The sequence below is a fragment of the Salvia splendens genome, chromosome 14 (genome assembly GCF_004379255.2).
Source record: "Salvia splendens isolate huo1 chromosome 14, SspV2, whole genome shotgun sequence".
NCBI lineage: Eukaryota > Viridiplantae > Streptophyta > Magnoliopsida > Lamiales > Lamiaceae > Salvia > Salvia splendens.
In genome coordinates, this window is record NC_056045.1 from 11,914,108 (window position 1) to 11,986,196 (window position 72,089).

General features: G+C 38.2%; 3 protein-coding genes and 2 pseudogenes across 4 annotated transcripts in view; 4 read left to right on the forward strand and 1 right to left on the reverse strand.

Annotated features, from left to right (window-relative positions):
* Positions 1-5, forward strand: part of LOC121763785 (isoflavone reductase-like protein) — a 2,926-nt gene extending 2,921 nt beyond the window's left edge. The window contains exon 5 of the mRNA XM_042159865.1: positions 1-5. This exon is cut by the window's left edge and continues 325 nt beyond it. The gene's annotated coding sequence lies outside the window, so the exon portion shown is untranslated.
* An 8,184-nt stretch (positions 6-8,189) lies between these two features.
* Positions 8,190-20,932, forward strand: LOC121764196 (annotated as a pseudogene).
* Positions 20,933-27,054: 6,122 nt separating this feature from the next.
* On the forward strand, positions 27,055-28,749 carry LOC121763964 (annotated as a pseudogene).
* A 1,145-nt stretch (positions 28,750-29,894) lies between these two features.
* LOC121763409 (protein RER1A-like) lies at positions 29,895-32,098 on the reverse strand. 2 transcript variants are annotated; one of them, XM_042159419.1, is made up of 4 exons: positions 32,019-32,098; positions 31,273-31,642; positions 30,247-30,427; positions 29,895-30,128 (listed from the first exon to the last, which is right to left on the reverse strand). In XM_042159419.1, exons 2-4 carry the CDS (start codon positions 31,620-31,622, stop codon positions 30,075-30,077), a joined length of 585 nt encoding a protein of 194 aa, XP_042015353.1. In that variant the 5' UTR covers positions 31,623-31,642; positions 32,019-32,098; the 3' UTR covers positions 29,895-30,074. The 2 variants fall into 2 exon arrangements, with proteins under 2 accessions (XP_042015353.1, XP_042015354.1); XM_042159420.1 differs by having other exon boundaries at positions 31,912-32,036.
* A 12,292-nt stretch (positions 32,099-44,390) lies between these two features.
* Positions 44,391-44,915, forward strand: LOC121764197 (putative disease resistance protein At1g50180). The gene has a single exon (XM_042160254.1). It carries the CDS (start codon positions 44,391-44,393, stop codon positions 44,913-44,915), a length of 525 nt encoding a protein of 174 aa, XP_042016188.1.
* Positions 44,916-72,089: the final 27,174 nt, after the last annotated feature.

Here is a 72,089-nt window from a genome sequence, read left to right on the forward strand (position 1 = left end):
GTTCATAAATACTATACAAGTCATTCAAATAAACCAAGTTGAGTTAGTTAATTTCTGAGTTTTGTTGCTAATAAGTACATTGCTTGTTTATATAAACCTTAATTTCATGCTCTCTTCATCCCCAAAAAGTATGAATATTAGGTTCAACACAGGTTTTAATGTTTAATTGACAAAGTAAGAGAGAGATAAATGATAATGTAAGCAGTGGCGAAGCCAGGTTTGGGCCGGGGGCCCATGGTCCCCCATCAATTTTCTAATTACCTATATATATTATAAGAAAACTACATTTTACGTATAATTTCATTAGCGCAGTTAGTTTTGAATGCCGCCTTGTGAAGCGTATGTCCCGTGTTCGATTCACTTCGGCGTCATTTTTTTTCATCTTTTTGTTTATGCAACTTTTCTCTCTTTTATAGTAGTACTACAATATATGCATTATAATGTCGATTTGTTACTATATTCCATTAATATCTCTTCATAATCCATCATTATACTCATGTTAAAATTTTTTGAAAATTATTTTATTTGTTACTGTAAAATTTATGTTTTTATTTATATTTTCTATCGTGGACATTTAAACATCATCAAAAATTCATTTTCATCTATTATACTTGCGTAAAAATTTAAAATATTGATTATCGATCTTCCGATGTCACCTACATCTAATAAACCCTATAACTATTAATCGTGACTTGGGCCTCCAGCATAAAAATTCTAGCTTCGCCACTAAGTATAAGTAGTGTTAGTGGAGAGTGTACTCCACATCATTAGTTGTGACGACCCCACTTTGCTAATTATAGCAAGGTTCGATGTACCGTGACTGGGGTGGATATTAAGAATGTGGATTGAGTACGAAAAGAAGGATTTAATGGTTAAATTTTATGTCTGTAGAGTATAAACGGTGAATACATGAATAGAATGGCTCGATCACAATGACTCGAGTCAGGGACCATGCAATATACTGGCTAGTTGTTAGAGTGTTTAGAGACATAAATGATTTCACTTGCTTCAATGCACAGTGGAAGGAACTGAACGCGGTTCCATGTACGAAGACACGAACCCCCCGGGAGTATTGAATGGAATATAAGTAGGTCTGATTTAATTAGCACCCTCCACTCCATCATAGCTCAACCTGCACATTTAGAAATACATGCAGGGCTGAGTACAAAGGTACTTAGTGAACACGTTGCCGAAAAATACAAATACACATTTGAAAATATTGTCAAGTCATTATCACAAAAATACTCAGGGGTTTTATTAAAAAGACCTGAGCTTACTAAAAACCATTTTTCGGCTGTACAGTCTAAGTTCTTTCTGTTCTTTGCCATATCTAAACATCTTGTGCCGTAGAAATGGTGTTCTCCTACGGTCACCTTAATACTCATGTGCCGGGAAAGTGGCCACTTTCCACGAGCATCGGACCGGCCAACCCTCTTGATGATACACGGTCCACGTGTACACTAGTCTGAGCAGGGACTCTCCCCTTGCTGGGACCTGAATTCAATTTCTTACTTTATTTGGCATAGCACATTCGGTATAACCAAACAGATAGGCATCATACATAAAATAAATCATTTGTGGCAAGACAACATCATTTGCATAAATAAATATTATCTCAAACATACTTCATATTTTTATCCACATTTGTATGTAGGATAGAAAAGTTCACCTCGTACGCTTCCGACTCCGTATAGCAATATACTGACTTGGAGTTTAATTCCGTGCGATGGACCTTGTCCAATAAAAGATAATAGTCTATTTAGCGTCGAGAAATAAATAAAAGTGGATGACATGCTCCTAGGATATGCATCACATTTTCTTTTCTTTTTCATAAACTCATTCACTTTAACTAAATCGGAGATTTAGTTCTTGGCATCAATTACTCAAGAGATTAATTAACTCGATAAATTCAAGTATTTTAACTTAAATAAAACTTGCAAGATCTCTCTAAATTAATTCAAGGGAACTTAAGCCCAAGTAATTAATTCATTCGATTCATTAGCTAACTTAATTGTAGCTATAGTTATTGTCTTGGCGCAATTAAATTATACTAGCCCACAAGCACATAAATTAAGATTTGTGCTTTGTTACTTTAATTACTATAATCGGCCAAACAAAGGAACCCAATAAGAGAGTCCAAGTAAAAAGATAAAAGCTTCCTCAACCCCACACACGTGAATTTGCTTCTCTCTCTCTGCGTTCTTACGCAACTCTCTTCTAACTTCACTTTGACCAAAGGAAATTACATTTGAGCGGTTAGATTGTTTTGTTAAAAATTTCCAAAGGTGCTTATCTTCCAAAGAGAAAATATTTTAAGAGTTTTTCCTACTTTCTAATCATTTTATTGATTCTAAGACTTTGCATATGTTGAATGTAAATTAGGCTCAGCACAGAATAAAATGGTTTCATACATGAATTTGAAAAGAAAGAGTTGAAAGATTGCTTATGAAACATGTTTAGTTGTGATTCTATGTTCTATATGAATTCATGCTAACTTGACCTGCTTGATAAAATCATGCTTGAAAAGATTTTACTTGTGGTTTGATAATCATTACCTCAAAAGAATGATAAGAGATTTGTATAATGAGTACTCCAATTTGAAATTCTCCTTCTTAACGAAAGCTTGAATACTTGGTATTGGAAGGTTGGAAAGTTTTCCGTCTACTTGCTTGAAAATAAAATTTGGAGGTGAAAGAGATTTTAGGTAGACGTTGATAATGGAAGTTGATACTTTGTTTTATACACTAACTCCCTACAGAAGTTATGGCTATGCATTTTTCTCGGTTAATATCCCAACATCATCATTCTTTTTTTTATTTTCAACACATTTTTGCACAGGTAGAATTAAGGGGAGTGTTTGTTGGTGGAGCTCTCCGGATGGTGTAAGATTTGGTAAGAAAACAAAGTCTTGGTACTATTCCTCCGTTCCCCACTTCCTATTCTTTTGGCCATTAGGAGGTCATTTTCTCGTGTAGGAGAAAATATCCCGAGATATATATATATATATATATATATATATATATATATATATATATATTACTAATTACCGTGGTCATTTTCTCGTGTAGGAGGTTTTTCTAAAATGGAAGCGGGATTTACTAATTGCTCGAGATGTCGGACTTTCTTTTATCGTTGTATACATTCAAATACTACTTGTTATTTTACGCATCTAGATTAGTGCACCAATTCTTGTCTGCAGTTTTTGCGGAAAATAACTCACCTTTACATACATATATATACACTTTAATTATAAAACGTGATATATATATGTGATGACTTCGGGTCGTTTTCAGTGAATAGTGCCACTATTCATATGTTGACTATGGTTAAAGATGGTAAAAGTTATTTTTGTTACTGTATTATTATTGCACTGTCGTTCCTGACTTGTCCCATCATTTCTAGGAAGTTGGGGGTTCCTGAAGATAGAATACTAGCTTTGCGAAGAAGCTTTAGCTCGTTTTTGTGACATCATAAATTAAATACAATTAGTACATTTCTCATTCGAAGAGAAATGACTATATTTTGTAAATGGACAGTTAATATCCATCTGATTTATAAATGTACATGGACAATTATTTTATCGCTTCATGTATCTTCTTGCACATCTAAGTCCTTTATCTCAATTAAACCCATCAAGGATTTTAATACAACGAAACATAGGAGTTTAAAATACTACTTGCTTTAATATATTTATTTACTCTATAAATGTTTAATGACGTTAATTTGAGCGGGGTATTACATTCTACCCCTCTTAAAAGAAATTTCGTCCCGAAATTTGCACGATTTACTTATGAACAACTGTGGACCTTGTACTTTCACAGTGCTTTCACTGTGTTATTCGATTTCGTTCTTTAACCATTGCAACTCTCCCAAAGAGCTTCGGGCCAAAGATCATTACTCAGATTTAAATTTAATCGTTTCCTCTTTACAACACTTCAGGTTGTACACGCGGAAAAATCGTGTTCATTTTTCATGGTTTGATAATAATATCAAACGATCATTCCTTCGATAGCTCTTTTACTTTTCTAAATAAATGCCTTAGCGATCTTAGTTATTCTTTCGAGGAAAAGAGATACTTATAGAAATCTTAGTCCCCTTTAGTAAACAGTAACTTAGTGCAATGAGTATAAGGCACGTTTGTTATTAAAACCTTCTGCTAGAGGAAAAACATTGGAAACTCTCGTTATTTGTGGAATTTCGCATTGAATCTCTATAAAGGTCATGCCTTATATCCTTAACACGTTTACTTCATAAGTTAAATCTAGTTCGCATGATTTTATTTTATTTTTGGTCTAGGTTGTCGTCACAATCAAGGACATTTTAGTCCAGTCTTTGATGTAACGGTGTATGCACCCTAGCTTGTTTCTTGTACAATTATCGTTAATACTAGTACTGGCGTCCATTTATTCTTGAAAGCGTTCTTCTTTTTACATGGTCCATGAGAATATTAGCGCTCCTCTTTGAATTGTTAGTTCATAGGCCTTGCGTTTTGGTATTTTCGATAGGGCTAACTATACTTAAGAAACCTTGAATTTATTCGGGTATTGGTGATTTCCAAAATGGCACGACTTCTCCTTTCGATGGTCCATTGGGATTTCATCAGTGGCTAGCGGGTTCACTTTGTTTGAATCATGATTCGTACTTTAAAGCTTAGTGCAGAGCCTTTTCGAACTTATGTGTCTAACGTTTTCCTTCTTATCATTCGGGTAGGTAGGTACGTCATCTATGAAGACAAAGATAAACTTGTTGGATATGCATTTCCTAAGTTTCACATATACTGTCGGTACATGCTATTACCACTTATTCCTTACGATCATATCAAGATTGAAAGGGCTCTCTAGGATACGTTATTTGGTTGTATTTATGGTTGGCGACAGTCATATTTCAATTTCATCTACGAAATTCGTCGGCTCTCTTTAGTTGATCGAACCACTTTGCCTATGCGCGTTATCAACGTTCTATCTTTTCCTTTGTGGCAAGTACAGATGATCTTCTATCAATACGTTAGGTTTGAGAAAACATAAATTTAGGGTCTACCGACTTATATGTTGTGTGATTTTTATTTCCTTTTGTAAGGTACGGTTTTCTATCATAAGGCTAGAAAAGCAATTTGTCATTCCTTGGATTGTGACGTGATTTTCAGTCATCTCATCCATTCGTAACATGATATCCATAATTCTAAGTCATGAGTTAAGACTTTACGTTCTCCTCCTAACGTGATTCTTAAGATTTTGGCGTGTGTAAGAGGTCTTTACGATTCATCCTACTGATGGAGCTACTCTTATTTTCGACTCAAAGCATCCTATTGTTAGTCCTATGTTATTTTCAAATCTTTCGTGTCTCTTTTCAGGCTGCTTTTACCTTCATGCGTACGTCCCTGTTTGTGACATGACTCTTTATCGATGTCGTCAACGAGGTAGTTATTGCTGGTTCATCTAGAGTTGAGCTTAGAATGCTTTCAGCTGTTGACACGGATTCGCCCTCGCTCCTACATGGACAATTATTATTGCACTGCCGTTCCTGACTTGTCCCATCATTTGTATGAAGTTGGGGGTTCCTGAAGATAAAATACTAGCTTTGCGAAGAAGCTTTAGCTCGTTTTTGTGACATCATAAATTAAATACAATTAGTACATTTCTCATTCAAAGAGAAATGGCTATATTTTGTAAATGGACATTTAATATCCATCTGATTTATAAATGTACATGGATAATTATTTTATCGCTTCATGTATCTTCTTGCACATCAAAGTCCTTGATTAAAATTAGTTTCACATTGGCGCTCAACTATCAATTAAAACCCATCAAGGATTTTAATACAACGAAATATAGGAGTTTAAAACACTACTTGCTTTAATATATTTATTTACTCTATAAACGTTTAATGACGTTAATTTGAGCGGGGTATTGCATTAGTAGTGTAGTGTAGTGTAATGGTATAAGTTATGAATAAAATGATGTTTATGGGTAATGTATTGTTCAACTATTATAAAATTAGAAAAGTCATATTTTTCAAAGACGAACTAATAAGAAAATAGTTCATAATTTTCAAGGACGGAGGGAGTATTATATGTGGAATGTTCATTTGGATTTAAAGGAATCTTGACCGAGAATGAACATATTTTCACTGGGTAACACTATATAGTATTGAAGCTATACCACTCGACGTCATATTTAAAATAATTCGCGACTTTTTTTGGCTTTTGGTATATTCCATATTTTTTCAAGTGGAATATAAAATCCTAATTTTTCATTTTTTTTTTGCAATTCCTCCACAAAATAGTTTTAGACAACTAATGTTGTTTTGTTTTTTACTGTTGATCAAATTAAACGGCACTGATTTATCTAAAACAATGTGATATTGCACATCATCTTTAAAAAGGACTCCTTTTTTATCATATTTAAAATAATTCGCAACTTTTTTTGGCTTTTGGTGTATTCCATATTTTTTTCCAAGTGGAATATAAAATCCTAATTTTTCATTTTGTTTTTTGCAATTCCTCCACAAAATAGTTTTACACAAATAATGTTGTTTTGTTTTTTACTGTTGATCAAATTAAACGACGCTGATTTATCTAAAACAATGTGATATTGCACATCATCTTTAAAAAGGACTCCTTTTTTATCATAAATATTTTCACTAAACACAAATGATAGAAATAATCTTGATGAACTATATTAGGACGAATAAATAATTATAACGTCCAAATTGTACTTTGTATTTTATCGAAAAATCAATATTTCTCTTTATTATTTTCCTTTTCTCTACGTAGCAAAATAGATTTCAAACTTTATTAGAGTACAAATATGTATATCCGAACAGGGAGGTGATCAATTGCTAACTAGTTAACGATCCAAAATTAAGATCGGTTTTAAACCATTAGATTAGGAGATCTAGTGGTTGATATAATGCCAAGTGGATTATATTTTAAATTTAAATAATTATTAAATAAAATTAAAGGATATTAATGTCAATTCTCTCTTATTAAAATTATACTAAAACTTTAAATTTAAGTAACTTTCTCAATTTAAATTATTTTTTCACAAAAAATATACTATCAAATTAAAGGTAATTTTATAAGGATTGTAACGAGATTTCAATTGCATATGTTCCGACAACGTTCGGATGATGAAATTTGATGATTTTTATTTCAGTTTTCGTATATGTTGATAAGCAAATTTTTTATCAACAAATACATAAAAAAATCTCAATATAATACATATAAAATCTCAATATAATGCATGTAAAATATCAATATAATGCATGTGAAATCTCAATAAAACTGTGTTGATATTATTGTGTACTTGTGTTGAAATACTCATGTCATTGTGTTGATATTTGTAGTACACAATATTGATATAAAAAAACACAAAAATTATGATATGATAATAGAATGACGATCTTACCCTTCTGTTGATATTTTGTCTACTATTTATTGAGATTCGTGAGATTTAATCTCATCCACTCATTTTAAAATCTAAGAGTGGAGATTTGGTCTTAATTTTGGATTTTGATGCTATAAGCAATATAAGAGGACCCTATCCGAACCTATGCCATAATTAAATTTTCGCCTGTTTTTCATTCTTTTCGATAATTACCAATTTAATTTAGTTGCTAATTTTATAAATTCATCATGATAATATTTTAGCTTCTTTGCACAACTTTATTTTATTGAAATTGAAGTGTGGAAAAATGGTATACATATTTTCAACTGCATGCCTTGTAATAGGAAGTTTTGGGGTTCTTCATAGTTTGGCATACATTGAATTCTTTACAGCTACTACTGATGTTAGAAGTTTCTTCTGCAATAAGTCTATTAATTTCTCTTGATAAATTTAAATTTTATTAGGTCCCATACTCATCATACAGTCGCACTAGTCTAGCAATAGATTTTATCTAACAAGAAGTTATTTGTGAGAATTTGAAATCTCATCTCACTTTTCTCCTATATCATCTATAAGAAGGTAATTTCTAGTCTATTGATATAGCTTTACATTGAATTATATATTGGAGCAAATATCAATTCTCCCTCTATAAATAAACAATAATTTAATTTTGGCGAATATAAACTCACTCACCACACTGTCGTCCTAGCTCAACAAAAAAAAGGCACAAGTTATTTAGAAATGAATACTCTCTCCATCCTATAGAAATGGTTATTTAAGGGTGTCACGAGTTTTAATGCGTACATGGCAAAGTAGAACAGAAAGAGAAAAAATCATTGAAATAATATAGTAAATGGTGTGACTAATAAATAATAAAGTAAAAGAAAAAGAAAAAATATTTTTATAATTTATATGGGCTATTTGTATAGGACGAATAAAAAAATTATACGGAGCATATTACTAAAGAATGGATGGACTACATAAATAAGGCGTCCAATGAGTCTCAAAAGTCAAATAAATGCAAGAGTATTTTTCAACTCTGAGGTGCAAATAACTGATTTTTCATGATAGTATATTACTCCATCCGTCATTTATTAAGTGTCCATTTTCTTTTTGCATCAACTTTAAAAAAAATTAAAAAGAATAGATTGAAAAAATTAGTAATGATAAAAAATGAGCAAAATAAATTAATAGAATATGTGGCATATTTATCATTTATATTAAAAGTTGAAACGTACTAATAATAAGGGATGGATCAAAACGGCAAAAGTGGACACGGGGCGGAGTAATTCTTATTCAAATCAAAATAAAATACTAGTAGAAAGGAAACATCTAGTGGTTGCTAATTTATAGTTACTCGAATAATGTTACTACTGCTATATTGCTAGTGGTTGGTAATTTATAGTTGAAGCCATGCCAACAAAACTCTGTAATTCATCATCACTTAATATATGAACATAGCAAAATGGCAGAGAAGATCTTGATCATCGGTGGAAAATTCATAGTTGAAGAGAGGCCACTCTTTCTGATCCAGCCAAAACCCACCTCATCGACAACTTCAAGAAATCTGGTGTCACCATCTTAATTGTATGTACTACTATATATGTGTGCATGTATTGTTGTTGTGTGTGTGTGAAAATTGAAATTAAATTTGGATTTGTGTAGTGATGGGGTACGTACTAAACAAGCCCAATAGCAGTGACGGCCCATCAGCCCAAAGCCCAAGGAAGAGTATCAGTTCGGCATTACCAAAGAGTTCGGCCCCAGCCTACAGCTCGGTAAAAGCCGACCAATCAAGCTCTACTCTCAGATCGGCAAAAGCTGCTCGGCAATAGTTCAGCAGTTCGGTCTCAGTTTTCAACCGAACTGGGAGATAGTGGACTCATGCAGAACCTCCACGACCTCCACTACACGATCTATTTAGTGGTGGACCCATGCAGGATCTCATGACCTCCACGACATCCACGATCTAATTAGTGATGATGTAAGCCACGACCTAATTAGTGATGATGTAAGCCACGACCTAGTTAGTGGTGATGCAAGCCACGATCTTAGTTCAATGTATAAATAGAACTTAGATCAGATAGACAAGGAAGAAAAAAAGCTCTCTAAACATCAAATTTCATATAGCAAGTCTGTATTTGTAAGCTGTAAACCAGATCAAGCAATACAATCTTGCCCTCCTTTCTTCCCGTGGACGTAGATTTACCTCAGTAAATCGAACCACGTAATTCATTGTGTCGTGATCTATATATTTTTTACCCGCATTTACTACCATCAAAAATTCGCCCAACCATCACTGGCGCCGTCTGTGGGAAACAGAGAACCAAATCTGTGATAAAAGTGAGTTTTTGATCCTCTTCCACCAAAAAAATGCATACCAGATCACATAACACCCATAATACCGTTCGTGATAACCATGAGGAAGCTAGTCCAGCCCACAGGTCTGGAAAACAGCCTCGGGAGAAATCTACTTCCAGTTCTCACGGAGAAGGAACAAGCCGCTCAAAGACTCATCGCACCGAGTCTTCCCAGCAGCCCGATTTGAACGAGGCTGTCAAGTTGTTTTTGGCCGAGAAGCAGGAAGAGTTCTTAATTTTCCTGCAAAAGGGCCAAAAGCCGGAGACGAAAACGGTGGATTCTCCCTCCTCATCCAGACATGAAAGTCACTACCGCAGTAGTGCCGTGTCTTCCAGGAAGAAGAATCCTCAACCCCGACATGTTCCTGTTCCTCCTCGGTACCGGAATCACAGGAGAACTCCATCTCCTCCATACCGAAGAGATGTCGGGTTCGCCATGTACGGAGCATTGAAGACTCCGTTCTCGGACGATATCACCCGAACTCCCTTGCCACAGAACTACCGAACTCCGTCGATGACTTATGACGGGTTAGTGAATCCTCATGACTTCCTGGGACGCTATCAGTATAACATGGCGAACCAGGGTCTCAATGAGGTCCATATGTGCAAGCTGTTTCCCGAGCTGCTTATCGGGAACGCAAGAAGGTGGTTCGATAGCCTCCCCCAAGGCAGCATTAGATCTTACCGAGATCTAATGGATGCTTTCCACAGGAGGTTCTTTCAGAAAGCGGAAGCCCGAATCACTTCGGCTCAGCTGCTTTCTATACGTCAAGGTCGCGACGAAAAGATCAGCGACTTTATGACGAGATTCCACAAGGAATGCCTACAAGTAGATGATCTCAATGATCTACTTGTCATTTCGGCATTCCAAAATGGAATCCTGCCCGGAGCTCTCTACAGAAAGCTCGTGGAATGCAGTCCGCAAACAGCTCAAGAGATGTGGGACATTGCGGACCAGTTCTCCCGTGCCGATGAGGCAGACCGTCGCAAACGGTCTTTAGACAGCTCATCCCGAGGAGACAGGAGGAAGCCCGATCATAGCGATCAGGGACATCCTCGCCGAACTCCTTTTGGCGATCAGGGACATCCTCGCCGAACTCCTTTTGAAAGGATTCAAAGGGCTCCGGTGCAAGACCGATTGGGGCCACGTCTCAATCCTGAGAAGCCGCCCGCTCAGTTCGTACCATTGAACAAGTCGAGAGCGGAAATTTTCGAACTGCATTCCGATATGTTCGAAAAACCAAAGCGGATGACGAAATCGGCCGCGCGTCGACCTCAGGATCAATATTGCTCCTTCCATCAAGACCACGGTCACGATACCGAGGAGTGCCGACATTTGGCTGCAGGTATTGATGCTCTTGTGAAAGCAGGGACGTTAAAAAAATACCAAAGCAAGCAGCCGAAAAAGAACAAAAAACAGAGAGGTGCGAACTGCGCTCCTCAGGATCCGAAAAAGCAACAGGACCCCGAAGACGATGACGAGCTGCAATATGATGGAGTAATCCTGACTATTGATGCTCTCCCTGCCGGGAAGACTAAATCGTCCCTGAAGTCAGAGCGCAGAGGCTTCAATCGAGAGGAGCCAACGCATAAAAGGCTGAAGCAGGACGAAGTGATTACATTTTCAGATGCAGATCCCGTCCCGGCCATCTCTCCTCATCAAGACGCTATTGTCATCCAAGCCGGAGTGGCAAACAAACTGATCCACAGAGTGTTTGTGGATACCGGAGCGTCAGTCAGCATTCTTTTTAAAGAATGTTTCGATAAACTAGAAGTGGATCCAGCTTGGGTCAGTCCGGCTCCACTTCCTCTGAAAAGTTTCGCCCAGGAGGACACCCGCCCTGAAGGTATTATCAGCCTTCCGATCACGGTGGGAAAAGCGCCTACAAGCTCCAGTACGATGATCGAGTTCTTTGTGGTAAAAGCTCGGTCCCCGTACAACATCATCTTGGGAAGAGACTGGCTCAACGCAGTTCGGGCCGTTTGCTCTACTTATCACCTCACCATCAAGATTCCCACTAAAGGTGGGATAGCGGTCATCCGAGGTGATCAAAAGAGAGCAAAAGAGTGTCTGCAGATTGCGCTTAAAAGTGCCGAGCAATCAGATCGGCATCATCAAGCATAGCAATCACAGCAGCCGGAGTCAGAGGCAAGCGAAATGACCGAAGTCACACCAGAGTCGAACTCAATGACCGTTCAGTTATACGAAGATGATCCATCCAGAACGGTCAAGATCGGTTTCGCGGGAACGCCTCTACTCCGGGAAAAGACCATCCAGCTCCTCAAGGAGTACAAAGATGTCTTTGCATGGTCTCCGTTGGACATGACCGGAGTGCCCCCTGAGGTAATCACTCATCGGTTAAATATTGATCCTTCAGTCCGGCCTATAAAACAGAAGCAAAGACTCTTTGCGGCAGAAAGAAATCAAGTCATCCATGACGAAGTCCGCCTATTACTGAAAGCGGATGTATTATTCGAGGTGAAATATCCTTCTTGGGTGGCCAATCCTGTGATGATCAAGAAAAAAGAAGGAGGATGGCGGATGTGCATAGATTTTACCGATCTAAACAAGCACTGTCCTAAAGATTGCTATCCCCTTCCGAACATAGATAAAAAAGTAGAAGCTTTGATCGGCTTCGAAATTTTCTGTTTTCTTGATCTATACAAAGGCTACCACCAAGTTTTAATGGATGAGAATGATGCTTCAAAAACGGCTTTCATTACTGACTTCGGCATCTTTGCTTATAAAAAGATGCCATTCGGTTTAAAGAATGCCGGAGCCACATATCAAAGGATGGTAGATAAGCTTTTTCGGCATTTGATCGGAAAAGAGGTTGAAGTGTATGTTGACGACATAGTCGTCAAAAGCAGAAGCACTTCGGAGTACGAAGACAACCTCAAATCCACCCTCGACGTGCTCAAAAAAGCCAACCTCAAACTCAATCCCCAAAAATGTACCTTTTTGGTAGATTCGGGAAAATTTCTGGGTTGTTGGGTTTCAAAGGACGGACTCAAGGCAAATCCCTCAAAAGTTCAAGTTCAGAACATGGCGATGCCGAAGTCCATACATGATGTGCAAAGACTAACTGGATGTCTAGCCGCACTGAATAGATTCCTTTCCCAAGCAGCCGAAAAGCAACTGCCGTTCTTCAAAGTGTTGAAAAAGGCACCAAAGTTTGAGTGGGGAGCCGAGCAGAAAAAGGCTTTTGACGAGCTCAAAAGTTATTTAGCCAAGCTTCCAATTCTCTCTGCTCCAACAGATGCCGAAGTGATATTCTTATACTTAGCGGTATCAGATCAAACCATTAGCGCGGTGCTTGTACGAGAAGAAGGCCTAAAGCAGCTTCCCATCTACTTTACAAGCCGAGCATTAAGAGGTCCAGAAACAAGGTATCAACCTCTGGAAAAAATTGCTCTGGCGTTAGTAAATGCAGCAAGGAGACTGCGGCCATACTTCTATGCTCACAAGGTATGCGTCTTAACCGATCTGCCACTTCGGCAAGTTTTGACCAAGCCAGAAGCATCAGGCAGAATCGCCAAATGGGCCATAGAGTTGGGAGAACACTCAATAGAATATCTACCTCGGAAAGCCATCAAGGGACAAGCCTTGGCAGATTTTCTTGCAGAGGCAAAGTTCGATCAAGCAATCCCTGTTATTGCCGAACAGAAAAATCCTGCCAATGACGAACTAACACAGCCCCAGGAATCCGAAGTAGAACCGCCGGACTGCTGGAGTGGATTCGTAGATGGAGCTTCGAATAAGACGGGAAGTGGAGCTGGTATTCTACTTATCGCTCCCGACGGACACGAGGTAACTTATTCACTTCGGTTCTTATTCCCAACTACTAATAACGAAGCCGAATACGAAGCCCTCCTTGCCGGACTTCAATTAGCGCAAAGTCTATTTGTCAAATCTCTCAAAATCCATTGTGATTCACAAGTCATAGTGAATCACATGCTGGGTACAAGTGAAGCCCGAGATGAGAGGATGAAAAAATACTTGGACAAAGCGCAAAGCATTAGCCGAAGTTTCTCTTATTTTCGGATAATCCGCATCCCCAGAGCGGAAAACAGCCGAGCGGATACTTTAAGCAAGTTGGCCTCATATCCGAGCTCAAAGGTGGAGGAATTACTACACCGAAGCATTGATGAAGCTGAGGTACATTCAGTAACCAGCTCGCCGAACTGGATGACGCCGATCTTACAGTATCTAGATCAAGGACAACTGCCCGAGGATAAGAGAGAAGCTCGGAAAATCACATGCCGAGCACTTCGGTATGAACTTCATGAAGGAGTCCTATACAGAAAGTCCTACCTTCAACCGTTATTGCGATGTGTAGGGCCAGAAGAGACGGACTACATCCTTAGAGAAGTTCATGAAGGATCTTGCGGTAGCCACATCGGAGCTAGAGCTTTAGCTAAAAAAGTTCTGAGATGGGGGTATTATTGGCCAACTTTGGTACAAGAAGCAGTGCAGCTCGTCAAGACATGTACGAAGTGCCAAATCCATGCAAATATCCCAAGGATGCCGCAGACCGATCTATGTGCTATGCAAAGCCCTTGGCCTTTTATGCAATGGGGCATAGACATAGTAGGACCACTACCACAAGCTCCTCGGCAAATGAAATTCCTTATCGTTGCCGTGGATTACTTCACGAAGTGGGTGGAGGCTGAACCATTAGCTACGATAACGAGCTCGAAGGCATTGGATTTCGTCTGGAAGAACATAGTGTGCCGATTTGGCATACCCCACATCCTCATTTCGGATAATGGGACTCAGTTCACCGACAAGACATTCAAGAGTTGGTGCCAAGAGCTGAATATTCAACAGCGGTTCACTTCGGTCTCCCACCCACAAGCAAACGGACAAACGGAGGTAACAAACCGTATCTTGGTAAAAGGGTTAAAAGCTCGGTTAGAACAAGCCAAAGGACAATGGGTAGAAAATCTCCCTCAAGTCCTATGGTCCTACCGAACTACACCCAAAACCTCCAACGGTGAAACTCCGTACAGTCTGGTGTACGGCACTGAAGCCGTGATTCCGGTTGAGATCGGCGTACCCAGTCCCCGAACTCTAAATTTCTCCTCAGAAATGAATGATGACGGACTAAGAGCCGAACTAGATCTGGCCGAAGAAAGAAGAGAATGGGCCTGCATAAAAGCAGCCAAGTACAAGGAGCAAGTAGCCCGGTATTATAACCAAAGGGTGAAAAAGCTGCAATTTCAAGTGGGAGATCTCGTCTTGAGAAACAACGAAGTAAGCCGAGCAGAAAAGCTGGGCAAACTCGAACCCACATGGGAAGGTCCATATCGGGTGTCAGAAGTCCTCGGCAAAGGGTCTTACAAATTGACTCACGTGTCAGGAGAACAAGTACCCCGAACATGGCACATTTCCAACCTCAAGAAGTTCCATTTGTAAGAGACAGTCCGGTCAGTCAGTCTTGTGTCTAGTTCGGTCCTAGAGGTATATGCTTTCTTTGTTTTTTACTTGTTCTTTGTGCTTGTTTTATAAAAGTTTAAAATCTTGTTCGTCCTTTTTATTTGTCTATGTGCGTGTCGTCTCTTACAAATGTTACTGAGGTATCTTGTTCTTCGAAGGCTGATCCCCTTTTTAGAACATATATAAGCCAACGATTGTGAGTCCAAGCTTCTAAGGAGGATACAAGACCACAATTCAGCTTAAGAAACAAGCAGTTCGTCTGAAACGAACTGCAACAAAGGGAAAGTCCGATCCACGCGATAAAACTCGCCGAATTAGGACAAGGGAAAGTCCGATCCACGCGATAAAACTCGCCGAATTAGGACAAGGGAAAGTCCGATCCCCAAATTAGGACAAGGGAAAGTCCGATCCGAGCGATAAAACTCGCCAAATTAGGACACAAGCTTAGTCCGGTCAAAGAAATTTACTTCATAAGACCCAAGACGAGTCCGGTCAAAGAAGTTTACTTCATAAGACCAAAGACGAGTCCGGTCAAAGAAGTTTATTTCATAAGACCGAGGACGAGTCCGGTCAAAGAAGTTTACTTCATAAGACCGAGGACGAGCACGATGAAATTTTTTCGCTGAGCTGTAAATACGCAGTGATAGAAGCGAAATAAAGATTTCATTTATTAAAACTTGTTCGGCATACAACTCCACTGCCCTACGAGAAGGCGTTACGCTATTACAAAGGACTATTCTACTGTCCACGGTTGCTAAAGTTGAGCCATCTATTCACAAAATCCTCGTGAAGCCGAGTTCGGTCATTCCGGGCAGCTGAAGAATAAGCAGGTCGACGAGATGCTCTAATCGACCTACCGCCTCTTCCCTGAGCCCGGGAAGCTCTAGCACCTCGGCGGCGAAGAGTCTCTTCACGAATCATTTGCCGATCTTGCTCACTCATAGTCACCGCTCCTCTGCGAACTTCAGTCCGTCCTCGTCTTGACGTCTCCGGTTGTTCCTGAGTTCTTTGCTGACTTGGAGTAGGGTTTTGAGCAAGTGAATCAGAGGTTTGAGCTGGAGTGCGAGCATCTGTTGGCGGGAAATGCCTAAGGAATCTCTCGATTGAGGGACGCCGGGAAAGAATGATGTCGTACCGAGAAGCCCAGCGCCGCAATGATTTCACGACTTGTTGGCAAGCCGAGCTCTCCAGCGCATTGTTCCTCCGGAGTACATGATATTCCTCCCACAGTTCGTCAACTCGTTCCTGAACTTCAGAGATGGTCATTCCCCCGCGCCTGCAGATGAAATCCTCATACGCAGTCCTCTCAGTGACGGCAGTATTCAGCTCGGCCTCCAGATCTTTCTTTTCGGACTCTAAGTCCTTATTGTCGGCCTCCAGCTTCACTAAACAAGCCAAGAGTTCGTCATTCTTCATCTGGTCAGCTATGGCTTTTTTCTCAGCTTCGTCTAAAGCGGAAGAGTACAGCCGCTTCCAGTGAAGTACCTCCAGCTCCTTAAGAGTTAAGAATACAAAGCAGCTATGTCAGTTCGGCATTTCAGTTTACTGAGCAGGTAGTAAACCACAACAGGAGTAAAAGAGAGTACGAAAAGCTATACGAAGACACAAGTGTAGAAAGAAGAATTTTTTCATTCATAAGAAAAAAAATTTTTTACACAAGGAGGGCTTCAAGGCCATTTTACAACAAGGAAGAAACTAAACTAAGAGAAGGGAGACGAAATCATACTCCGCCAGCTTCGTCTCCGGCTCCTCGGTGAGGTTCAGCTTCCTTCTCCTTGTCTGCCTCAGCTTCAGCCTCGGCCTCCTTGCTCCCCCCAGCCTGCTCGGTGCCCCCATCACCGATCAGCAGCACCTCTTGCTCGGCCTGCCTGTCTTCGGTCTGCTGATCAAGCTGCTCGGTCTCACCCTCTCCGTGGAAAATTGGAGCGGGTGAAACTGGCCCTAAGGAGGCAAAGATAGCCTCCATATTCTCATCCCGGTCAGCTCGGCAACTACGAACTCGGTCAGCAGAAAGCAGGACCGAGGACGAAGCAAGCTCCTCAAGGAGCGGCAAACTCTGGAGACGAGCTGCTATCTCTCGGCCGTACAGCGGCAGGACGACTTCGGGCCCCTGCTCGGCATTATCGGTCATCAGTTTCAGCAGATCACCGACAAAGGCCGAAAATTGATTGCTCAGAAAGAGTTTCTCCGCGAAAGCACGGAGAACCTCCCCTTGGGCAACCACGGCGGCAGCATCCCTCCGTTTCGTCTGCTCTCGCTGGATGACGAGCTGGTTTTTGGCAAACTGGGCTTCATCCTGGGCCGAGATCCTAGCAGCTCTGGCCTTCTCAAAGTCTGCCTTAGCCTGTTCGGCCTGGTGACGAGCAGCCGCCAACTTCCTCTGCATCTCAGCATAATCGTTGGACGCTTTGGAGAGTTCAACGGCGACGAGCTTGGAGAGCATATCGTTCCTCTGAAAATGGAAAAAGGAAAAAGTCAACCGAGGGGCCACAAAAAATACAGGAAAAAAGCAAGGCCAGAAAATCAAGAAGAGAATTCACCTCGGCGAAGTCCGTGGGCCATAAAAAGGGCTCACAGATATGTTCCGAAGGAGGCGCCAAGACCACGTCTTTCTCTGGCGCTCTTGGGGGTTTCTGAATCCTCCCCTTCCCCCTTGCCGAAGTCGACTCCGGCTTCTTTGGATCCGAAGAGGTCTTTTGCCTCTTCGGATTCTTCTCGGCATCAGACGCCGAGCTGGTGGTTTTCGGCCTCTCCGGTTCCTTAGATTCGGAGGATTTGCGACCGAGCTTGTTTAGCAAGTTCACTGCCAAAAAGCAAGAAAACAAGGTTAGTTTTCGTCGTCAAGGCAGTAGTGCATAAAAAAGAAATCCTCACCCTCAGTCTCTTCGTCCGAAGACGAGGAGTCGAACACGAAGTCGCCCTTGACGAGCTCAGACTCCGAGTACTGCTTCCTAATCATGGGAATCTTATTGAGCTCGGCCTCGAGCTCGTCCAACGGTTCTACCCGAGGATGAGGAATAACGGACTTCGACCCTCTCCAGGAAAAGTCCGAAGCCGAAGTCCTATTATAAAAAAAGAAGCGATTTTGCCATTTCGGCCATTTGGTTTTACAAAAGGCTCTAAAGGGTAAAGGGATCAAGTAAAACCAAGATCCCTTCCTCTTAAACTGGAAGAAATTAAGGATTGCCCTCAGAGACAGATCCTTATCTAGCCTACGCAGTTCGGCAGCAAAGGCCGATAAGTGCCTCCAAGAATTCGGAGTCACCTGACCTAAAGGGAGTTGGAAAAAATCAAGCAGCTCTACAAAGGCAGGGGGAAGAGGGAAACGAAGCCCGCATTCCAAGCCGGCTTCATAAACGGTGGCGTAACCCTCCGGCGGCGAGTCAGCCCTATGAAGGTCGTCGGGAATCGCAACCTTCCCCCCAGGAAAAAAATATTTTTCGTGTAGGGATATCACAGTATCCTTACTCAAGATGCTGTGAAAATACTCTACGGTCTTCTCCCCGGATTCTTTCCGGCTAGAAGACCCCTTACCCCCTTTCCTACCGCTACCTGACTCAGAAGAAGAAGAAGAAGACATGGTTCTTACTCTTTGAAAGTCTGAAGAAATTCTGAAGAAATTCTTGAAAGCGGAAGGAAATTTTTACGCAAAAGAGAGAGAATGCAGAAGAAGCAATAGCAAAAGTGTTCAAATGATGAAGAAAGGACGTATTTATCAGATTCAGAGAAGATTTCAAAATCATCGCACCGTTTCGAATCCCACCTTTTCAGGATTCAACGGCCGGATTTTACTGTCGCATTTAATGCAGTCACGCGCAAGGCACGTCCCCTGACGTCAGCCTCCCCCGTACCTTTATCCAGAATGCCGAAGTGACTCGCTTCGCCGAAGTGATTCACTTCGCTTTTCGGGGGGGTAGTGATGGGGTACGTACTAAACAAGCCCAATAGCAGTGACGGCCCATCAGCCCAAAGCCCAAGGAAGAGTATCAGTTCGGCATTACCAAAGAGTTCGGCCCCAGCCTACAGCTCGGTAAAAGCCGACCAATCAAGCTCTACTCTCAGATCGGCAAAAGCTGCTCGGCAACAGTTCAGCAGTTCGGTCTCAGTTTTCAACCGAACTGGGAGATAGTGGACTCATGCAGAACCTCCACGACCTCCACTACACGATCTATTTAGTGGTGGACCCATGCAGGATCTCATGACCTCCACGACATCCACGATCTAATTAGTGATGATGTAAGCCACGACCTAATTAGTGATGATGTAAGCCACGACCTAGTTAGTGGTGATGCAAGCCACGATCTTAGTTCAATGTATAAATAGAACTTAGATCAGATAGACAAGGAAGAAAAAAAGCTCTCTAAACATCAAATTTCATATAGCAAGTCTGTATTTGTAAGCTGTAAACCAGATCAAGCAATACAATCTTGCCCTCCTTTCTTCCCGTGGACGTAGATTTACCTCAGTAAATCGAACCACGTAATTCATTGTGTCGTGATCTATATATTTTTTACCCGCATTTACTACCATCAAAAATTCGCCCAACCATCATGTAGGGTGATCTAAACGATTACAAGAGCTTGGTGAAGACCATAAAGCAAGGGATGTGGTTATATCAGATATGGGTTTCTTGCAAATTGCTGATCGATCAACACAACATTATTTCTGCAATTAAAGAGGCTGGAAATGTTAAGGTAACTAAAATACAAATATGTGTTGGTGAATATTAGAAATTGTTGAAAAACCCTCATTTCTCATCCATATATTCTTGACATTGATTGTTGTAGAGGTTCTTACCTTCTGAATGACCAATTGAGAGTGAAGCTTCGCAGAGAAATAGAGGCAGCAGGAATTCCTTACACCTACGTCGTCTGCAACTTTTTTGCCAGCTTCGTTCTCACCAATTTTCTGCAGCCGGGCTTGGGCACCACTGCCCCTCCCCGAGGAAAGGTCGTCATCCCCGGAGATGGAAATGTTAAAGGTATATATGTATCATCATAGGCGGACACACATAGGATGGTCTAGGGGCTTAAGCCCTTAATAAACATGATTTTTTTAGTTTTTTCTTTTGTAAATTTTTAAAATCTACATTAATTTTATGTAAATTTTTGTATAATTTAATTAGCTAAATTATACATTGATGTAGTTTAAACAATTTTTTTTTATAAAATAGCCCCTATTAGTTATGATTTTTGCATCCGCCCCTGTGTATCATCCAAATTATTAAGTCTTGTGCGTGCGCACCGAACTCATATTAGTATGAAATTGACCACTTTGGGGACATGATTTTACAAAAACCATAACATTATTAAAGTAGAGGTTACATTTATATATTGCTTACACATTTTTCAATTCTCGATTTGGAATGGTTTGAACCACAACGAGTGTTAATTGTGAGTTGGGATGTTTATTAATTGATGATATGGATGTAGCTGTGATCAATGAGGAAGGTGACATTGCCATATACAATATCAAGCTGCGGTTGATCCAAGAGCTTTGAACAAGATCCTCTACATTAAACCACCCCAAAACATATACTCATTCAATGAGCTTGTTGCTTGTTGGGAGAAGAAGATTGGAAAAACCCTCGACAAAATATACCAACCGGAGGAACAAATTTTGAAGATGATTCCAGAGTTACCCGTGCCCGAGAATTTAACAATGGCGATCAACCGGTTGAGGCTTCCCAGCTGTATCCTGATGTAAACTACACCACCGTCGATGACTACCTGAATCGGTTTCTGTAACTCATTTATGTATGGAATTCTATAACCAAAAAATTTTAGTCATAGAATTCCTTTTCTTTTTTTTTTGACGCTTAAATAAACATTATTAACTTCTCTACCGTTTGGCCAACTCACACACAAAACACAAAAGTTTATTTTATTTCTTATGGTCAATATTATTGTATCCTAATATATTTCTTTAAGCAATAAAAGGTCAATACCTCATATGTTTTCAACTTAGAAATAAACACACTAAAACAGTGGGAGAGACGCTTTTTATGTTTTAGATGAATTCTGCAATTCTATGTGCGTTGTTTATGATTTGTATAAATTTTTGTATTAACAATTTGTTCTTAGAAATTGTGTTTATTTGATGTTGATGTTAGTGATTTTTCATTTTATGTGTGAAATATTTGTATAATTAGCGTTTTTTGTATAGTTGTCAGGAGCCATTACAGTAAATAATGTACGAAACCCGTGGCATTTAATGTGCATGTGTACTACTAAATGATGTACCTGTTTAAGGATTTAATGTTTGGCGAGAGTTGAATCCATACCATTTGGGTTTAACAATCCATAGGGCTAGGTTGTAGTACCCACTCACAAACGAAACCATCACCAAGGACAGGGAGTTTAATCGTTCCCCTAGGGGTTTAGCAATCCATGGGGCTAGGGTAGTAGTACCTCCACATGCATTGAATTTCGTTTTGTGTGTTTTAGATTTCATACAGTATATAATGTACGAAAATTAGCCCTTAATGTACACGCATCATACTAAATGATGTACATGTGTAAGGATTTAATGTTTGGCAGTAGTTGAATCCGTGCCCTTTGGGTTTAGCAATCCATGGGGCTAGGGTATAGTACCACAACATGCATTGAATTTCATTTTTTTATATGTGTTTTGGATTTCATACGGTAAATAATGTACGAAAATTTGCCTTTGATGTACATGTTTAGTAGTAAATGATGTACATATGTAAGAATTTATTTTTTGGCGGAAGTTAAATCCATTTTTATGGGACGGAGGGAGCATATAAAGATGGACAATAAAGTTATAAAAGGGAAAAGACTTTAAAAGAGAGGAAGTGAAATGTTTTGGAATATGAATATATGATCCTAAATATTTTTTTTGGCTTATAAATATGTTAGGTTGTGCTTTTATTTTAACACGACAGTCGAGTCAATAGACAACCTTTTTTAATGTGGAAACAGGAGAACATACGGTGATTGAATATGGAGAACTTGAGATTGGGAGAATGGATATGTGATCGGAGAAGATGGTGCCTTTGGAGACTGACAAAAGAGGTCACGTCGAAAATATATTTGCAGTTGTTTAGCTCTCTTATTATTTTTGGTTATAGGTTTTAGTAGTCCATAAATTTTTTTAGGGGCACTCAAAAGATACTATTGGTTTATTGACACATGTACTAGCATTATATATGGATGGATACTTTATATATATGGATGGATAGTTTATTTATATATTATAAATTAAAAAAAATGTATTCGAATGTATATATTTTATACCTTTACATTTTTACTATCTTACATTGGAATATTAAATTTTTATTAATTATACCATTTTAATTAATTTATAAACTCAAATCAATGTTTGGAAATATCTTAGTCCGTGCATAGGACCGGTGTGATACTAGTTACTAATAATGTGGAACTCATTCTCCACTAACACTATTTACGCTACTTTTTATCTCTCTCTAACTTACTAGTTATACATTAAAACTCTTGTGAAACCAATTGTTCAGAATTTTCAGGGACGAAGCGCGTACTATGAATAAATATTGTATTGTAACTATTTATTATCAAAATTTCCAACAATTAACCTCCTCGCAAAAGAACAACACTAAAGCATAGATTCCCATGTCGGATGTAAACATAGCTTTCACCCTTCAAATTATATTCCAATTATATTCCAATTCGTGTACCAAAAAGACCTCAATAATTCATGTACTTAAAACATAGACTCTATATCTGTCACGACCGCCCCTAGGGTTAATAAAAGCGGGCGATCGCGACTTAAAGGGCTTAATGGACAGGCATAGAAGACTAGGGTTTTCAACAAGAGTTTGACCAAGAATTTAAGTTTAATAAATAAAACAACCAAAAGTATATATGTTCGACAAGTAAATGACTAAGGGTTTAGCATTTATTCAAAATAAGTAACGAGTTTGCAAATATCCCAAATGAAACAGTTTTTTTGAATTTAAATAAAAAGTATGTAAAGCAAACATCACAGCGGAAGCATCCAAGAGAAGAGTGACGTCATGTGTGAAGACACGACGACACTCGGAGTTTCAAAACGACCATAGTTTATTATTAATTCCTGCTCAACACCACCAACCGCTAGTCACTGCTCAACCTGCACATAGAGAAAACATATGCAGGGCTGAGTACTTTTGAAAATACTCAGTGGTTCATGCCGAAAACATTTTAAATAAGAGTACATATTATCATGCCATACGTAGGTAACCATCGGGGTTTGAGCTTTATAAAGGCCCGAGGCACCAAAATATTTTCAATTGTTCAAAATAGCGACTGCGCAGTCATTTTTCCCCATCGTCATCAACCATATGTGCCAATACATGACAAGGAATGCGGCCGCAAACCAGGTCACTAGACCGGCCAGCCCGTACGCTAGCACACAGTCTACCATAGGTGTACACTAATCCAAGTAGGGTTTGCGGCCTTACGAGGACCCGAATTCGATTTATATAACAGTGGCAACAGCCACATCAGATAGGCACGTTAAAACAAATCACGACATGATAATCGCTTTAAACCACCCTTATAGCTCCACAGTCATACGTAAAAGATTTTAGTAAAAGAAAACCCACAAAAATGTAGGGTACAAAAGAAGCCCACCTCGACCGTTTAGATTTCGACTACTGCTTTCCCTTTGTTATCACGCTTCGCGCACGAGTTATTACCTTTAGATAATATATATATCTTATCAGTCACAACCATCGACTTAATATTATGCATGTCTCTATCGTTTTCCCTTTTCCCCCCCTTTGAACAGCGCATCATGTCATCACATATATCAATCAAGTAATTCACTTATAACAACATAGTGTTTTTGTCAAGATAGAAATCTGGCAGCACTGCGCAACCATTTTATAAAAATTATTAAATTTTCACCCGACTTCCGTTGGGGCTAAAACTTTACCACAATGCAGTAGACTCATCAACTAACTTTCAGTTTAAATTTCATATCAAAATACCCCTTTTTGGTCGGTCAAAAAGGACAACGTAACCTACTGGTCGAGAAAACATTTTCTGCCAGAAATGCGCAGTAAACTTTAACAATTCACCAAAAATCCATCTTTTATCCAAATAAGTTGAAATTCACACACAACATAGAAGACATCAAGAAATTTACTCAGGAAAATGAATCGATCAAATCGGAGTTTATTTGGTCGGTAAAATGCATGTCGGAACATACTGTCCGAACTTACAGCTTTTCATGCCTTTAAAAATTCGAATTAGGGTTTATCCCTATTTATTCAAAATCAACCTTTTCATGGGTTTAACACACAAACATGCTCAAAAGGGTCCTTATACTCATGCTCTCATCATCATACATCATTCACCATAGATTTATTAATTCATCAAACAAATTCATTCAAAGCGCAATCAAACATACACACACAAATTCCCACCGATTGAATCCCTTAGATTTGAAATCCCTACACTCTCTACATGCATGAGGGAGTCAAAGAATGTTTAGATGGGGAGGAATGAAGAATAGGGTCTGATTTTTACCTCTCTTGGACGAAACAAACGGTAGGAACGAATAAAAACCTTGCTTCTTCAACAATCTCTTGGAAAAATCGAAAGGATCTTGAGTAGAGTAGAAGAACAAGTGTGGGAGAGTGGAGAAGAGGGAGGGGGCGTGTGATTGAGGTGGGAGGCGTGTGATTTGAGGTAGGGTTTAGTAGTCTTTTATTTATAGAGTTTAGGGAATATAATATCTCCCAATTAATTAGAGAATAATTGGAGAATAATCACAATAAAGATGAGAGAGATTTGGGGAGATTTGATGGAGGTAATTGGCGTGTAATTGATGGAGAAATAAGGACGATATTTCGAAAATCATGGCTATTTAATTAGCCTTTGATTTAAATTTGGTGTTTTCACGGAGCAGAATAAAATAATATGGAGCAGGAAAATTAATAAAAATCCTCCCAAATAATATGATAGTAGGCATGTGAAATATTCCTCCCACAAGGAATAATTTCCAAATCTTTAATAAAATAGAGTAGGGAAAGATTTGCTAGGACATTCCAATTAAAACATGGAAAGAAATAATTAAGGGATCAAAATAAATAATGAATAATTTCCTTCTCCTACAAATTAGGAGATTTCGAATCCCCCTAAGAAAAATAATAGGGGCCGATTTTTATCAAGAAGGAAGTAAGGTAATTAGGCTTTAGGATTTAATTTGGATAATTATCCCAAAACAAATAATTAAATCCAAGAAATAGAATTCCTCTCCAATAATTTGGTAGTGGCCAATATTTCCACAATAAAATGACAAGGTAATTATTTATGATTCTATCTTAAATCTCACTCCCCTTAAAAATATAATTCACCGCAATATATTTCATTCCACATCAATTAATTTAAGCCACGCCATAAAATCAACGAAATTGACTAGGTCAAATCCAAATCAGGTCATCGAATCAATCACATAACAGTTCATCATTTAATTCGTGACAATCAAAGCAATAAATGTAACGTCTTAGGGTTCCAAAATTAGGGTTCGAAAAGTGGGGCGTTACAATATCTACTATGTAATCCCAACAGAGTCTTATACATATAAACATGGTTTTACAACTATTAGTTGTCCAAATCTACAACTATTTAGTTAGAGTTCTTCATCTATAGAAATGGATTAGATCATTAGATGAATTCCATACTCAGCCAAACCATCCTAGCAGCAGACCAATCACGATTTTCTGGATTCCGTTTTGCTTGCTTATGGTGGAACCGATTATCTTGCCATTAACAATATTTTCATCATACTAAAATGAGATCATTATAATTACAACAGTTACAAGCATGCATGTTTCAAGTTAGACCACTTGTGCTTTGAGGACCTTTAACTCTTTACAGCTTTTGCTGCTGTTAGAAGTTTCTTCTGAATTATTCTATTTTTCTTAATAAATATTGTATTTTTATAGGTCTAATAGTCATACACACAATAGCCTCGATAGATTTTACTATCTATGTCCTATAATAAGAATCCATTTTTACTATTTTTGTTTGTCTCATAATAAGAATCTATTTTCACTTTTACTATAAATCGTAAGTAGACCTCACATTCCACTAACTAATTCTTCCCACATTTTATTACATGTGTATTACATGCACATTTTTACCACTTAAACTCTAAAGATAATCAACCTTTTGAGTGCCACAAGTAATATTATTGCATGTATAATTGTATATTACCTGAAGTCAAAACATAAATGAATTTTCTCTCGGTTCCACTAAAGATGTCTACTTTTTCTTTTTAACTTGTCTCATTTATGATGTCCACTTTTCATACTCCCCGCAATAAGAGTCACACTTTGTCAATTTGGTTCGTCCCATAATAAGAGTCACACTTCATTTTTATCATAAATGGTAAGTAGGTCCCACATTCCACCAACTCACTTTATTCACATTTTATTATAAAACCAATATAAAAAAGTGAGTCTCATATTGCACTAACTTTTTCAACTCACTATTATTTACATTTCTTAAAACTCGTGCCCACAATAAAAGTGACTCTTATCGTGGGACGGGGGAGTATTTGGTAACAAATTCATCTCTCATCTCTCCTCATTAAAATACCCAACTATCTTTCCTCTTTATTTTATTTCATTAAATATTTTTTTTGATAGTCTGTGCTACTCAAGATTGTGGACATCTTGAGTGAGAGAGAGGTAGTACATAATAGGGCATCCGAATGTTCTGGAAAGTCAAGTGTGGGTTTAGTAATCCAATGAGTCCAGAAAGTCAAAAAATGCAACAATACTTTTCAATGAGGTGGAAAATACTGATTTTTCGTGATAGTATATATATTAATTCTCATTCAAATCATGCTTAGTTTAGAAATCAAAATGAAATCCTAAAGATAGAGAGCCCAATATTTGGGTCAACTTCTTTGGCTAGAATAATATTATATAGCTAGTGGTTGCTTATTTATAGTTGAGCCCATCACAACTCTTTAATTCATCATTGGTTAATGCATATACATAGCAAAATGGCAGAGAAAATCTTAATCATTGGTGGAACAGGATACATTGGGAAGTTCATAGTTGAAGCCAGTGCAAAATCTGGTCACCCCACTTTTGCTCTGTTGAGAGATGCCACTCTTTCTGATCCAGCCAAAGCCCACCTTATCGACAGCTTCAAGAATTCTGGTGTCACCATCTTAATTGTATGTACTATATCAGAATATGTGTGTGTATTGTTGTTGTGTGTGAGAAAATTGAAATTAATTTTGGATTCGGGCAGGGTGATTTGAACAATTATGAGAGCTTGGTGAAGGCTATAAAGCAAGTGGATGTGGTTATATCAACTGTGGGTTTCATGCAAATTGCTGATCAATACAACATTATTTCTGCAATTAAAGAGGCTGGAAATGTTAAGGTATCTTCTTCCATTTACCTTAAATACAAATATATTTTGGTCAATATTGTTGAAACACCCTTGTTTCTTAGAAATGTTAATAATCATGTCTCATTTATATTTTCTTGGATAACGTGACCAATTTCTACATGGTATGCCGATTTGGATCTCTTTGTCTATAAGGGCGTGTTGAAAAACCGCCATTTTTTGTTCCACGTCAGCATGGTGATAATCTTGTCTCATCCATATATACATTTCTTGGTATTATTATTGCAGAGGTTCTTACCTTCAGAATTCGGAAGCGATATTGATCGGTGTCGTGCAGTGGATCCCATCAACCAAAATTACCAATTGAGAGTGAAGCTTCGCAGAGAAATAGAGGCATCAGCCATTCCTTACACCTACGTCGTGTGCAACTTGTTTGACGGCTTTGCGCTCTCCAATTTTCTGCAGCTGGGCACCACTGCTCCGCCCCGGGAAAAAGTCATCATCCCCGGAGATGGAAATGTTAAAGGTATATATGTTTAATCTGAAATATAATTCTTGTGATGGTCTGTTGATGCACACTCGAACTCATATTAGTATGATATTGACGACACACCACCAAAGGCCTCGCACTACATTATTCAATTCTTGATTTGGGATGATTTGAACTCAACTAGTCTTAATTGTGAGTTGGGATGTTTATTAATTGATGAAATGGTTGTAGCTGTGTTCAATGAGGAAGGTGAGATTGCCACATACACTATCAAAGCTGCGGTTGATCCAAGAGCTTTGAACAAGATCCTCTACATTAGGTCACCTCAAAACATATACTCGTTCAATGAGCTTGTTGCCTGCTGGGAGAAAAAGATCGGAAAAACCCTCGACAAAATATACCAACCAGGGGATCAAATTCTAAAGATGATTCCAGAGTCACCCGTGCCTGTGAATTTGTTATTGGCGATCGACCACTCCGTTTTCATTTAAGGGTGATCAGACCTATTTTGAGATCGATCCAACGCTTGGGGTTGAGGCTACCCAGCTCTATCCTGATGTCAACTACACCACCGTCGATGACTACCTGAATCGGTTTCTGTAGCTCACAACTTCTCATGCACTTTGTTAACACTCGTTCTCCACTTAATTTGTCATCATACTATTACTCCATTATGTTCAAACTGTGACTCTGCTTCAATAAGAGAGGAATAAATTGCCAATTAAACGGACAACACCAATTTCATGTTAATGTTGATATGACTGTCTTAAAATTTGGTTGAGAGGTATTATTCAAACTACATAAGTTTCAAAAATGAATTAGAGAGTAGGGATGTATTATGTATATAATAAAGTAGGATGATGCGCCAAGTCTTCCTTTGCCGGCAATCACATTGATTCTCTTAGAGCGTCCACTATAATGTGGACGCGGCTATAGCCGCGTTTGGGGCGGAAGCGGGGCGGCTTATAGTGGGAAGGGTGTCCGCCGCGGGGGTGGACGCGGCGGGTGGGGGGAGGGGCGGCGGACGCGCGGTCGCCGACTCCGGGGTGAGGACGCGGCTGAGGGTGGCTGGAGAGAGAAGGAGTGGGGCTATAGCCGCGGCTGTCTATTGCTATAGCCGCGGCTGATGCGGCGGCACGGCGGTTCGATTCGGGGGCGGGCGGTGGGAGGGGGCTGCCCGCCCCCTATAGTGGACACCCTGCCGCCCTTGCTTATTTTATTCTTACAGTCAGTATTGGAATCCTAAGACATTTGTCTTTTTCTACTTTTCTTCTTTCTCGAGATTTCTTTAAGCCTTAAACGTCAATATCATTTGTTTTCTAACTTACAATAAACACAACAGACAACGTTTTAGGTGATAAACTGTAGGCATTCAACATCGGCAATGGACTGATAAATAACCTAAATCCATTACTCCATATATATCATTTATCTCAAAATATTACTCCCTCCGTCTTACAGTATATGATACATTTCTTTTGAACACGGGTTTTTAGGTAGTGGTTAAATGAAGAAAGAATAAAATAAAGAGAAAATAATGAGGAAAAAGTAAAAGAGAGATAGAGTTGTTTTTTCCATAAAAGGAAATGTCTCACTTATAGTGACGGCCCAAAAAGAAATACACATCAGTTATAGCGGGACAGAGAGAGTACTAGGGAATAAATATGGTACTAAAACTATTTATTGTCAAAATTTTCAACAATTAACATCCTCGCAAAAGAACTACACTAAAACATAGCTTCCCATGTCGAACGCAAACATAGCTTCCTCCCTTCAAATTCACTTCCGCATAATTTTAATGCCAAATCAATTCCAATTCAGTGTACCAAAAGGATCCTAATGATGACCCTAAACTCATGCATAGTGTACTTAAAACATAGATTCTATATCAACTATGTAATCCCATTATATCCCAACATATTACTACACATATAAACATGGTTATACAACTATTAATTGTCCAAATCTACAACTATTTAGCTAGAGTTCTTCATACAAATCTTCAAGTCAAAAGTTTCACCATTGGTATATATTCTGCACATGAACTCAGTCATTTGAAGAACCACTTGTGCTTTGAGAAAACCTTTTCCCACTGTACCTCTGTTTTAATATGTACATGAAAAGAATGGTAGATTAATCGAGTGCAGAACTACTTTCATATAATTAAATAAATGCAAACCAACTTAAACATTCATTACTAAATTGCAAGAGCGAGCACCTGCTTTCCCCAGCTGAATGGCAGATATCCGTACTTGATCATATGTGTGATTTGCCTCTTCATTGTGAGGAAGAATAGGAAAAACCAGTAAAAGAACAAAATGGGCCAGAAAACCGGGACGTCGAACATGGAGAAGAAGGTTAAGAGGAACGCGACACAAAAAGCTTTTGTGATTGCATACCTGAAAAGATTATAAGAAAAACACATAATTAATTGTCTTTTCAGTACCAATATAAAGGGAAGCAAATAAACTGAATTTAAAGACAATATGCAAGCTTTTTCCAGATCCACCATTAACTTTCATTCCTAAAATTATTGGGCTTTCAGATCTCTCTCTAGAGAAATTTTAATTTCATCAAAAGCAGGACTCTGCTCTTATTTAGTTTCCCCGTTCATGCAGCTCACATATTTCTTTTATATCAATTATTATGTTTATTAGGAGCTCTAGAATTTCAAAAACAAAACCAGAAAATCAGAAAAAAAAATTGATGAAATAATTGACTAAGACCAGAAAAGGAATCCTATCATGCTGACAATCAATGATGGGGAAGTATAGTTAAGTTCGATATGATATGGTTATGCAAATGTATATATTTCAAATATGAGTGTTACAAAAGATTGTGAACATCATAATATTCCTCCTCAGTAAGCCAACAAATAACAATATGCACAGAACAAAATCAGAAGAAGGAACCAAATTTAACAAAATGAACTTGAGTCATGGCTGTGTTAGTACTAGCACAAACACATGCAGCATAATGGAGTATAAGCTACACCTCTGTCCCTACTAAGTGATTCGTATTCCTTTTTGGGACGTCCCAAGATAAGTGAGTCATTTCTTTTTTTGCATTCTCTCACTTACTTTTTCCTCTACTTTATTTCATCTCTTACCATTCACTCTCCACTTTACTAACAAAAACCTCATTTTCTTAAATTCCGTGTCAAAAATAAATATCTAAAGTGACAAACTGAGTAACCTTAAAAATATACAAGAAGAAGAAAGGATAGCATAGAAATGTATCGAACCAGAACAAAAATTCAGGCAAGCGACGGACAAAGGGCCTGAACTCCTCCGAGTGTTTAGTAGGCGAAGAGGGGCCATCCAGCAGTTCTAGCTCAGGATCAACCTTGGGCGACAAAAAGCCGATCAACAAGTTCAAGATGTAGATTGACAGGCCATATGAGATGACGTAAAACCCCCGAGCATAATAAACGCGCAAGATGTAGATAGCTGCAGCAGCAAGTGTAACGAGCCACCTACGAGCCGTATGGGGACTCGACCTCTCCAAATAATGCTGAAACTTCCTCGAGACTTCGTTTCTCCACTTTGCCAATGGTGACTCTGGAGCAGCTGTATCAGTCACAACATCTTCCATTATCTCTCACTGCTTTAAATCTGAATTGGAGTGAAAATCAACATCAATTAAATCACTCAATTGTTTCTACACAGCAATAACAACAATCACAAAACCTAAATTTCAAAATTCTAAACATAAATGGTAAATTCACAATTCTATATTTGATTAAACGAATTCAGCAACACTATTTCCACTATAATCAAGTTTAACTGAAAGTGTAACCACCCTCAATTACTTTGAAAATTCTAAATATAAAAAAAAAAGCGCAGACCCCTTCAATCAACACAAATTCTTCAAAATAAATTACCTCTTAATCAGCAATTCATTTCAATTTCAAATATGTCACCAACATTAAATTTGGAGAGAGGGAATTAGCAGAATCGTGCCTACACAGAAGAAATATGCATAATATACCTGAGAGTTACATACGAGGATACAAACTGATGCGATCTTGCGAACTTCTTTGTACGTTTTGTTTGGCGAAATTCCTCTTTGCTCCAAAAATTTTACACCCAAATAAAATACATATACTGATATACACGTGTGAATATTTGGGGCCCTCTATCCCACAAAAATACACCATGCGTCACATAAATTTTTGTCACATTTTTCTATTTCGTTCGTTTCATAAAATTTGTTAAATTTGACTTTAGTTCATTTTTTTGTAATAGATCATATATTCTATTAACTCATTCTAACACACATTTTATTATAAAACTAACACTCCCTCCATCCCAAAGTAGTTGAGTCGTATTCTTTTTTTTGTTGTCCCAAGTTAGTTGAGTCAATTCTTTTTTTTGATAAAAACTTTATTCTCTTTTACTTTAGTCTCTCTTCATTTCTCTTACTTTCCTCTCTCCACTTTAATATTTGACAAATTAATTTCTTAAATCTCGTGCCTAAAAGAAATACTCTAATTACCTTGGGACGGAGAGAGTATATAAAAGTAGGACTCACTCTCCACTAGCTTTTTCAATTCACTTTCCATAACATTTTTTAAAACTTGTGCCGAGTTAAAATGTGACAAAATTTAAGGGACGGATGGAGTAATACAATTTTTTTTATGTATCATATAAAAATAGTTCATATTCATTAATAGAAACTTTTTTTCCTTCTTTTCTTACTTTACTTTCTTCGTCCAACGGAACTTTGTTAGTATTTGGGAAAAATATAAATTTTAATACTCCCTCTGCCCCAAGCTAATTGAATCGTTTTTTTCACTCATTTAAAAATAATAATAATAAATAATTAATGTAAAGAGAGAGTAAGTAAGAGAGAATAATATAATTAAGACTCTTCTTTATTTTAACTATTTATTATTATCTTCGTCCCACAATAAGTGTCCATTTTTGCCATTTTAGTTCGTCCCACAATAATAGTTCACTTTCACTTTTACTATAAATGGTAAGTAGACTCCACATTCCACTAACTCATTCCACACATATTTCATTATAAAACTAATAAATAAAGTGGGACCACTTACTCCACTAACTTTTTCAACCCACTTTCCTTTACATTTCTTAAAATCCGTGCCGAGTCAAATGTGGACTCTTAATGTGGGACGGAGGTAGTATCATTTTTTAAAACGAGTGCAAAATAGAAACGACTCAAATACTTTATGACGGAAAAGGAGTACGTAATTGGTTAAGTAAACGAAAAAGAAAAAGGTTGTTAAATAGTGTAGTTAGTGGTGGGGTTGATGTGTAATTTTCGAGTCTCAAATTCAGTTCACATAGTTAAACTTAATATTACACAAGTCTATAAATTAACTCCAAAATTACAACCTTTCTGCAAGAGTACAGATGTAGTTGCAGTAAAAGAGTGTCGATCCACATGGGTAAAGATTGTTTGAACTTACTAAAACATAAAAACATAACAAAAGTTTGATTTTTGGTTTTGAAAAATGTTAACAAAATTTAAAAAATGAATAAAAACAGAAGGATTTCACAAACGGAAAGACATGTCACTACAAGTTGCTCATTAGACTTGAATCATTCTACACCTACATCAAAAGCACATATTTTGGGATTGATTAATCAACCTAATCGCGTGCACTTAACATGTTTGCGACGTATAGTTCGCAGTCAGCTGAACACTTGTTCCATGAACTAATTTTCATTGATATTAATAATAGATAATCTGCTATATAAACTTACCTAATCCATTGTCAAATTATCATCTGATCAATTCAAATTCAACAACAAATCAATTGATTAATCCATCCAAGTCTATGTTAAAGAAACGATAAACAAGGATTAAACACCTATAACAATAGAGGCCTCTAAAGTGATAGAATCTAACGTTAAACACATCAACGATGTCAAAACGTGAATTCAAAGGTATAGATACATTCAAGCAAGCCTAAATCACAACTTGGAGCAACATTGAGAGCTTAGTCTAAGCACATGGTAAATATCACAATGAAAACCATAGGAAGTCTGCTCTCGTTGAGTGGAATTGAGATTTGGAGACGGATCGTCGAAATGTTGGCCGCAATTTCTTCCTTCTCTTCTTCCTCATCCCTTTCTCTCTTTTCTTCTCTCTTGTTTTTGTCTGAGAATCTCTGAATCTCCCCAAAAAACCGCTCCAGAACCAATTTGAAAAACTAAATTCTGCAGTTTTTGAGAAAAACACCCGATCCGGGCGAAATGGTGATAACTCGGGTGTTTCTACTGGAGCTGGGCGTTTTATTAGTCCAAAATGCCCGACCCGGGCATTTCCGCCAGGTCCGCACTGCTTCGCGCAGCCTTCATCAAATGGCTATAACTTCTTCATCCGAGCTTCGATTGAGGCGTACAAGGTACGCACACGAAGCTATATCAAAGACGAAGATAACGGTGGAAAGATAAAAGAATTTCGACATTGTCTTAATTGGCAAAGAACAGTTTAATCAAACTCCAGATCCGACTTGGCTATGCATTCACTCCACATGTACATCTATCAACTAATATATAATAATCAAACTTTAATGATTAATTGATAGCATAAAAAATAGGAGAAATCTTGGAGTAGAATTAGCATTATTTGATTTACATCAAATATCCATAAATAATAAAGTAAGATAGATTGAGAAAAAATCTCAATATCTATGGAATGAACGAAAAATGAAATTCAGCTTAATTCTTTGGGACAAAGGAGAGAGAGTATCATTTATGAATCATATCATCTACTACACTATTCCAACTATTTTTTCTTCTTCTCCTTATTTTATCAAATACTCCATCCGTCCACGAAAAATAGACCACATTGTGAATAACACGAGTTTTAATGTGGAATTGATAAAGTAAGAGAGAAAGAAAGAAAGTAAGAGAGAAGTAGTGTTAGTGGAATGTGAGGTCCATATTATTAGTAGTAGTGTTTAATTGTATTAGGTATCAAATGTAGGGTCCTTTTTCAAACTTGGTCTATTTTTAGTGGACAACCAAAAATGACAAATGCGGTTTATTTTTCATGGACAGAGCTAGTATGCATTAAAACTCATGTATCCCCAAATAGTCTATTTTTATGGGAAGAATGGATAATTATTTAATGAATGCTTATATACGCAAACGATTTATGGTGTGAAGGGATGTGATCAATGTCTAACTAATTAGCAATCCAAAATTAAGACCAATTTTTAACAATTAGATTAGGAGATCTAGTGGTTGATATAATGCCAAGTGATTTTATTTTAAATTTAAATAATTATTAAATAAAATTAAGGGTATTAATGTCAATTTTCATTTATTAAAATTATCCTAAAACTTTAAACTTGCGTAACTTCATCTCGATTTCTCAATTTCAGGACAGTTGATCATTCATATTTCAATTGGGCGATGGCGGCTTATGGTGCTTCCATTTCTCTCAAGAATACCATCCAACTTATTCTACAAGCATCTCACATTTTACTTGTTCCTCCCTCTCCACAAGTCTTATGACCGGCCCATGAGTCCATGGATCGCTTGTTAAAGTTGGACGACACCAGCTACAACAAGATCATGATGATGGTAAATGCTTTAGATGAACGTGTCAAAGAGGTCGTATGGGAATTAGAAGATTTATTAGAACCCCATCTCACCACCTATCACATTATTCTTGCATGGCCGCCTTTTAGGGTTAATAAATACGGTTGGTCGCGACTTAAAGAACTTTAAAACAGACAAAGAAAAACTAGGTTTTCATTAAAGAGTTTTACCAACAATTATTATTCAAAACGACCAAGGGTTCAATATTATCCAAAAGACATGAAGTTTTAAATTCTTCAAAAATAAATAGGTTCAAGCCAACAAGTAACAAGTAAAAACAATATATCAGCGGAAGCGTTCAAGAGAAAAAGTGACGTCATGTATGAAGACACAACGACACCCAAAGTTCTAGGACAATCAAACAAGACTTCAATTTTATTTGCTCAACACCACTCAATGCTCGTCGCCGCTCAACCTGCACATAAGGAAAACACATGCAGGGTGAATACTATAAAAATACTCAATGGAATTATGCCGAAAACAAGTTATCAAAAGAATATTTATCATGCCATCAATAAGTAACCATCGGGCTTTTAGTTTTAGAAAGGCCTGAGGCACTAAAATCATTCCCATTGTAAAAAGTCGATTGATCTACACATACATGACATGAAATGTGGCCACAAACCAAGTCACTAGACCGGCCAACCCGTACGCTGGCTCTCGGTCAACCATAGGTGTAACACCCCACTTTTTGAACCCTAATTTTCGAATCCTAATTTTTTTTGTAATTAATGCTTTTAATGCCGTGAAGTCTGTGAATTAAATATCGAGTGGATTGTTGTTTAATATTTTGTGACCTAGTTTTGAGTTGGAGTTTTGACTATGCGTTGACTGAGTCAACTTCGTTGATTACGTGACGTGACTGTTTGAATAATTGATGCGGGGTGAATTTATTTGTTTTTCAAATATTTGATAACTTGAATTATGAGCTCGAAATGGTGATGGTGAAATCACAGTTGTTATTAAATAAATCCTTTACGTGAGGAATATTTATTTGACTTAATTTCATGTTGGGTACAATAGATTAAATAAATAAAACAAGTCCAATTTTATGAAAAATAAATTGCGAGCTACACAATTTAAATAAAATACAAAGGTCTTGAGCCCAAATAAATTAAATCCTACACTAAATAATTCCAAGAAAAATAGAGGATCCCATTGTTCTTCTCGGTTTCTCTCTTTCTTTCTCCCATAATCTGCAAAATAAAGTTTCAGTCAATCACAATTTAATTGTGAAATTAATTACTCTTTTTAAACCCCTTCCAAAAATAAACCTCCAATCATACTTTAATTCTAAATGATTACCTCAATCACTCCTGCAAAGACACGGTTACTTTTATACCCTAATCTCTCTTAGCCGCTCACATACTCTTACACAAATCTCAAATACTTCCTCTGTGAGTGAAACGACAGAGAAGAAAGTAGAGAAGGAGACGTCCATCCCATCCCTGTTTTTCCCAACTTCAATTCCCAATTACGAGCAGAATAACTAAAGGGAGGAAGTTACCGTTTGTTCGTTTACCATCTGTAGACTGAAGGTGTACACTTCTCCACCCAATCCCTGTTTCATACTATTGCATCCATAAAAATAGTAACTGATAAAACTATGAAGATAGAATAATAAATCTGTGAAGATAGAATGATAGTTCTGTGAAGATAGAATGATAGTTCTATGAAGATAGAATGATAGAGTCGATTGGAGAAACCGTGAGAGAGAACTTGGGAGAAAATATGAGATATTATTCATTGAATTCAAAATGTATACAAAGACACCTTATATACTTGGTGTTGAATCTAACTAACAAAGGACTTAACAAATAAACTGAAATCTAACTAACTCCAGCTGTCAACTAACTAACTAACTGAAGCATTAGCCTCTTCTGCATGGAATGTGCTCGTGTGTGTGAGGATGTATGGGAGGCTGCGTGGACGTGATGTAGATACGGCTGTGTGCATGAATGTTGTGCATGGATGTTGTTGTTCTGATAGGCCCCCTCAAGATGGACCGTACAGAGTTTTAAAGTCCATCTTGATCAACAAGTTGTGAAAAGGAGCAGCAGCTAAGGGCTTTGTGAATATGTCAGCCAATTGATTGTTGTTGTGAACATTGATGGTTTGTATCACTCCTTCAAGAATTTTATCACGAACAGTGTGGCAATCGATCTCGATATGCTTTGTGCGCTCATGGAAAACCGGATTAGAGCTAATGTGAACAGCAGCCTGGCTATCACAATACAAGGGAACCGGTTGTTTCATCTCTATGCCGAAATCCTTAAGTAGTGCAATTATCCAAACTATCTCACAACAAGCGAGGGCCATGGACCTGTATTCAGCTTCAGCAGAGGACCTTGAGACAGTATGTTGTTTCTTTGATCTCCAAGAAATCAAAGAAGTGCCAATAAATAAGCAAAAACCAGAGATGGAGCGCCTGGTGTCTGGGCATCCAGCCCAATCAGCATCAGAGAAGATGCTAGGAGAGATGTCTGCTTGAGCTGAATAGAATAAGCCATGACCAATTGTCCCTTTTAGATATCTAAGAACCCTTTCAGCAGCAAGAGAGTGATCTAAGCAGGGTTTGGATAGGAATTGGCTTAGTTTATTTACAACAAATGTGATGTCAGGTCTTGTGATACAAAGATAAACCAACCTTCCAATGAGTCTTCTGTAAGCCGTGGGATCATCAAGTGGAGGTCCTGCATCCATTTGTAGCTGCTTGATGGAATCCATGGGGGTAGAGGCAGGTTTGCATCCAAGCAAACCAGCATCAGACACAAGATCTAAGGCATATTTATGCTGAGAAATGAAGATCCCAGTGTTGTTTCTAGCAATTTCAATGCCTAGAAAATATTTAGGATAGCCTAAGTCCTTGAATTTGAAGTGATTGGTAAGGAAGAATTTAAACTCAGAAATCATGCTCTCTTCACTACTGGCTACTAAGATATCATCCACATATATGACAATACCAAAGAAATGGCCGGTTGGAGATTGTCTGTAGAAGAAAGAATGATCTGAAGGAGATTGAGTCAGACCAAACCCAGATAGAACTTGAGAGAACTTCAGGTACCACTGCCTGGAGGCTTGTTTAAGACCATATAAGGACTTTTTCAATCGACAAACAAGTTGTCCAGAGCCAGGTGGAGGATCATCAACAACTAGACCAGGGGGCAAGGTCATATAGATTTCTTCTTCCAAATCTCCATATAGGAATGCATTATTAATACCCAGGTGTGCCAAGGTCCAACCCTTAATAGCAGCAAGAGAAAGCATGAGTTTGACAGTAGTGAGTTTGGCTACAGGAGAAAAGGTGTCATGATACTCAACACCAGCCTGTTGAGTGAAACCTTTTGCTACCAAACGAGCTTTGTATCTTTCCACAGTAGCATCTGCTTTAAACTTGATTTTGTACCCATTTGCATGAGATAGGGACTTTACCCGGAGGTAGATAAGTGATCAACCAAGTATTGTTTCTAATCAAAGCTTGCAGCTCTTCTTGCATTGCCAGAACCCATTCTGAGCTTTGAGATGCTTTTTTGTAGGTAGAGGGTTCATTTAGTGTGGAGAGTAGGATGATGAATTGGAGGTAAGGTTGAGATAATTTTGAAAGAGAGAAGTAAGATGAGATTGGGTATTTTGAGGATGTGGTGATTGAATTACATAAGTAATCAGTGAGATGAGATGGAGTTTTGAGTAATCTGCCAGACTTGGAGTGATAAGAAGTGTGAGGATTCTGAGGAATATGATCAGTATGAGGTGGAGGATGTAGAGAGATGAAAGGATCAGAATGAGACTGAGAGGGAAAATTGGAGTGAGGCTGAGATGAGAATGGAAAATCAGATTCATGGAATGAGACATTTCTGCTGATAAAAATCTCATTAGTGTCTATATCCATGACTTTATATCCTTTGAAACCAGAGGGATAGCCAATGAAGACACATTTGATGGCTCTAGGTGAGAATTTATGTTTGCTTCTGTCAAGTGTGGATGCAAAACAAAGACATCCAAAGGTTTTGAGATTGGAATAAGAGGGTGGCTTTTTGAATAGAGCTTGAAAAGGTGTTGTATTATCTAGAAGAACAGAGGATGGGGTTCTATTGATAAGAAATGATGCTGTGAGGATACACTCTCCCCAAAAAGAAATAGGCAAGTGAGACTGAAAGAGGAGGCTGCGGGCTACATTGAGAAGATGTTGGTGTTTTCTTTCAACCCTTGCATTTTGTTGTGGGGTTTCCACACAAGAATGCTGAGCTATAGTACCATAATATGAGAGAAGAGTGTGGAGATTAAACTCAGGTGCGTTGTCACTTCTCATGATTTTAATTTTCTTGGAAAACTGAGTGTGAATGGTAGCAAAGAACTGAGTTAATACAGGTTGGACTTCAGACTTTTGTGTGAGGAGGAAAGTCCATACAAATCTTGAAAAGTCGTCCACTATGGTTAGAAAGTACTGAAAATTATCATGTGTGGGGGTGGAGAAAGGCCCCCATACATCATAGTGGATCATATCAAAAGGCTCAGAGGATGTATATGTGGAAACAGGAAAGGGGAGCTTCTTTTGCTTAGCAATGAGACATATTTGACAAGAAGACATATGTGAGTTTGAAGGAGACAATATATTGGATAAGAGTTTCAATTTACTGAGTGAGGGATGCCCCAAACGTTGATGCCAAAGATCAAGACTTACAACTGAATTAACAGAAGCAGATTTCAAAAGTGGTATTACATCAGTATTGGAACAAGGCGAGGATACATTTGTGGTGTTGCTAGAAGACTCTGGGAACTCAAAGATGTATAAATTCCCAACACAATTACCCCTCCCAATCACTGTCCCCAGTGAAGCTTCCTGAATTTGGAAGTTATTGTGAGTAAAGATAACAGTGCAATCAGAATTGTGAGTGAGTGCACTAACGGATATCAGATTGAATGAGAAGGATGGTACATGAAGAACTGATGATAAGGTGATGAGAGAAGTGAGCTTCACAGTACCTAGATGAGTGACAGGTGCTGTGTTTCCATTTGGAAGATTGACAGATGCATTTGAGATTGGTGTGGCTGAATTGAGAAGAGATTGATCGAAGCAAACATGGTGGGTAGCACCTGTATCTAGAATCCATGTAGATGAAGTAGAACATGATGAAGTTATGGAGTTTATGGAAGGAGAGAAGAACACAGTACCAGAGAAGTTGTTGGAGACAAGAGGATTGGCTGAGGATGGAGCTGAAAGATCAGATACTGGTGTGTTGGCTGATGGAGGTGGATTGTTGAGTTTCTGACTTTGTAAGAGGCTGATGAGCTGTTGATATTGATCAATACTTGGTAGATTAGCAGTGTCTTCAACAAAATTCACAAAACGCTGCTGATGAGAACTTGAATTTCCAGCAAATACAGAGGAATTGGAGTTTGAATTTTCAGAAAAACCAGTAGAATGTGGAGTAGATTTTCCCTTTCCTCGGCCAAATCCAGATGGAAAACCATGGAGAATAAAACATTTCTCAACTGGATGGTTTGTTCTACCACAGTGAGAGCATAGAAACTTGTTCAAACCTCTGCCGAATGAAGAAGAAGCTGCATTGGCATAGGGTAGTTCACTAGTGGTTGGTGGAATCCGAGTAGATGTATAGGATGATGATGAATTTCCATCAATTGATCTCTGTCTTTCTTCCTGAATAACCAATGAAAAAACCTTAGATAGAGAAGGTAAAGGAATCATGGATAGAAGATGAGATCTCAGTTGAGAAAAGGAAGCATTCAAGCCGATGAGAAATTGCATAGTGCATTCATTCTCTTGGTGTTGGCTCCATTTTGAAGTACTTTCACAAGTGCATCTGTTGCATGAGCACCAAGAGGTAGGTTGAGTATTCTTATATTCATCCCATAGTATGCGAAGATTGGTGAAGTAAGTAGAGACATCCGACGATCCTTGAGAGAGTGTCATTAGCTGTTGTCGAAGCTGGTAGATCCTAGCAGAGTCAGCGATGGAGAAGCGCTCCTTTAAATCGAACCAAATTGCATAAGCATCGTCGAGGTACATGATCCTGGAGCAGATTTGTGTAGAGAGGGAATTGCGGAGCCATGAAGTAACCATACTGTTGCATCGGATCCATGGATGATAAAGAAGATCGTCTCGAGCTGGCCTGAGGATGGATCCATCGACGAAGACGAGTTTATTTTTGGCAAAGAGAGCCGTGCTAAAGGCTTTGCTCTAAGTTGCATAGTTGGAACCAGTAAGCTGTTGTGGAACCAGATTAATGCCAGGATTGTCGCTCGGATGGAGGAAATATGGACTGGATGTGTCTTCGGTTGGTATTTGAGGAACACGATTTCGATTGGCCATTGATGAACTGGAGATAAGATCTGGAAAAACAGGAGCTCAAGACGTCGAGGATGAACGGATTAGAGAGAAGATCTGATTCAGATCAGAGAAGCGGAAGCAATTTTGTCACTGATACCATGATAAAACTATGAAGATAGAATGATAAATCTGTGAAGATAGAATGATAGTTCTGTGAAGATAGAATGATAGTTCTATGAAGATAAAATGATAGAGTCGATTGGAGAAACCGTGAGGGAGAACTTGGGAGAAAATATGAGATATTATTCATTGAATTCAAAATGTATACAAAGACACCTTATATACTTGGTGTTGAATCTAACTAACAAAGGACTTAACAAATAAACTAAAATCTAACTAACTCCAGCTGTCAACTAACTAACTAACTGAAGCATTAGCCTCTTCTGCATGGAATGTGGTCGGGTGTGTGAGGATGTATGGGAGGCTGCATGGACGTGATGTAGATGCGGCTGTGTGCATGAATGTTGTGCATGGATGTTGTTGTTCTGATAGTAACTCCAAATTTTAGGGAGGAAAAGATGAGGGAGGGAGAGAAGGGAGTTTTTCCGTATATTTTGAGTAATGATTTTTTTAAGTGAAAAGGGATGTATGATGAAGATGAGAGTATTCTATTCCCTTTTTTTTTACTCTTTAATATTTTTAATATAGTTTTAAAAATGGGAATGGGGAGTATAAAGTAAGTGTATTTTGAAGAAGGGCGTATGTGACTTTTAATTATTAGTAAGTATAATTCTTTATATTCTTTTGATATTTGTTTTAAAGTGAAGGGTGTAATTGGGGTGGAGTATGTTGTGTCAGCACAGTTATTTGATATGTATTGGGGAGTAATTGTTTCACTTCTTTTTTTGGGCGGTCGGAATTAATCGAAATAACTAAGTTCTTAGTTGAAAAAGAAAATGCGATCTTACCGATAAAAATATTCGAAGTCATAGGATGCATACATCTTATTTATCTATTTGATTCATTGTATTGATTTATGTGTTATTTTAAATTCTAAAGCTGATATCTCGCAAGTGAATCGCGATTGCAATGGAAAGAATATAATTTCGGATTAAGCACTTGAAGTGGGCCTTCTTTTAAATAAGAACAATGTCCTAAATATTTTATCGATGGAAATGAAAATATGTTTATCATACCGTGTTTAGATTTTTAACGTGCCTATCTGATGTGGCTTTTGTCATCTATGGTTAACGTGCCGCAAACCCTACTTGGATTAGTGTACACCTATTGTCACGGTCCCCTTTAGGGTTAATAAATACGGGTGGTTGCGACTTAAAGAACTTTAAAATAGACAAAGAACTTTGGGTGTCGTTGTGTCTACAATGACCTAATTCGATTTAACCATAGATGACAAAAACCACATCAGATAGGCACGTTAAAAATCAAAACACGGCATGCTAAACATATTTTCATTCCCATCGATAAAATATTTAGAACATTGTCCTTATTTAAAAGAAAGTCTACCTCGAGTGCTTAATCCTTAATTATTTCATTTCCCTTGATATCACGTCTTGCTTGCAAGGAATCACCTTTAGCATTTAAATAACGCATAAATCAATAAAACTTTTCAAATAAATAAATAAGATGCATGCATCCTATGTCTCTAATTATTTTCTTGATTAAGATTACAAATTCTTCCCAATTAAGAGCTTATGTATTTCAATTAATTCCGGCCGCTTACGTCCCAACAAATTATATTAAAAACTGGCCTAAACCAATTAAATTAAGTGGCTCAAAGAAAGAAAATAGGGCAGCCCAACTTAATTAAGAAACAGCCCAAGAAATAAAATCCTCAATCCTACTAAATTAAATTCATTGGCCCAAAAGTAAGAAATGTATGCTCCTCTTTCAAAAGTAAAACACGTACACTCCCCATTCCCAAACATACCACCAATTTAATATACTTCCCATGGAAACAGTAACTAAATAGCATGAGAAATAAAAATATAAATGCTATCATTCAAACCACATGTGTACTCCCTCTTAAAACAAGTACCCCTCCTTCCACTTACTGTAACAATTACTCCACCAAATTTATTAAAGGAACAAAACAAAACTCCCATTCTCATAATATTACAAGTGCCCACTATTCAATTTTTAAAAATCAAACATTAGGAGGATTTAGGAAAAATAAACAAATAAGAATACACACATACTCCCCATACAACACGTACCCATACCCCAATTTAATTAAATCAGTAAAAGATAGTATAAACAAAGAAATAAAAAGTACTCCCATTCAACACATCGTATATTTCAAATCTGTCGAATAAGGGAGATCCCCAAAACTTCTCTCCCTTTTTTTTTGGTTGAAACAGAACACATAAAAGGAATTCACCAAATTGGTTACACCCAAGAGCTCAAGGAACGCGTCGTTTCTCTCTAGATCTGCAGAGTCTACGAGAGAGTGTTGTGTTGATAATTTCATCGAGGATGGAGATGGAGTACGATATTGAACTAGAGAATATGCCCGAGGAAGAAAGCGAACCTATATCCTCAAGAATTGATTTTTGTGGAATCAACTCAAAGATTGCTGGATCATGTAATTGTTATAAGTTCACCAAGGATAATATTCTTGGAGAAGGTCAAGGAATTTTCTTTTCCATTATTGGGACGGCGGGGGTTGGAAAGACAACTCTAGCTAAAAAATTATTTGACGATCCATCGATTCAGATACATTTTGTGCTTCGAGCATGGGTTAAAGTGAGCAGAAAATGTGAATACAATGAAATATTACGATGCATTCTAGCTCAACTGGATCCCAGCATTCGCCATCAAATGCTTACCCAAGGAGAGGACGACCATGACTTTGAGAAATTAGTTGGAGTCTTGGAAGAGAGATTGAAGAATAACAAGTGTCTAATTGTGATGAATGATGTATGGGAATGGGACAGACGACTAATGGATAGATTTCCAAAAGAGAATGTCCGAATTTGGTTACAAGCAGGCTTAGAATGAAAGAATTTCCATTTCTAAGAATGTGCATGTTAGATGAAAAAGAAAGTAAGAAATTACTTGGCGAGAAGCTGTTTGGTGAACATGGTTTCCCTCCTCAGCTTGAGAAATTGGGAGAGAAGATTGTCAAAAAATGTGAAGGTCTTCCACTTTTGATAGTCACTGTTGGAGAGCTTCTATCCAAATAAGACATGACACCACAATACTGGACTGAGGTAGCAGAAAAGCAACATAATTCAGTTTTAGTGGACGCATATGATCAAATATTAGAGGTACTCTATCCCAGCTATGAATACTTGCATCAACATTTGAAAATGTTCTTTCTCTATTTGGGAGCTTATCCTCCATATAGTGATATCCATAAAAGTGAATTCTTGCATCAGATGATTGCTGAAGCATTTCTTGAACCGATGAGAGAACACACTTTACAAGAATATATCCAAAATTGCTTAGCAATTCTTTTTGACTGGTATAATCTTATTCTACATGAAGGCAATTTTAATTCTTGGTTTTCACAACACAAGTTGTGCGTGCATTCTTGCTGGCAGCACGTGTAGTAAGACCAAGTTTTTGCATGTTTTAGAAAGTTGAGATGAAGTTATGAAAGACCAACGCCGGTTATGTGCCCATTGGAACACTTTATTTTCCTTCAAAGAAGTGTATGATTCAATAAAAAGTGATTGTGCATCTACTGCCTGTTCTCTCCTTTGTTTTGGTCCTGACCACAATTATCCAGTGCCAATTCATGTCATGGATTTCAAGTTGCTAAAGGTACTAAATGCATATAGTATCCGTTTTTACCATATCCCACTTTAAATTATGAAACTAGTTTGTCTGAAGTACCTTACCCTAACTTGTGACAAAGAGCTCCCTAATTTCATATTCAACCATTTTCACCTTCAAACCCTGATCATCAGAAGGCATAATAACATTAAAAAGCATAGAATTTTGTCATATATGTCGTGGAAGTATGGGGCATGCAAGAACTACAATATCTTGATGTCGTAGGAAGAGACTTACCAACCCATAATTTTGATGCTATGTCATATATGCCGGTGGAAGTATGGGGCATGCAAGAACTACAATATCTTGAGGTCGTAGGAAGAGACTTACCAACCCCTAATTTTGATGCTATACCATATATGCCGATGGAAGTATGGGACATGCAAGAAATACAATATCTTGAGGTCGTAGGAAGAGACTTACCAACCCCTAATTTTGATGCTATGTCATATATGCCGGTGGAAATATGGGGCATGCTGTAGCCTTTTATTGTAGCCTTTTACACGGGCAAACTCTTGCTATTACAAAAGAACAAAAACCTAGAAGGTAAATAAAACAAAGTAAATACAATAAAAGGAACAATATGCAAACTATGGTTTTCTTCAAGTCGAGTCGAGGTATCCCTCTCTCCGCAATATGAGATACGCCCCGGCTAGTGCTCACGGATTGGCGCAACGTCCCCAAAGATGAAACGACTTTCCTCCTACCGAGTTGAAGCACCTCAAACTCGTAGGCACCGACGAACTTAAATTGGAGGCGAGAACCGAGCAATGTAACGCTCCTAATGTTGCTAATTAGAATGCTTGAGAGCTAGAGAGAAGAGAGAATGATTTGTTGGTGTATTTTCCATCTCTCAAATCCACACCTATTTATAGGATAGGAGTGACCATATGAGAGGTCTTGGCATTAAGACACCTCATAAACATATTGGAGGTTACCCTAGAAGTGAAAAGCCAAAAGACTTAGAAAATGAAAAGCTTAAAGCTCTTCAAATTTCTCACGTTTTCAACAATCCCCCACATTGGTTAGAGCACTACAAGCTCAAACCAACACAAGACATGTATGCATGTATGCAGACTCTTTTGCTCGTTCTCGAGAAACGATACTGCATTTGGAGAGGTAACTTGTGATTTTGAACCTTCCTTAGTCAACACTATCGGACATACCGGTGGGCTAGTGGACGCGATGCCTTGAACTATTCCTCCTTGGTGTATGCCTAGTCAATAGCATCAACACAATATTGTCTCAACTTCATCAGTTCTCACGTTTGTGTCCGTTTCGGCCGTGGAACACCTCTTTGGAATTCATAAGTGACTCACACACATGAAGCGGCCTCACTTCTCACTTACAAAGGTGATTCATTCATGAGTATCCTGCCATACTGCATCTCCTTGAGATTTCAAGAATAATTAAAAGTCAAAAGACTTAACCTCTTACCACGTGCAGGTTACAACACTCAATGCTTTCTAAAGAATGGGCGAAGATTAAAATCTTCTAAGTGTTACAGCTAGATTTGTATAGCTTAGTTTTCCCATTGAACCAATCCCATGGGATCTCCAATCGTATGGTTGGGTTACCACTATACTCATCTTTTAAGATGTGGTTTTCAGTCCCATTCCTTTTAGCAATTTATGCATTTGATCACGGTTTAAACCTTTTGTTAACGGATCCGCTAAGTTATCCACTGACTTTACATAGTCAACTGAGATAATGCCACTTGTGATATGTCGAGACTTACCATTATAAAAGCCACTTTGTGCTCTACCTATAGCTGCTTTGCTATCACAGTGTATCAATACTGCGGGCACTGGCTTCTTCCAACATGGAATACATTCTAAGAAATTTTTGAGCCACTCGGCTTCTTCCCCTGCTTTATCCAATGCGATAAACTTAGATTCCATGGTGGAACGAGTAATACACGTCCGTTTCGTTGATTTCCACGAGACAACACCGCCCCCCACAGTGAACACATACCCACTTGTCGAAAATAAGTATTTTGAAATAGAGATCCAATTTGCATCACAGTACCCTTCAAGTACTTGGGGATATCTTGTGTGATGCAACCCAAAGTTAATAGTATACTTCATGTATCTCAAAACTCTACACAGAGCATTCCAAAGTTCCTTGCTTGGATTGCTCGTAAATCGGCTCAACTTGTTTACAGGACAAGCAAGATCAGGTCGAGTACAGTTTGTGATAAACATCAAACTTCCAATGACCTTTGCATACTCTTCTTGAGCAACAGAATCACCCATATTTTTGCTCAGGTGGACATTGAGCTCCAAAGGAGTCTTTACTGGCTTACAATCAAACGAGTTGAATTTCTTAAGCATTTTCTCAACATAATGAGATTGCGTTAAGGCAATTCCCTCATTAGTCCTCAATATTTTGATTCCGAGAATCACATCAGCTAGACCCATATCTTTCATATCGAAATTTGTTTTCAACATGTTTTTTGTCTCGTTAATAATGGCATTATTGCTGCTCATTATCAACATATCATCAACATACAGACACACAATAACAAACCCGTTATCTGTGTTCTTAATGTAAACACACTTATCACATTCATTAATAGTGAATCCAATTGCCAACATCATGTTGTCAAATTTCAAATGTCATTGTAACGGTGCTTGCTTCAACCCATATAATGACTTTACCAGTTTGCATACTTTACGCTCTTGTCCAGGCACAACAAACTCTTCGGGTTGTTCCATATATATTTCTTCTTCCAGATCTCCATTCAGAAACACATTTTCACATCCATTTGGTGAATCTCAAGATTGTGCAAAGCATCAATCGCAAGAGGCACCCGAATGGACGTGATTCTCGTAACAGGTGAATAGGTATAAAAAAAGTCGTACCCTTCTTTCTGCTTAAAGCCTTGGAAAACTAGGTGAGCTTTGTACTTATCTATAGTACCATCGGGCTTATATTTCCTTTTCAGAATCCACTTGCACCCTAAAGCCTTACAGCCTTCAGGCAAGTCTACTAACACCCAAGTGTTATTTCTCATGATGGATTCAATTTCACTGTTGATAGCTTCTTGCCACCACGCTGCGTCTGGGCCAGACAAAGCTTCCGCCAATGACTTTGGTTCACCATCCAACATGAAAGTTATGAAGTCTGGACCAAAAGTCTTAGCAATTTTAACTCTGTTACCACGTCTTTGTTCTATATCCTCAGGACTTGACCTCGTCCTTTTTGGAGGATTAGAACTAGTGGATTCATCCATCATTCTTTCACTAGAACGATCCTCCTGCTTCTTGCAAGGGTACACATTCTCAAAGAATATAGCATTTCTTGACTCAATTGTTGTTCCTTCAGCCACGCCAGGCACAGATGACCTACGGACTAGGAAACGATATGCACTACTATTAAGTGCATGGCCAATAAAGATGCAATCGACTGTTTTAGGGCCTATTGCAACTTGTTTCGGAGGAGGCACTTCTACTTTCGCTAAGAACCCCACACTTTGAGGTATGAATACGAAGGTTTCTTGCCTTTCCACAACTCATAAGGAGTCACATCCCTATTTTTTAGAGGAATTTTGTTCAGGATATGATTCGCTGTTAACACAGCACCCCACATGTTCTGGGATAAACCAGAATTAATCAACATAACATTCATCATCTCTTTAAGTGTTTGATTTTTTTCGTTCAACAACTCCATTTGACTGGGGAGAATATGGAGCCTTTGTTTGGTGAATTATACCACTTGCATGACATAACTCTGCAAACGGAGCTACATACGCACCACCTCTATCACTTCGAACGCACTTAATTCGACAAGTAAGTTGATTTTCGGCTTCATTTTTGAAGTCTTTAAACTCTTCAATTGCCTCATCTTTACTTCTTAATAAGTAAAGGTAACAATACCTTGTGCAATCATCTATAAATGTGATGAAGTACTTATTACCACCTCTAGTTTGCATAAATTTTAAATCACATACGCCTGTATGAATTAATTGTAGAGGTTTTGTGCTCCGTTCTACCGAGCGAAACGATAGCTTGGTCATTTTTACTTCAACACAGACTTCACATTTCCTTTGTGAGTTAAACTCGTGAACTTTTAGTAAATCAAGATTCACTAATCTTTTTATAGCATTTAGATTTACATGTCCCAATCTATTATGTCATAAATCAGAGCTTTCAAGCAAATAAGAGGATGTGTCATCTTCCTTATTGCTTATTCCTTTTCCACAGTGAATGACCGTAACATTCCGCTCAAAAAGCCCATTCACTAGGTGACCTTCACCTATGAACTTTTCATACTTGGTCAATATAACCTTTTCACGCTCAAATTCTAGTGAAAATCCATGATTTACTAGAAGTGAGCCTGACACCAAATTATTTGGGATGTCTGGGACATGCGGCACATCCTTAAGGGTAAGAACCTTTCCTGATCCTAATTTTTAGGAACACATTACCCACACCAACCACCTTAGAAGAGGCTTGGTTTCCCATACATACTTTTCTACCTCCAACAGATTTGTAAGTAGGAAAAACGCTTCTCTCGGAGCACACATGACATGTGGCACCAGTATCAACAAACCATTCATTTGGATTATTACCATGGTCCACGTCGGAGACCATTGCGATCACTTCGTGATCTTTGTTGTTTATAACAACAAGTTCAAATAATTTGCATAATATTTTTTCCAACAATAAGTACACAATTATATTGAATCAAATGTGCATTGATATATTCATCAACCCATGCATCCCAATTACTACTACCAAATCTAAATTAGTCTTGCTTGTCAAATGACAAACGATAAACACAATTCTCAAGAGAATGGATCTCAAAGAATTAACCATTTCGTAGCCCATGAACATTGCGACTATTCGTTTCTTCATTCCAGCTTCGGTCGACATGATTTCAGCAAGAGTACAATATCTCATCTTGTGATTGTTGGAAATATTGTAGCCTTTTACACGGGCAAACTCTTGCTATTACAAAAGAACCAAAAACTAGAAGGTAAATAAAACAAAGTAAATACAATAAAAGGAACAAGATGCAAACTATGATTTTCTTCAAGTCGAGTCGAGGTATCCCTCTCTTCGCAAGACGAGATACGCCCCGGCTAGTGCTCACGGATTGGCGCAACGTCCCCAAAGATGAAACGGCTTTCCTCTTACCGAGTTGAAGCACCTCGAACTCGTAGGCACCGGGGAACTTGAATTGGAGGCGAGAACCGAGCAATGCAATGCTCCTAATGTTGCGAACTAGAATGCTTGAGAGCTAGAGAGAAGAGAGAATGATTTGTTGGTGTGTTTTCCATCTCTCAAATCCACACCTATTTGGATATGAGTGACCATATGAGAGGTCTTGGCATTAAGGCACCTCATAAACATATTGGAAGTTACCCTAGAAGTGAAAAGCCAAAAGACTTAGAAAATGAAAAGCTTAAGCTCTTCAAATTTCTCACGTTTTCAACACATGCAAGAACTACAACATCTTGAGGTCGTAGGAAGAGACTTACCAACCCCTAATTTTGATGCTACTTTGGAAAAACTCAGTTGTCTTTGTAGTGTGAGTGCAAAGAGTTGCACTAGAGAAATTTTAAAAAGAATCCTTAATTTAAAGATATTAGGAATTCTGATGGAGTTGAAGCCTTACGATGACAGTGATATCAGCCCACTAAGTGGCTTGGATAATATCTCTAAAGAACGCCAGAATTTGGGGAAGCTTGTGTATTCTGTACCGAACGGAACCCTGACATGAAATATGAGTTTATGGTTCCTCTTTCAATGTTCTCGTCAAGTCTATTTATGTTGGAATTGAGTGGCTTAGGGTGTCCATGGAAGCAGATGAATGATATTGGTTCGCTGTTACCAAATCTTCGAAATCTCAAATTAGAACACTACACCTTTCGAGGACCAAAGTGGGATATAGAATATGGTTGTTTTATGAAAGTTGAGACACTTGTAATTGAAGATACTGATCTAGTGCGATGGAAAGCTCAACATGGAAGCCTTCCAAGGCTTCGCCTCCTAAGCATACGACATTGTTACAAATTAAAGCAACTCAATTGGATGCGTGATCCTTCAATGACCACATAGACTACAATCGAATTAGTTGAGTGCAGTCCCTTAGTTGCCGGTTTGGCCAGGCAATTACAGAAATCTCTGTTTAATGTTCTTTGGTACTTAGCCTTTGCTAGACTCTCAACTTGGTTCTAGTTAGTCTTTGCTAGACTCTCAAATTGTATCAATCTTTCTTAACTTTATTTTTATTTTTTGATTTTAACTTGATATGTTTTTGTTATTCATTTATCGTACGTTTTCAGGAAAAGGAAAATGAGAGAGTAGATGGGATAAGACGTCGAGTTATCCCATCATTTTAACTGTATTAGCGGTTGCTTCATGAATCTACTATTTGTTATCGAGTCTGTTGTATTTTAAAATCGTTTTCTGTAATCGAGTTATAATCGCTTGTTTTATTCTCCTTTATGGGGGTTTTCTTCGTTTTGGTTCTTTTCCCATGTCGTAGTCTTTGAATTAAACAAGGCTCTTATTTCTTAATACTACAAATTCTGCTTAATTTTGAGCTGTGTGAACGCTAATATCTCTCATTCTCTAACCATCTATTTCTTCTTTTCTTGTGATTCTTCGAAAAGTGTAATCAATGTTGTACAAGTATTTATCATTTAAATGTTGTGCATCGTTCAATTACACTTATTTAGTGGACGTCATGTAACATCAAAAATATAAATACAAAAAACCTGAAAGATTACTAATTTCAAAAGTGAGTATATTGAAAAACAATATAACCGTTTAAATAACAAATTAAGTAGTACTATAATTGTATTCTAGTCAGTTTCACTGTATTTGAAAATAGAATATTAAATTAAACATTTTCAATTTTTATAAAATTAACCCACCTGTAAAATTCGGATAAAATCCATATCAAAATTATGTAGCAAGGAAATAGCCATTAATACATACTAGCTACAAATAGAATGGGGAACTTAGTCATTAATATTTGTCAGTAAAAAATCTCATATTATGACTAAAATCAAAGTTTGTACGATATCAAAAATTTCCATTTAACATTATTAAAACTATATATAAAGAGAGTTGTAGTATTTCAGTCTTCACTAAAAAAATTCAAGAACCATCATGGCCTCTCAAAAGTCCATCTTATTGGTCACCCTTATGTTGATCGTCATAGGTTTGTGTCTCTTCTCTAACATCAAATTTACATTAAAAAATCTTTTGTTTTCTTATCTATATATCACGGTTTAATTTAATTTTTTTATAAACACAGCAAGCACCTCAGCAAAGTTTTGCACAACCAATAAAGATTGCGACTATCTAGTTTCTATTTGCGAAAAGACACACCAACAAGCAGTTTGTTTTACAACGCGAATATGCCTCTGTGATGATTTGCAAGGAACTAAGAAGATTAATGGTAAATTCAATGACGACTCTTTCAATATGATTGTCAATCAAATCACAATTTTCGTTGGTTTTTTCAATCAATCTCGTACATTTTGAACTGTAATGTTAAATCATAATTTTTCAATTTTTCACAATTATCCAAAAATTATCAAAAAAAATAATACAACAAAAATTAAACATGATACGACAACAAAATAACATCATTTTATTTTTAGCGTTGATCAAAACGATGTCGATTTATCCAAAAACGACGAGGTTTTGTGCCATATCATTTACCGTCATTGTTGGAAAATTGTGAAAAATCAAAATTTATAATTTTATATTTTCGTTCCAAAAGTTATAAGAAAAATTATAATTTAAATATGAATCTCTTAAATATATATGTTTATTATCTAAATTCAATATCTTTATTTATGCGTGTTATTCAGATAGCCGAGATGCAAAACCAGTGACGTCTGCAAACTTAAATGCAAAATAAGTATGAAGCTATGCATGAATGGCGTCAGCCGCTGTACTTGGGAGTAAACGTTCGAGAAAATTATACTCAAAATAAGAGCAATAATATTTTTGTTGACCATGTTTCTAATATATTTGTCTTCAAATCAATAAAGTTATGTTAGTCTTTGCGTTTTATCAGTCATAATTGTAAAAATATATCTCTTTCTTCCTTTTTTTTTCTCTATCTTTAGTTTAATTAATTTGCTGAATTTAATTAAATTTACCCAACTTTGCTTATGAAAATTATTGACTATAGTCCAAAAGTATTTTTCTGAATTTCAGTGCAAAAACTATCAAGGAAACTAACCATTAATACATATTGCCACAAATAAAATTGGGGAAATTAGTCATTAATACATATTGGCACAAATAGAATGGGGGAAATTAGTCATTAATATCCTATCACTGAAAAAACTAAATTGCCATGTGATGGAACTCAAATTTTGTATTCAAAATCTTCCATTTCATCAAAAATTGATTTTGCTGGTCACCCTTTTGTGAATTGCCTTGGGTTAGCATCTCTTCTTTAACATCAAAATTACATTCAACATTCTTTTGTTTTCCTATCTATATATCATGATGGCTCTGTTTAATCTTTAAAACAGCACGTACATCATCAGCACAATCACCGATTTGCAGAACTAATAAAGATTGAGCCTATCTAAAGCAGTACGTTATGGGCATTGCGATTGTAGTCGCGCTGTTTTGCAAGGAACTTGAGAAGATTGATGGTAAATTCAACGACTCTAGCTTTCAGTATTTAATCTACGGATAAAAAATTTTGTTGATTATTTCATCAATCTTGTAACTTTTGAAACTGATTAGTAAAATCATAACTTTTCAATTTTTTATAATTGTCCAAAAATGGTCCAAATCTAAACTAAAATGATTTGTTTTAGGCAATATGACATCATTTTATTTTTAGTGCTAATTAAAATGACACTGACTTAACTGAAACCATGTGGTTTTGTGCCACATCATTTACGATTTTGACCATTGTTACACAATTGCTAAAAATTGTAAAGTCAGGGTTTTATATTTCAGTTTCATGAGTTATGGGACTAACAAGTCAATAAAAAATAATAATATAAATTACAAGTATTTCTTTAATGTATATCTTTAATGGATATGTTCATTATTTTAATTCTATATTTTTATGTGTGTTATTTAGTTAAATCACTGACGACTGCATATTAGAATGCAAAATAGGTATGAAGAAGGTATACATAAATGGTGTCTGCAGCTGTACTTGAGAGTAAAGAGTGTTAGAGAAAATTCTCTTAAAAATAAGAGCAGTTATAATGTCTTGTTAACCATTTTATGGTGTTTCTAATATCTATTAATAAATAAATAGATTGGAGATTTTGTCTCCAAATCTATTAATTTCTGAGTCATTATATGATTATGCTGTATTATAATCAGATCATCTCAGTTGCAAAAATCTATCTCTTTCCTCCGGTTCTCCTCTTTACGCAATCGTAATTAGTGTTGGAATCGTGCTTGGTCAAACGACTTTGACTAATAATAAATGTTACAATACATTTAATTTTGTGAAATTAAATGCAATAGCGTCGATCAACGTTCCGAGTAGATGACCGTAGTATAATCAATTTCTCAAATCCGATTTACGGTGAGTGAGAAATAATATATTAAAGTTGGTCACAATAAATCTAAAAATGAGCTATGAGAAAAAAAACTAAGGGAATAATTAAGTAAGTGTTAATTATCCCACATCGGGGATGATAAACTTCTTTGATGAAGTATTTAATAAGATGAATTATTATGTATAATAATTATCGTGAAATAAGATGGGTGACAAAGCCCACACGCGCGCGCCGCCGCCGCCCGCGAGCTGGTCGTTGGGTGGTCTTTGGGTGTAATAATTATCGTGGAATTCACTTTTGGCAATTGGTCTTTGGGTGGTCTTTAGAGCTGGTCGTTGAGCGTTGGTCCAGCCCCGCTTGTTCTTTTTAGACCACCCCAAACACCACGCTATCCCCGACGGACCCCGACTCATGGTGGTCATTGTCCACGTCATGTACCCGACGCATAACGGGAGACAGAAGGTCCCCGCTGGACCCTGACGTATAACGGGAGACAAAAGATCCCCGCTGGACCCCGATGCATAACGGGAGACAAAAGGTCCCCGACGGTCCATGGTGTATCCCGTCGTGTAGTGTGTCCAGGTGCGTCGTGTCTCTTCAGCTCCCAATGGCTAGTGCACCAGTCAGTAACCCCGACGGTTATAGTCAAGCCATCATGGCACACGTAATGGCTGTTGACTCCATCAATGCCCAATGGGTGGACTTGGCCTATAAATAGACAGTCACTCCATGCATTGCAAACGATTTAACACACAACAAACTCATATCATTTGCATAGCTCTCTCCCTCTTTGCATAGTCTTCCCGTCGAAGCTCTGCCCCCGCCTTACTCCCGTTCGCCGGAGCTCTGCTGCTAGCAGTGCTGCTACTTCAGAGATGAAACCGTTTTATCTTTGGGGACGACATGCCAAACCGAGAGCACTACCAGGGCGTATCTCGTCTTGCGGAAAAAGGAATCCTCGACTCGGCTTACAAATTATATCTACGGTTTATAGTTTCTAATTTGTTATTTCAATTCAGTTTATTTCCGTTTAGTTTCTCCGTTCTTCATTGGGTTGTATTATGCCCGGTTAGTGTACCTTTGTATCACAGTTAATCTAAAAGCAACAATCGCAAGACGAGATATACTTACCGTTGAAGAAGGAATTTTGACTTTAAATTGAATCTAAAACTTTCGAAACTAATACCTTAGCATGGAGATGGATCCCGTTGCTACGCACGTCGTCTCCGCTTTCCCTGACTCAAACACCGACGTGCCCACTGTTCCCCACTGGGTCCCCGCCATGACCACGACTCCCGTCGAGTCCACATCATTACCTATGACTACCCATAACGCCATGAGAAATTACTAACCCGTTTGGATTGATTGGTGCATCCACCTTTGGTGGCACCGATGGTTCCACATTAAGTGGTTCCATGGGATCCTTGATAGGATCGATTGTTGGACCTTTCGAGGTCAACACGGGTGTTGGGGCCTTTGGAACCAACACGAAGAATGACGGTTCCACTTTTTGTGGTTCTGCGAGATCCTCCAATAGATAGTGTTGAGTCCTTTGGGATCAACGCGAGTGTTGGGGCCTTCGGGGCCAACACGCAAATTGACGGTTCCACTATTAGTGGTTCCTTGAGATCCTCTAACGGATCAAGTGTTGAGGCATTCGGAATCAACACGTGTGTTGGGACCTTAGGGCCAACACGAGAACTGGGAGTTCCATTTTTAGTGGCTCCGTAGAATCCTCTAATGGATTGAGTGGCCGGGTCCAACACGAGAGTTGATGCATTTGGGATAAACACGACTGACTCCAATGTGGGGGAGAGACCTCGTGAATGTGAAGGGTCGGTAAGTCCTACGAGACGTCTCCCGTCGTTCCCATGGATAGGGTCGTTGGACGTGTCCCATTGGTCTCAAGGGACATCTCCCGTTCGTCGGGAGACATGGGGAGACATTTCACTCCCGTTAGTGCCTTAGAATATTTCGGGAGACATATGACACACATCTGTGCCGTCGGTCTCCTGTTCGTCGGGAGACATGGGCTCCCATCTGTGCCTTAGGAAATGTAAGTAGACGTTTTGCACCCTTACATCCTATGCGAGATGTCGGGAGAAATTTTGCGCACGTCCGTCTCTTAGGAGATGTCGGGGGAAAATTTTGCACCCGTCAGTCTCCCGTTCATCGGGAGACATGGGGAGACATTTGGCTCCCGTTCATGCCTTAGCAAATGTCGGGAGACATTAGGCACACGTCGGTCTCCTGTTCGTCTGGAGACATGGGCTCCCATCCGTGCCTTAGGAAATGTCAGTAGACGTTTTGTACGCTTACATCCTATGTGAGATGTCGGGAGAAATTTTGCATACGTCCGTCTCTTAGGAGATGTCGGGATCAAATTTTGCACCCGTCAGTCTCTCGTTCATCGGGAGACATGGGGAGACATTTGGCTCCTGTTCGTGCCTTAGACATTTGGCACACGTCGGTCCCTTAGAAAATATCGGGAGACCTTTGACACCCGTCCTTGTCTTGAAAAAATGTCGGGAGACATTTGGCCCCGCCCATTCCATGAGAGATGTCGGGAGACATTTGGCATCCGTTCAGATGTCGGGAGAAAGATGAAGCCACCAACCAAGAAGCTTGGTAAAGACAAATTTATCAAACATGCCAAAGGCAACATAGCCGCCGTGGTAACTGAAGAAGTCAACCACTTCAAGACCAAAGGTGGTTGGTATATCAACACAGGCGTCACTGCCCACGTGTGTGCCGATAGAAGTAAGTTCTACACTTACAAGACTGTTGAGGGGAGGAAGCTCAACATGGGGAACCAAGCCTCGTCCAAATGTGTCAACTTTGGAGATGTGGTCCTCAAGATGACGGCCGACGTGACAATCACTCTAAGAAAATGCTACATGTCCCGGACATACGCAAGAACATAGTTTCTGGATCAATACTTGTAAACATGGGTTTAAACTTGTATTTGAGTCTGATAAGTTCTTTGTGTATAAGTTTGGAAAACCCATCGGAAAATGTTATATAACTGAGGGTTCTTTTTAAACTATGTGTATCGGCTATTCGCCGCGTTAAAAAGCCATTGGCTAATAATGAAAATGCAAATACTTCCTCCTATTTGTGGCATTATAGATTATGACATGTGAATCATAATGCTATAAAAGTTTAGTAAACTTAGATTTACCAAAGACAAAAGAAGTCAATACCCAAAACAAATGTGCGACTTGTCTTGAGACGAAAATGACTAGATTATTGTTTCATTATGTTGAACGAAACATGAAACCCCTTAAAAATTCACATTGATGTATGTGATTTAAAATTCGTGCAAACTAGAAGTGGTATAAAATACTTTATCACGTTCATAGATGATTGCACAAGATGTTGCCATCTTTATTTTTTAAGAAGTAAAGATGAAGCAATTGAAGTGTTCAAAAGTTCTAAAAACAAAGTCGGGAATCAACTTGGATTGTAAATCAAAATGATTCAAAGTGATAAAGGAGACGAATACGTAGCCCCGTTTGAGGAATTATGCAACACAAGTGGTATAATTCTTCAAACAGTTGCACCATATTCACCATAATCTATTGGTGCTACAGAACGCAAGAAACTGAACTCTTAAAGAGATGATAAATGCATTAATGATTAGTTCAGGGATGTTACTCCTTATGAGTTGTGGAAGAGAAGGAAGTCATCCTACAAATACCTCAAAGTGTGGGGGTGTTTGACAAAGGTGATGGTTCCTCTGCCGAAAGAAGTTACAATCGGTCCTAACACGGTTGATTGCATCTTTATTGGGTATGTACTTAATATGAGTGCTTATCGATTTGTTGTCTACAAGTCTGAAATACCGACTGCGACCGTAGGAATAACAATCGAGTCAATAAATGTAGTATTTCTTGAAAAATATATTTCCTCGCAAAGACAAGGAAAATGTTGCATCCAATTCTGAGATGAGAATTGAGGATGAAGCCACTAGTTCTGAATCAGCGGATGAAGAGCCAGAATCGCACAAGCGAAAAAGGCCCGATCCAAACGATACAATACTAAGACGTGGTAGTAGGGTCAGTACACTATATTGCTTTTATGTTGGATGAAGAACTAACATCGATAAAAGTAGCCTTTGCTGGCCCAGACGGGCTGCATTAAAGAAAATCTGTTTAAAGCGAAATTGATTCAATTTTGCTAAACCAGACTTAGGTGTTGGTTGATCTACCTGAAGGTGCTAAACGTTTATGATGCAAATGAGTCCTTAAAAGCAAGTTTAAGGTCGTTAGAACAGTTGATATGTATAAATGGTAACTTAAGATGAAATCTATATGGAACAACCTAAAGGTTTTGTAGTACCTGGACAAGAGAGAAATGTTTGCAAACTGGTTAAGTCTTTGATAGTGTGATGTTATCAAATGAATTTATAATCAACGAATGTGAAAAATGTGTCTACATTATGAACACTGATAATTGATACGTTATAGTGTGTCTCTATGTTTATGATATGTTAATCATGAGTAGTAAAACTTAAGTGATAAACTATACGAAAACCATGTTAAAGAGAAACTTTGACATGAAGGATATGAGTCTAGCCAATGTGATTTTTGGAATGAAAAATTCTAATTCAAAGGAATCATCTTGACACAATCTCATTATGTTGAGAAAGTACTAAAGAGATTCAACGCCTATGATGACATGTCGGCTGAGACACCTATAGAGCTTAATGTTCACTTGAGCAAGAACAAGGGCGAGCTTGTTGCACAAGAAGATTATGCACAGATCATTGGGTGCATTATGTATCTGACTAATTGTAATAGACTTGACATTGTTTGCGTAGTGAACAAGTTGAGACGTTACACGAGCAATTCAAGCAAGGAGCATTGGAAAGCTCTTGTAAGAGCTTTGAGGTACTTGAAATATACTCAAAATCATGGGCTATAATTCTCGATATACCCCCGGTACTTGAAGGGTATTGTGATGCGAACTGGATATCCGATAACAAAGACTCACTTTGAATAAGTGGATATGTCTTTACTATTGGGGGGTACTGTTTCGTGGAAATCCACGAAACAGACATGTATAGCCCGATCAACCATGTAATCGGAATTCATAGCTTTAGATAAAGCTAGTGAGGAAGCCGAGTGGCTTAAGAAATTCCTTGATGATATTCTACGGTCGTCTAAGCCGGTGCCTCCAATGTTGATTCATTGTGATAGCTAAGCTGCTATAGGAAGGGCAAATAATGACTTTTATAAGGGTAAGTCTCGACATACTCGTCGACGACATAATACCATGAGATATTTGATCACAACAGAGGTGATTACATTTGACTATGTGAAGTCATTGGGTAATCTAGCGGATCCGGTAACCATATGGTTAAATCGTGATCAAATGAATAAGTTGCTAGAGGGAATGAGTTTGAAATCCACAAACTAAATAATTGTCATAGTGATAACCCTGTTAGGTTTAGTATACTGAAAAGCATGTTTCGAGCGACTTCGCACGAATAGAATCTTGCTTGTGTACGGAAAAACTCTACAATCCACTTTTTACCCGATTCAGTATCATTCGAGCAGTTTGCACGAATAGAATCAATACACTATTACATTGTGTTTGCTTGTGTGTTTATAAGATGTTTTATAAATATTTAAATGCATAAGAAGTAAACAAAGCCTAAGTCTTTTGCTTAGTAGACTGGTCGTGGGCTGCGCTCACTTTAAGGTACTACAGTCGGTTCTAAGCAATGCTTTGCAAAAGAAAAGAAGAATTTCACGACCTAGATAGGCTTTGGTTACCTATCGTGAAAGGTTGCAATGTCAGTCTGATTATTTCTAAGCCTTATTGAAATAAGATGACGTTGGTGTGGTATAACACTGAATGGATCTAACAGTAAGACGAGTCTTTATGCTATCTACTAAAAGACGGGGTCTTGATAATTAATTTCTTAATCTACATAAGTTAACATTGAGCACACGACATTGAGTATCTACTACTTTGACTTACCAAAGGTGCGGGTTTTTCGTCACCCAACGATCCATGTATATTGGGTAGTGGTGATCATTATCTAGCGGTGCTAGGATTGCTATTATGTTGAATCGTGCACGAGGTGAGTCTCGTTTGATAATGTCCTCAAGAGGAGCTTGAACAAGGTTTTATTATTCGGAAACTGGCCAGTTGGAATTTAACTATTCCATGAATAATAAATAAGTGTTTCTTGCTAAGTCCACTCTTTGAATTAATAAGATGTTAATTAATTAAGTCTATAGCAGATTTTAATTAATTAATGGACATTTATATCTTAAGCGATGGAAATAAATAATAAACAAAACGAAAACCCAGATTACTTGTAATTTCGGATTTGGATGAGGAGGTCAATATTACGTCTGTAGTGGCTGCTCGTAATATTCCAATATAAGCTTGTATTAAATTGTGGGTTCAATTTAATTAGTAAAAAGCTAATTGGGGGAGCCCATATCCAAAACCTTCCATAGATCCTTGACTAGGCCCAATATGAACTATTATAAATAGGAGAATAAATGAGACATAAAAACATAATTATCATTGTGGAAAAATTTCGTCCTCTCTCATATTTGAGAAAGGAACAATTTTTCCTAATTGAATTCTCCTCCGTGAGATTTTCAGCTCCTCCTCCGTGAGGAATTTTCTGTCTTCTTTATTCGAGTCCTCGTGTTTCGATAAGATCAGCCCACCCTGATGTCGGAATATAGTTCGGGACACCAGTCAGAAGATCTATGGTCTAGTATTGAAGATCATCGTGGAGAAGGCGCGAGCAATCGACGATTCTTTGGAGAATCAACGTGGTAAATTGGCTAACTCCATAGCAAGCATGTTTTAGGGATTTTTTGTGCTAAAGCATGTTTGAAATTCAAGTTATGAGCATGATACATGTGATAATTACGCGAATAGAATTTGACTAAATAATCTGCAAAATAGATCCGTATATGTGATCCGTTAGAACGTATGCTTCCGCTGCCAACCCCTTCAATTGGTATCAGAGCGAGTCTTTGGCTCTGATTATTTGGATTTAAATTTTAAGAAATTCATGTAGGCATGCATTAATTGATTGCGAAGCATGTTCTTGGTGTTTTGTTTAATATTTATGAATGATGATCTCAAGAACTATCGAATCAAGGAACTTGAATTTTTCGATCGTACGAGACATTCGATCCGTCGGTGCTCCCGCCGAGACGGATCGCACCGCGCACGATCAAAGTAGGGATGTCGAGACAGTGGGAGCAGGGGAGCTACGATCACGGGGCGAAGCGCAGACGAGCGAGGGCTCGTGCGCGCCGCCGGCCGTGACTAAACGCCCCAGATGAACCCGTGTCGAGATCGACACGGAGGCTGGCATGGTGCGGTGGTCTGACCGATACACCGAGGCGCCGAGAGCCCAAACCCTAGGCGGAAGCACCGAGACGAAGCTCCGAGCCACTAGTCGAGACGTGCGCGCCGACTAGCGCGACGTGTGCCGCAGGGGTGGGAGCATCGAGGCTCAGGAAGGGCCGAGACGGGCAACCAACTGCTGGCCGAGAGGAGCTGCGCCACCACGCAAGCTCCTGGCCGAAAGCACGCGTCGTCCTACATAAAATCAACTTCAACACCTAAGATTGTTAGAACCATGTCGTAGTGGGAGCGTTCCTAGGAACATAACAAGTTCATGGGTCTAAGAGTGTCGCAAGACTCGGTCTTAGATTAACTTGAACATAATCCCTTTAACTACAATGTAGAATTTGTTCGTTTGGATATTCATCCTTGGAAAGGTGGTAGATTCCAAACTACAATCTTAGATAGACAACATATTTTACAAGACTTGCAATACTGCCTACAGGTTGTGTCAGTCAGTGGGAGCTAGTATAATTGCAAGTGTAAATGTGGGTCTCAAATGGCTAGACAGTGACAATGTGCTATGCCCAAAGAGAAATATCATCTTCTCGCTGTCGTTGTGCCAAGATTTGTTCGATCCTACTGTCTATCAGAACTTACATAAATTAGAATGTATGTATTATGATTATCAAGATAGCTTTCTATTAATAGAAGTCTTAAGGAAATCATCTACATGGAACATCGTAATGGGTATGTAATAAAGGGCAAGAAACACATGATTGGAAGCTAATGAAGACCTTTATGGTCTTAGGCATGCATCTGAATCAAAGTATGTGTTTTAGCGAGATTGTCAAATGTTTGAATTTGACTTGTGTCCTTAACAGTGTTGTAAGCACAAGGAAGTTGAAAGTGCATTAAATATGGTATTATTGGTAATCTACGATGATGAAAACTACAAAAGTTGCAAACAACTAAGATTGACATCTGGCGTAGGAAACTGGTTGTCTACCCAGTTTAAGATAAAGGATTTAAGAGAAACTAATTACATTCTAAGCATCTAAGTCTTTAAGATTGCTAGATAGAATGTTGAGATTCTCTTAGGAATCCTATATCTACACATTGCTTGGAACATTTTAGCATTAGAATTTCCATGCAACGGTTTTTACCTTTCAAGATGGAATTGTCTTGTCTCTAGTCAAGTGTCGTTTGACACTTAGTGAGATCAAGAATGATGAGACTAGTTTCTGAGATAAATGTCTCATGTATGCTATGATGTGTACTAAGTTTGATATTAGTTGTGCTTTTGCATAGCAAGTATATATCATTTTAACCATGGCAAAGGACTTTGATTGAGGTAATGGATATACCATAGTACTTGAGAAAGACTAATCGCTATATTCTAGTTTACCAGTCATTCATGTAATGTCCTTGGGGTTACATTGACTGAGTCTTATGACTAATCAGTGATCGAGTAAGTCATCTTCATTATATGTGTTTACATTAAGAGTATACTCCTAGAAGCTTTGATCGTAAGTTTGAGTATGCCTATGAGTATTTTTACTCTAGCAAAGGCTAACTCAATGGAACACAAGATCATAAGCTAAGCAATCACATAGAGAGATGAAATTGATTAAAGATCAAGTACGCAGCAAAGACATAGTGGTGGAAAAGATATTATCAGAGAACAACCAAGCAGATTTTTCACATAAATTGCCTATGTGGCAACATGTTTCAATCATGATGTGAAATGAATGGTAGTTCGATATATCTAGCTCCAAGATCTGCTTTGTGTATAAGTGGGAGAGTTTTTGTTAGTGGGTATACTCGAAAGCATGTTTTGAGTATAAGTGGGAGATTGTTAGGTTTAGTATACTGAAAAGCATGTTTCGAGTGACTTCGCACGAGTAGAATCTTGCTTGTGTACGGAAAAACTCTACAATCCACTTTTTACCCGATTCAGTATCATTCGAGCAGTTTGCACGAATAGAATCAATATACTATTACATTGTGTTTGCTTGTGCGTTTATAAGATGTTTTATAAATATTTAAATGCATAAGAAGTAAACAAAAGCCTATGTCTTTTGCTTAGTAAACTGGTCGTGGGCTGCGCTCACTTTAAGGTACTACAGTCGGTTCTAAGCAATGCTTTGCAAAAGAAAAGAAGAATTTAACAACCTAGATAGGCTTTGGCTACCTATCGTGAAAGGTTGCAATGTCAGTCCGATTATTTCTAAGCTTTATTGAAATAAGATGACGTTGGTGTGGTATAGCACTGAATGGATCTAACAGCAAGACGAGTCTTTATGCTATCTACTGAAAGACGATGTCTTGATAATTAATTTCTTAATCTACATACGTTAGCATTGAGCACACGACATTGAGTATCTACTTCTTTGACTTACCAAAGGTGCGGGTTTTTCGTCACCCAACGATCCAGGTATATTGGGTAGTGGTGATCATTATCTAGCGGTGCTAGGATTGCTATTATGTTGAATCGTGCACGAGGTGAGTCTCGTTTGATAATGTCCTCAAGAGGAGCTTGAACAAGGTTTTATTATTCGGAAACTGGCCAGTTGTAATTTAACTATTCCATGAATAATAAATAAGTGTTTCTTGCTAAGTCCACTCTTTGAATTAATAAGATGTTAATTAATTAAGTCCATAGCAAACTTTAATTAATTAATGGACATTTATATCTTAAGCGCGGGAAATAAATAATAAACAAAACGGAAACCCGGATTACTTGTAATTTCAGATTTGGATGGGGAGGTCAATATTACGTCTGTAGTGGCTGCTCGTAATATTCCAATATAAGCTTGTATTAAATTGTGGGTTCAATTTAATTAGTAAAAAGCTATTTGGGGGAGCCCATATCCAAAACCTTCCATAGATCCCTGACTTGGCCCAATATGAACTATTATAAATAGGAGAATAAAGGAGACAGAAAAACATAATTATCATTGTTGAAAAATTTCGTCCACTCTCATATTTGAGAAAGGAACGATTTTTCCTAATTGAATTCTCCTCCGTGAGATTTTCAGCTCCTCCTCCGTGAGGAATTTTCTGTCTTCTTTATTCGAGTCCTAGTGTTTCGATAAGATCAACCCACTCTGATATCGGAATACAGTTCGGGATACCGGTCAGAAGATATGTGGTCTAGTATTGAAGATCATCGTGGAGAAGGCGCGAGCAATCGACGATTCTTTGGAGAATCAACGTGGTAAATTGGCTAACTCCGTAGCAAGCATGTTTTAGGGGTTTTTTGTGCTAAAGCATGTTTGAAATTCAAGTTATGAGCGTGATACATGTGATAATTACGTGAATAGAATTTGTCTAAATAATCTGCAAAATAGATCCGTATATGTGATCCGTTAGAACGCATGTTCCGCTGCCAACCCCTTCAAGCCCAACCATAATGACTGGAGATACCAAAAACTTGGTTCAATGGGAAAACTAAGCTATGAGAGTTCGTGTGAAACACTCATCTATATCTATTCTCTAGAGAGCAATAGAGTGTTGAAAAACTTGCCTAGTAGTGAGGTTAAGTCTATGACTTTTAATGATCCCTAAAGGATCTCGTTGAGATGAAGTTCTCAAAGAGGCCGAGTATGGCAAGATACTTAACGAGGAATAACCTATGTAAGTGTGAAGTGGGGCCGCTTCAAACAATACACTTATGAATCCAAAGTGGTGTCCAAGTTCTGAAATGGACACAAAACGTGAGAACGAATGAGGTTGAGGTGTTTAAGTGTTAACATCATTGTCTCGGTGCATGCCGTGGAGGAATAGTTCAAAGTATCGCGCTACTAGTCCGCCTGTTTATCCGATGGTGATGACTATGGATGGTTCAAAGCCAAAAACTATCTATCCTTATTCTTACATACCTCTTGAGGGTTGAGCTTGTGTCTGCATACATATGCATTTGGCAATTTCCACTATTGTAGGGGATTGTTGGAATCGTGCTTGGTCAAACGACTTTAACTAATAATAAATGTTACAAGACATTTACTTTTGTGAATTTAAATGCAATAGCGCCGATCTACGTTCCGAGTAGATGACCGTAGTATATTCATTTTCTCAAATCCGAATTCCGGTGAGTGAGAAATAATATATTAAAGTTGGTCACAATAAAGCTAAAAATGAGCTATGAGAAAAACTAAGGGAGTAATTAACTAAGTGTTAATTATCCCAAATCGGGGATGATAAACTTCTTTGATGAAGTATTTAATAAGATGAATTATTATGTGTTATAATTATCGTGGAATAAGATGGGTAACAGAGCCCACACGCCGCCCGCCCGAGAGCCGTGCACCGTGCACCATGCACCATGCACCGTGTCCCGTGCACCGTGTGCTTTGTGCTTTGGATCTTGGAAATTGGTCTTTGGGTGGTCTTTGGAGCTGGTCGTTGAGCGTGGGTCAAGCCCCACTTGTTCTTTTTTAGACCACTCCAAACTCCACGCTATCCCCGACAGACCCCGACTCATAGTGGTCCTGGTCCACGTCATGTTCCCGACGCATAACGGGAGACAAAAGGTCCCCGCTGGACCCCGACGTATAATGGGAGACAAAAGGTCCCCGCTGGACCTCGACGCATAACGGGAGACAAAGGGTCCCCGACGGTCCTTGGTGTATCCCGTCGTGTAGTGTGTCCAGGTGCGTCGTGTCTCATCAGCTCCCAATGGCTTGTGCACCAGTCAGTAACCCCCGGCGGTTACAGTCAACCCATCATGGCACACATAATGGCTGTTGACTCTATCAATGCCCAATAGGTGGACTTGGCCTATAAATAGGCAGTCACTCCATGCATTGCAAACTCATATCATTTGCATAGCTCTCTCCCTCTTTGCATAGTCTTCCCGTCGAAGCTTTGCCCCCGCCTTACTCCCATTTGCCGGAGTTCTGCAGCTAACGGTGCTCCTACTTCATAGACGAAGCCGTTTTATCTTTGGGGACGACACGCCAAACCGAGAGCACTACCGGGGCGTATCTCGTCTTGCGGAAAGAGGAATCCTCGACTCGGCTTACCAATTATATCTACGATTTATAGTTTCTAATTTGTTATTTCAATTCAGTTTATTTCCGTTTAGTTCCTCCATTCTTCGTTGGGTTGTATTATGTCCGGTTAGTGTATCTTTGTATCATAGTTAATCTAAAACCAACAATTAGCTTGATACATCATTATACAATGTGTCCAGACCACCAAATTTTTACTTGTTACTATTATACTTGCTTTGAATATATCCGATATTACGATTGCAAAGGAAATTCTAACTTGTGGAAGCCCACAATTAAAATATCGAGTGCAAAATAAATAGCTAAGGATTTACAGAATTTGAATTAATTTTTTTTGTAATTTTAATAGGCCTACATTCATATACTAAATCTTAATAAATTACTCATATATGGAGCAATAAATGAAGGCAAACTAATATATGAAGGTCGATTGGATGGAGCTTTCTCGTGGATACCATCTTGTTTTGTTAGAATCAAGTAAGAATCTATGCTCTCGAGTAATGAGTTTCGCGCGTACACTTGTTGCATAAGAAAGCTAGTAAGATCAAATTTTTGCATGATCAAATTTTTGCATGTTTTACGAAATTGGGATTATGATACGAAAATCAGAGGTGTATGCCCATTCCAAACTTTTTTACAGGCAAATAAATAGAAATTTTAAGGTAGCATAACGTGGACTCGAATTGCAACACTTTATTAGCCTTGATATAAAAATGTGATTCATTAAACAAGTGATTGCGCATACACTGTATGTTCTCTCCTTAATCGTGGTCCGCACCACAACTATATGGTCCAATACATGCCATAAATTCAAGTTGTTCAAGATACTTGATAAGGCTCATTTCATGCATCGATTATGGGGTAAATTTTCTGTGATTTCATTGAACTAATGAGTGTTTATAAGTTCAGGTGCGTAGAAAATCCACCGGAGTAGGAGATGGTGCTAATTTACCTGGCGAATTTTGAAGTGAAATAGCCAAAGTTGTCTGATAGGGCTCGTTCCAAGCATGGTTTTATAGGGTTTATTACACTAATCAGATTGGTAATGTGCGAAAAAGTGGTGAATTTAAGTGTGCATGAGCTAAAAAGTGTTGAAGCGACAGAGTGTAGGAACAACTTGATCAACTCGGAAAAGGAGCGAAAAATAGCCAGAGCTGAAGACAAATTGATCAGTTGGAGACAAGCGAAGTTACATAAATGAATTTATTTTAGTGCGGCGACTCTTGTGTGTGTCAACTGGCCAGGAATGTACCTAGACCTAGTCGTGTGTTGTTGGGTCTGTGCCTAAAACATCTTGTCAACAAAAAAACCTCAACCCACGTCTACTAGCTAGTATAGTGGAGTAAGGGTCGATCCCACAGAGATGGATATGACGTGTGCAATTGTGAAGGCATCTTGGAAGGGTTGGTTTCCTACCACGCTTTATGGGGTTGAGATTAAAACTAGGCATGAAATGAAATGGAACCTATACCTAAACTGACCGTTAGGTGAAAATGAGACCTATATCCATCCTTACTAAAAATGGCAAGGCAAAAGGTAAAGGGAATCATAGGACATGCTGACAGACTGTCTGCTGGGTGTGCAGAAAAGCTGAAAAAGTGCAAGTAAAAAAGCAAAATGCAACAAAAGCAACACAAGTGGTCTCATTCTTTGATTGTGACATTTTCTTCTTCACCAAGCTAAACTAAAAAGATCTAACAAACTCCATTGATGAATGCTCAAGCTTCAAAATTCGTAAATGCAATATTTAACTTGAAATCAAGAACGAAAGCACAGAAAAACCGAGATCTACGCAAACTGGTCAGCGGGACAGGGTGACAGAAACAAACAGAAACGAATTCCATGCATTTTTTAGAAGAAATGACGGAATGAAACTTAGAGAAACTTGAAGAAACACTAGATCTAACTTAACTCGGCATATTCAAGCTAAAAAACAAAAGAAATTCTCATAAACTACCAGATCTATCTAACTGGGTTGATTAAAGATAAGCTGAAACACAAAATAAAACCACAATAAACTTCATTGCATTCAAGATTATCACCCAAAAGATGTTAATAGCTACTAGAATCCATGTCAAATGCAAGCAAAAAAAGTACTTAAACTAAGAAAGCATAAAAAACAAAGCAAGTAAAAGATTGTTTGGCTCCTCGGAAACTGAAACTAGAATAACTTCTGGAACTACGATGGCTGGAATGAATCAGGCATGATGCTCCTCGCCGGCAGGTGGTCGGAATCTTCAAGTCAGGGTGCTGGATTTTGAGAGTGGAACTAAGGGCTAATGGAGCTATTCTCCTAAAAAGTGATCCCCTTTTCTTTATGTTCAACTCTTATTTATAAGGTGGCTTGCCCTAATTTCTAGGGCTGCCTCTTTGTGCAAAATGACAATTTTGCCACTCTTTAGATAGTGATTGTTCTAAGTAAGTCATTCCTTCTCGTGTCCAGCTCCATGGCATTGATGCTGGCCAGTTTGCATCTTTTTCTACCCATACTTACCAGTTTGCACTTTTTCTACTCATACTGGGCAATTTGCACCTTTTTTGCGTTTTTTCACTCGAATTCCTTCTGACCCCTCTCCTCCTGACTTGTACCTTATCCTGCACATTTTAGCAACTATTTTTGCAGATATTTCCAATTAAGCACGTTATACTAACCAGTACTTGTCCTCAAGTATGAAGAAACAAGCCAATAAAAAACAGATAAGTCGAGTTTGAAAGCCTGGTTACCCCTCCTGACCAACCTAAGACTCTAAAACTTAAAAGACTCTTCAACACATAGATGACTCACAGAAAACACGAAACAAGAAAACGAACAAAAGATAAAAACACATAAGAACATTACACAGGCTATATTTTCAATCAATCCTCCCCCTTGAGTTGAATCAATCCGGCTGTAAACAACTAAAATTTCTGCCACCCTCCCCTTCACCGGCTAGTCTATCCGCTTGTCAAGATCGCCACTTTTATTAGCCAAAAGCTGGGTTCACTCAGTCATTTATTCCTCGCCAGAAATATTAGGACTATTCTCTCATTATTGCTAAACCACAGATGCATTGAGCTTAGATCTCACAAATAGCTCCTAAGGGTCTTACAAGGGTTGCAATAGGGCTAGGGGGTTATGATGTATGGGTTAGGTCCTAGGGGCTCTAAGTTCAAAATTATTTTTATTATGAGAAATGGATGAGGCATGAATGACCAGGACCATTGGCAGGGCAACTTCTCGATCAGGTTTCAAGTCTTCTCTTCTTCGCTCAACCAACTGGTTAATAGGATCCCTAGACATTTTGTCCTTATTTGCACTCTTTTTCATTCTCTTTTTCTAGGACCAGCTGTAGACTCCTAGTCAGTTTCCTTCTTTTTCTTCTTTCTTTTTTAGGACCAGATGTAGACTCAAATGTAGACTCTTAGTCACTTTTCTTCTTCCTTAATTTCTTAACTTCACTTCTTTTCTCTCACTTTTTTTACTTCTCCAATTTTTCTATTTTTCTTCTAACTGGTTTCTGTGCCTCGTCTCTTGGTCAGTTTCTCATGCCTCGTTCCATTTCACATACATGCTCCATGTGGGTTTTTTTGTTACAAAAGAAGGGTTTTAAAAGGCTCAAAATGGTTGCTAATGGAAGATTTTTTTTGATAGGGGGTTTCCTACTGCCCTTAAGATCACTACTCGCAGTCACATCGCCCTAGGCATCATGTGGTAGCCACTCTCATTTTCTTAAATGTTTAGCGAAAAGTGGTTCCACTTTTGGCTTTTAACTTACCATTTTAAGAGGGCTTTCGCAATTGGCTTCTAATCGGACTTTTCTTTCATACTTGCATCCTCTAGACTAGTCTGGATCTAAGAAAGGTGGTTTCTACTATTGGTTTGTTTTATTTCCATCGATCATCTAGTTTTAAGCCCATGTTTTACACATCCTAAAAAAAACTTAACCTAAGCTGACTTACTAGGGACTGACTCGACACATGACAACACATATATACAATTATACTGGCCATTATCTTCCCCCTCCCACTTCATCCTTGCTTGCCCTCAAGTGAGCTTAGTGAAGTGGAAACGAGATGGCCAGTATTAAACACGTAAGAACACAGAAGACCAGAAAACACATAACACTTGAAAAACATATTATATATGAAACTTCTCACATTTAGACAATGCAATAGGCTAAGTGAGAGAAAATAACGAACATAGAGAACACATAGACAATGTAGAACAAAAACTAGATATGGAAAACATACTATGTCAACAAAAACTTCTCACACTTAGACTATACAATAGGCTAAGTGGGAGAACTACACTAAAGCAAATAAATCATGCTCACACGAAACAAACATGCAAAAACATACTATCTATCAAAAACTTTCCACACTTAGACTATGCAATAGGCTAAGTGGGAAAATGTATAGGACTCGCGTAAATCACAAAACAAAGACAAATTCTAAATATTCTAAACACATATACGTTGTAAATCCCCGTCTTCTCACACTTAGACTATGAAATAGGCTAAGTGTTATAAATGAGGGTATACGCATGCTAAACACAACATAAAA

Coding starts and splice junctions, on each gene's coding strand:
- LOC121763409 (XM_042159419.1), bottom strand. CDS start 31,622: ATGGAAGATGTTGTGACTGATACAGCTGCTCCAGAGTCACCATTGGCA. Junction 30,428..31,272: donor TTGCCTGAATTTTTGTTCTG/GTTCGATACATT, acceptor TAATCTTTTCAG/GTATGCAATCACAAAAGCTT. Junction 30,129..30,246: donor CATTCAGCTGGGGAAAGCAG/GTGCTCGCTCTT, acceptor ATATTAAAACAG/AGGTACAGTGGGAAAAGGTT.
- LOC121764197 (XM_042160254.1), top strand. CDS start 44,391: ATGGAGATGGAGTACGATATTGAACTAGAGAATATGCCCGAGGAAGAA.